This window comes from Homo sapiens, chromosome 9, assembly GCF_000001405.40.
Source record: "Homo sapiens chromosome 9, GRCh38.p14 Primary Assembly".
NCBI classification, from domain to species: Eukaryota; Metazoa; Chordata; class Mammalia; order Primates; family Hominidae; genus Homo; species Homo sapiens.
The window spans coordinates 114,883,548-114,955,636 of record NC_000009.12 but is presented as its reverse complement, the minus strand read 5'-3'; the positions used below and the strand labels follow the sequence as shown (position 1 = coordinate 114,955,636).

The 72,089-nt window shown below is 41.3% G+C and overlaps 1 protein-coding gene across 2 annotated transcripts, besides 4 other annotated features; it reads left to right on the top strand.

Annotated features, from left to right (window-relative positions):
- The first annotated feature begins 25,041 nt into the window (after window positions 1-25,041).
- On the top strand, window positions 25,042-62,294 carry TNFSF8 (TNF superfamily member 8). 2 transcript variants are annotated; one of them, NM_001252290.1, is made up of 5 exons: window positions 25,042-25,528; window positions 37,499-37,541; window positions 49,738-49,809; window positions 51,312-51,410; window positions 61,473-62,294. In NM_001252290.1, exons 1-5 carry the CDS (start codon window positions 25,334-25,336, stop codon window positions 61,556-61,558), a joined length of 495 nt encoding a protein of 164 aa, NP_001239219.1. In that variant the 5' UTR covers window positions 25,042-25,333; the 3' UTR covers window positions 61,559-62,294. The 2 variants fall into 2 exon arrangements, with proteins under 2 accessions (NP_001239219.1, NP_001235.1); NM_001244.4 differs by lacking the exon at window positions 61,473-62,294 and having other exon boundaries at window positions 25,046-25,528; window positions 51,312-54,492.
- Window positions 25,393-25,952: an enhancer, noted in NCBI's record as "H3K4me1 hESC enhancer chr9:117691965-117692524 (GRCh37/hg19 assembly coordinates)". NCBI's record gives its function as "activates a minimal SCP1, AML or CMV promoter by ChIP-STARR-seq in primed H9 embryonic stem cells {active_cell/tissue: H9 hESC(primed)}" and the evidence as "EXISTENCE:reporter gene assay evidence [ECO:0000049][PMID:30033119]".
- Window positions 47,047-47,668: an enhancer, noted in NCBI's record as "NANOG-H3K27ac hESC enhancer chr9:117670249-117670870 (GRCh37/hg19 assembly coordinates)". NCBI's record gives its function as "activates a minimal SCP1, AML or CMV promoter by ChIP-STARR-seq in naive H9 embryonic stem cells {active_cell/tissue: H9 hESC(naive)}" and the evidence as "EXISTENCE:reporter gene assay evidence [ECO:0000049][PMID:30033119]".
- Window positions 47,669-48,291: an enhancer, noted in NCBI's record as "H3K27ac hESC enhancer chr9:117669626-117670248 (GRCh37/hg19 assembly coordinates)". NCBI's record gives its function as "activates a minimal SCP1, AML or CMV promoter by ChIP-STARR-seq in naive H9 embryonic stem cells {active_cell/tissue: H9 hESC(naive)}" and the evidence as "EXISTENCE:reporter gene assay evidence [ECO:0000049][PMID:30033119]".
- Window positions 60,600-61,799: an enhancer, noted in NCBI's record as "P300/CBP strongly-dependent group 1 enhancer chr9:117656118-117657317 (GRCh37/hg19 assembly coordinates)". NCBI's record gives its function as "activates an origin of replication core promoter dependent on BRD2, BRD4, P300/CBP, MED14 and CDK7 cofactors, with strong dependence on P300/CBP, by STARR-seq in HCT116 cells {active_cell/tissue: HCT116}" and the evidence as "EXISTENCE:reporter gene assay evidence [ECO:0000049][PMID:35650434]".
- Window positions 62,295-72,089: the final 9,795 nt, after the last annotated feature.

The window sequence follows — 72,089 nt, the reverse complement described above, 5'->3', positions numbered from 1 at the left end:
AAAATATTTTATCTGGAATACATTACTTAGCTAAGCTATCAAAAGACATAAGAGGAACATATAGACATTTCCAGACATAGAAAGACTCGGAAAATTTACCTCCCTTTTACACCCTCTTTTTTAGGAGGTTACTTGAGAATATCCTCCAGCTAAACCAAGGAATGAAACAAGAAAGAGGAAGTGCGGAGGTCCAAAAAACAAGGGGTCTAAAACAGGAAAACAGTGGGGGGAAGTTCCAGGATGCCAGCAGGGTAGGACACAAAGAGAACCAGCAGTACAGATAGCAACGCAGGCAAGGGGGCTCTAGGACAGGGCTTTGGGAAAGTAAAGCATTACAAAAAAATAATATCTGGTCTATTTTATCATTTTGATTAGGAGTTGACAAACTGCAGTCCGTGGACCAAATCCTGCCTACCACCTGCTTTTGTAAATAAAGGTTTTTTGGAACATGGCCAGCTGCCCCCCTTCATTTACATATTGTCTGCAGCTCAGTTGCATATTGCCCATGACTTTAACAGCTGAGTTGAGTAGTTGCAACAGAGGCTGTCTGGACCAAAAAGTCTAAAAATATTTACTATATGATCTTTTATAGAAAGAGTTTGCCAACGCCTGATTTAAAAGGAAAAACTAATTAGTGATCTGATGGAATGGGTGAAAAAAAGATAAAAATAAATGTAGAACAAACAACACCAACTGGAGGTAAACAGGCAATTTTAGGAAGAATAAAGTTGGACAAGAAAATATATGATCCTAGTATACTACTTGGACTCTGCAAATAATTTTTGTATAATCATAAAAACATAAACAATGATTTGGATTTATCCAAAAATTGTGAAATGAATATTAAAGCAAGAGGAGAAATGAAGAGATGTATAGAAGATCTAAATTTTCCTTTTATAGCAGAAAATCAGTAGAAGTCTAATATTAATAAATCAATATATAACAATATAAGCATATTTGCTAGAAATACTGAGGCATGTATTAGAAGAGACAGCTAGCACAGTTCCAAGTGATTTCTCTGGAGAGCAGGACCAAGTGAGGTAGAGATTCATAGGCAGAGCACTGCTGTTTTCATTATAAACCTTCAGCATGTTTTTTAACTTGATAAAGTGGCAGTTAATTTCCAAAAATACTCAATCTCAAAAATTATAAAATATGATAGGTATTATGAAGCCCTAAAACGAGGTACCATGAGAGAGAATAATGGAGGTAGATAAACTATAAGCTTACTTTAGTCTGCAGGGAAGGTGGTTCTAAGAAGATGACATTTAAACTGAGAACTTGAAAGCTAGCCAGTCAGCCAGTTTAGGGGAATGGGCCTCCAGGTAGAAGGACCAGCATGTGCAAAGGCTTGGGTGTGAGAGCGAGCTCCGTTGGGACTTAAAGGATCTGAAGTCGTTACGATCAGCTGAAGGGGAGAGTGTGCCTGCAGAAGCCCTCAGGAGCAAACTTGCAAAGACAGCAGGAAAGAGACCATGAAGCATTTGTACCCTATCCAAAAAGCAACGCTGAGTCACTGGATGATGCCATAAACACAAGAATGTGTCGCAAGACTGAGACCAACATTTGGCATATGTTTCTTCCTTTTAAGATTTTTGCCTATAAACAGATTCCAGTCCATAACCTAACAAAAGAAGTTACCGTACTGTCAGAAAGTGGAGCCAGACTGTATGTGTTTCCTGTAGGATGACATGTCAAGCTTAGACATAAGCCAGCAAGGGGACCTCCCCAATGTCCTTGCTGGATTTGGAAGTGGCCATGTGCTACTCAGGGATTGCCTGCTCTCATCAACTATGTGACAGCTTCTTCTTCTCAAGTAAACTCCTACTTTGCTCCTTATACATACCCACTACTTTCCCTTAATCCCTCCTGGAATTTTGGATGCAAGATTTCCTACAATCTCTCCTTGGGCTCCTATGGGCCTCTCTTTGACTAAATCCAAAGTCTTGGTCTTGGCCATCACTGCATTGGCTTCCTAAATGCCCTCTTTATCCGCTCCTCATTCTGTTTCAGATGTCTCAATACAGATGAGTCTCTCAAGGAAGGACCCAAGAGATACTCTCTCCCTACCTCCATGAGGAAAATGGAACCCAGGGAGAGCAGCAAGCTGATAGCAGAATCAGGATCACAATGCAGATTGCATTGCTTTGCTTGTGAGGAGACCCCTTCAAGACTGCTGAAAAGAAGCCATCACATGCCCTTGGCCAGAAGCCTGGCATAGTGAAATTCCGAGAGGTGGAGTTCCTTTTTTATTTTTTTCTATTATGATTTTCCTCTATTAAAGAAATAGCAATTAATATTTGAGAAAATGTGCTCTAATTACATTTTGCAATCCATGCCCTTGGGTTAAAGTGAACCCAGATGTAATTATTTTTGTGAAATAGCTCTTAACTCTCTGCATATTAAGTCTTGCTTCCTTTAAAAGCAGCAGGATGCCTTCACATCATTGCTGTTGGCATTTTCTTGTCAGAATTACTAAGGATTAATTACAAATTACTTTTATTGCACTGGGAGTAGGCAGCACAGAATCAACAATGTCTCCTAAACGTTAATGTAGTCAGTAGTTTTCAGTCATTTTGGTCTCAAAACTCCGTAGCCTTTTAAAAATTGAGGACTCCAAAAAACTTGTGTGCATACGGCTTTATCTATGAATATTATTAGAAATAAAAACTGAGAAACTTAAAAAATCTGTACTTATTAATTTATTTTAAAACAACAGCAATAATCCTGTTGCAGTGGGATTCATGGGTTATTATTATTTTAAAATAAATTAATAGGTAAAGAGTTACAGAAATAGTTTAACATATTTTTATGAAAAAATAACATTTAAAAAAATGCTAAGAGCAACATTGGTTTTAGAGTTTTGTAAATCTCTTCTATCTCTGGCTTAATATGAGACAGCTGGATTCTCATACCTGCTTCTTCCTTGAGTCCGTTGCAGATATCATACATCATGCAACCTCAGAAAAGCTCCACTTACAGGAGAGAATGAGTCTGAAAAAGAACCATAACATGCTGGTATTGCGGTGAAAATAGTTTTGACCTCGTGAGCTCACTAAAAGTGTTTCAAGGATACTTGAGGGTCTCTGGACCACATTTTGAGAACCACTGGCTAAGTTAAAATAATAAAGCAAAATTCATTTATGTATCCAAACATTATATTTCCATATGAGTGCTTTCATTTAGTCCTCCCAACGAACCAAGGAGGTGATATGTTATATCCAATTACATATGACAAAGTGTTCATCAGTAAATTAGTGAAGCAGCTCTTAAACATCTGAATGCATAAGCCAGGATTTGGGTGTGGAATTTTTGCGTGACATCCAGTGGCCAAAGTGATGTCACTCAAAGATGACAGATTTACCTTAGTATTTCACTCTGTCCTTGAATATTCATTTGTAGGTAATTCATTTGGATCCATCATCCAATAGCTTATCTCAATTCTATTTCATCTTCCTATAGTGTAGATGCCTATTTCATGATGCAGGATGTCTTATTTTGTTGTTTCCTATTCCTTATTTGTACCACTTTTAGGGGAGGTGATGTCCTAAACCTGCCATCTGCTGACCAAAATAATAATCATAGCAATAATCCGCTGAGCAAATACCAATTTGCACTTTGCTGAGTGTTGGAGTTGAGGAGGAAGAGGGGGACTGGAAGAAGCAATGAGTGTGGTATAAAGAGACTGGGGTTGTACAATAAAATGGAATTAGCTTCCAACTCATTTCTTCTACTTACTAACTGTATGACTTGGGCAAGTCAAGGAACTCCATGAACTTCAGTATCCTTATCAGTAAAACAAAGATAACAATGCCATTCTCCCAGGGCTGTTGGGAAGTTCCTATAAAATAATGCATGGAAGGTGCCTACCACTGTGCCTGATACATAGTGAGAGCTCTATGGACAAGTGCTGTGATTACGCAGATTATAGTAGTGATGATGAAACAATACCCCTGACATTGGCACAGTCAGGTTGATTCAAGGACCCACAGAGGGTCCAGAATCACAGCCAGAAACTACAGCCTCTCCTTTCCTTCTCTATCTGTATTCCAGCCACAAGAGCCACCTTTCAGACCCTCAATCATGCCAGGCTCCTTCCAGCCTCAGGGTTTTTCTAAATGCTATTCCCTCTGACTGAAAGCACCTAAAACCCTCCATACTCACAGTCACCCAGCTGTTTGCCCTTCAGAGCTAGTAAAAATCACCTCCTCTGAGATGCCTTCCTGGACTACCCAGATCAGTCACACTCCTATCTCCCTCCATAGGTTTACAGAAAACCCGGTGTTTCTTCATAATATTGTCAGTTAATGAAGCAATTGTATAATTGCTTGTTAAATGTCTGCTTTCTCCTTTCTCTCTAACTTCTATATAGTTGCAAAGGAAAAGAACGTGATAACAGCCTCTGAGGCTGTCACCTCTACTTCAGGCCACACATATTTAGATTTGCTGAAAGCACAGATCCCAGGCATAAACTTTCCAAATAACTAACAGCCCAAAGCCTTTTAAGGATAATAATAGCTGCTACTTTTTGAGTTGTTCCTTTGTGCTAATCATTGTATACACGTGATCTGTTTAATTTTCTCAGGACCAAAATTTGCAGATGAAATAACAGATTCAGAGAGGTGAAGAAATTTGCCTAAGGTCAAAGTCGGCAAAGAGTAAAGTTTAAATCTAGGTCAGTTGACTGACCATTCTGGCTTGCCCAAGACTCTGAAAGTTCACAATTGCTGAAACCCCTCAGTTCTGGGCAAATCAGAATGGTTGGTCACCTTACTAACCCACTTAGCTGTCTGCCTCTAGAAAGCCACATAATCTTCCCAAGTGCAGGCTTCTTCATCTGTAACATGGCAATAACAGCCCTATCTGTAGAATGGCTTCAAGTCATGAATGGAATAATATATTTAATAATAAAGGGCCAGGCGTGGTGGCTCACGCCTGTAATCCAAGCAATTTAGGGGGCCAAGGCAGGCGGATCACCTGAGGTCAGGAGTTCAAGACCAGCCTGGTCAACATGGCAAAACCCCATCTCTACTAAAAATACAAAAATTAGCCAGGCATGGTGGTGGGTGCTGGTAATCCCAGCTACTCGGAAGGCTGATGCAGGAGAATTGCTTGAACCCAGGGGCACGGAGTAAGCAATGAGCCGAGACTGTGCCACTGCTCTCCAGCCTGGGCGAGAAAGCGAGACTCTGTCTCAAAAAAATGATAATAATAAAGGCACTTAGTAAACATTCATTAAATAACAGAGTAGGCTTTCAAGAAATGTTTACTGAATGAATTGACAAAAGTAATAAATATATAGGAGATGTGTTGGTAAATTTATTAAGAAGCATTTAGAGAAGGGAGACTGTTGTGAACGGAGGGAATAGGAAATGGCTTCAAGAAGTGACTTCAGAATGATTTGGAGTCTGGCCTTATAGAAAATATAGTAAGGCCAGGCGTAGTGGCTCACACCTGTAATCCCAGCACTTTGGGACGCCAAGGCGGGCAGATCACCTGCGATCAGGAGTTCGAGACCAGCCTGGCCAACACGGTGAAACCCCATCTCTACTAAAAATACAAAAATTAGCCAGGCATGGTGAAGGGTGGCTGTAATCCCAGCTACTCAGGAGGCTGAGGCAGGAGAATCACTTGAACCCGGGAGGTGGAGGTTGCAGTAAGCTGAGATCACGCCACTGCACTCCAGCCTGGGCAATAGAGCAAGACTCTGTCTCAAAAAAAAAAAAGAAGAAAGAAAGAGAGAAAGAAAGAAAGAAAGAAAGAAAGAAAGAAAGAAAGAAAGAAAGAAAGAAAGAAAGAAAGGAAGGAAGAGAGAGAGAGAAGGAGGGAGGGAGGGAGGGAGAGAGGAAGGAAGGAAGGAAGGAAGGAAGGGAAAGAAAGAAAGAAAGAAAGAAAGAAAGAAAGAAAGAAAGAAAGAAAGAAAGAAAGAGAAAGAAAGAAAGAAAGAAAGAAAGAAAGAAAGAAAGAAAGAAAAGAAAGAGAAAGAAAGAAATTATAGTAATTATGTATGCAGGCTTAAGATAGGAGAGTATTCTATGAAAAAGGTCCAAAATGTTCACATCACAGAACACGTAAAGTACAGATCCCATCGACAGGTTATTAACGGCAGATGTGAGTGAAGCATGGATGTATATTCTAGAGGAATCACACACAAAGCTGGGAGGGAAAGAGCCTGGAGCATCAGGTCTGATGATAACTCTATTCCCTTAGCTAAAGCCAGTCACCAAACAGAACCATCTACAGCAGAGGTGTCCAATCTTTTGGCTTCCCTGGAAGAAGAAGAATTGTCTTGGGCCACACATAAAATACACTAATTTATGATAGCTGATGAGCTTAAAAAGGAAATCACAACAAAATCTCATAATATTTTAAGAAAGTTTACAAATTGGTGTTGGGCCACATTCAAAGCCGTCCTGGGCCATATGCAGCCTGCGGGCTGTAGGTTGGACATGCTTGCTCTACAGGCTTCTTTGACGTGTGACTAGGCATTTGTCACCACTCCAATTTGTGTGTGCCCATAAGTGCATGTGTTTTAAAGAGCATTATTGAGCACCTACAGTATGCTCAGCACTATGTTACTCCCATCACTTTGATAACATCAGTTTGATAGCTGAGAAGTTCTGATGAAGAAAGTGGTGAAGGTGCCGCGGCAAGGACGCAGGAGGACAGAGAAGAAGCCCATCACATGTGTGCCTCAACCAGACTCTCCAGGCTTTCCAGAGAATCCATAAACAATGGGAATGGTTCCCCTTGACATCTCTAGCCTGTCTTCTCAAAGAAATACTGTCCACCCTGAAATATTTACTTGATACCAGCTAATTAGTTTACCCAGAATATGTGCACACGAGATTCACTTTTTCCCTAGACTGCCTGCAGTTGTTTTCTTCTTCTCCACCTCACCCCTTTCTCTTCTATAAATCTTATTTGCAGCCTTTATAGTAAAAGTAATTGCTGTGGTGTTTCTTTTTTTTGTTTTTTTTTTGTTTTTTGTTTTTTGTTTTTTTGAGATGGAGTCTCACTCTGTAGCCCAGGAGGCTGGAGTGCAGTGGTGCAATCTCAGCTCACTGTAGCCTCCGCCTCCCAGGTTCAAGCAATTCTCCTGCCTCAGCCTCCCGAGTAGCTGGGACTACAGGCATGTGGCACCATGCCCGGCAGATTTTTTTTGGATTTTTTAGAGAGACGGGGTTTCACCATGTTGGCCGGGATGATCTTAATCTCCTGACCTCGTGATCCGCCTGCCTCGGCCTCCCAAAGTGCTGGGATTGCAGGCATGAGCCATTGTGCCCAGCCTGCTGTCTTTTATCTACAACTAACCTGCTGATAATTCACCAAATTTCTCTACGTGATCCTTTTGACATTACTCTGAAAGTGATAGGTCTGTGTAAAATTTCATATTTTGCCCAAGTCAACATTTACAGAATAGACACTCTCCTTACTTCCAAAAATAAATAAATAAATATGCTAAAAATTAGCAGACCACAATTGACTTTTGTTCTCAAGACTTCTGTTTTATTTTATTGAAGACTCCTGGCTTTGTTCATCAAAAGTCAGCATCATCACCAAAAATTAGCATGGGAAGATGACAATAAATAATAGCACATTTTAGGCCACAGCCATCATTTCAAAGATAAAACAAATCTTGTTAAATTAATGAAACCACAAAAGAGAGAACTGAACTTCCACAGTGTTTCTGATCACTGCCCCACACTTTCTTCCCTTGGATCTACCCAGCCATGACATCATGCTAGATTATCTTTCTAACTATAGCTCTAATCTTGCCATTCTTCTAAAAAGAAAATTTAATGTCCCACAATTGCCCACAGCATAAAGTCCCAACTCCTTATCCTACTATTTGTACCCTTCTGTGATCTGGTTTGACTGCACCTGCTTTACCAAATTTCTCTTTCTCTCTCTTCTTCTCTACCTCCTACCTATGAATGCCAGGTGGCCCAATGCAAGGCTGCCTTGATGAAGAAAGTAATGTATTGATTTACATTCAAGCACAAGTTTTTTTTAATCTCAGAACAGCTATTTTGAATACCACAGCCTAATACAGTTCTATCTGTCCATTAAAGTCCAACTCAAAGTCCACCACCTCCAGAAAGTCTTCCCTATTCTTTTCAGCTCAGCTAAACACAGTGTCATTGATTATCCTGCTTATACTCCCTAACAGCATCTACGAAGCTGGGTGTGGCTGTGCTTATTCACTTGTCCAGCCTCATCCAGCACCACCTGCCCTTTGTCCCTATATGTAGGTCCCTCCTCTGTATGTTCCTTGAACATACAAAGTTCTTTCCATCCTGGGGGGCCTTCATACATATTCTTTCTTTCTTCTAAAACCCACTTCCTCCCATTAATCATCTGGTCCACAATTTCCGACATTTCAGGCTTCAACTTAAAAGCCACATCCTCAAAAAGACCCTTTTGGATATACATCAGTCAGGGCCTCGGCAGGAAACAGGTGTCATATTCCAAACGGGGTAAAATGTTCACAAAGAAGCCATATACAAAGTTATGGACAGGGTTTAGGGACACCAACAAGAGATAGTGTGGTACCCTATGGCTACCATCAGCTGGGGAGGCCGGAAGCAGGAGGGAAGGGAATGTACCAGAACCTGGAGAGTGTAAGTGTAAGGGCCACCTTAAAGAATTGAGAATTGATGGCCTTCAGTGGAGAGTTTCAATCAAATAGAGATATGACGTGGAGAGAGCCAGGAAAGTAAATAACCCAGCCTCATTCTTCACCCACCATCTCAATGGCCAATCCCCACTGGACGCAGAGGAACCCTTTAAAGCAGTCGATGCAGAAAGGCTCCCAGGAAGGGCGAGGAAGGGTGGGAAAAGGGGCTGCTGGGACAAACAGAAGCTACCAAACACACCACTCATTCTTAGGTAGACACTCTGATTATTCTGCCTCATACATACCAACCTATTGTTTTTCTTCTTAGTAGTCAATAACATTTTTAATTCTACATTTATCTTTTTGCTTATGTCTATAAGCACCTTCAGATTGTGAACTCCATGGCCATGAAACAGGAACCTTATTTAGTGAGCTCACTGAAGCATTCACAGAATGTAGCATATAACAGATGTTGAATAAATACTTGCTAATAAATGAGTGAACACATGGATCCATCAGATATGTAGACATGTGTCAATATGTGTGTGACACATATAATTATGCACACATACATCTCAGCTTCAAAGAAACAAACCTCCTCTGCAGAATTAAGAAATGCCAGAACATTTCACATCTAAATCAATGAAATGAAAACAAAATGCTGCCTAGCATAGAGACTCAAATTCTAACTTCAAAGAGAGCTGATCATTTTCTGAGATGAGAAAGTCTTTCCCATTAACCTCCTGTGAAACACGCTGAGCCAGACTAGATAAGCTATCACTGTATTATACAAAATTGTTATCTTCCCCAATACACATTGCAGATTTAAATGAGGTTGAGTGGGAGTATTCTCCTTAAACTCTGTTCTTTAAAAAACCTCAGTAGCTCCCATACCCAACTTTTTAGCTTCAAAAGATGGAAAATACTAGCAAAATCTGAGTCCCCTTCTCTTGGAATTGGGGTTTTACACATCTTCCAAAAGTCTACATTTCTCTGAGATCTTGCAGTACCATTGCAAGGAATCCAGACACAACCTCTTTAAATCAAAATTTCCATAAGTTCATATTACATGGAAGTATAATTTATAGACCATTACATTTAACACCGAAACACAAACTTCCACATTTCCTTCTCTCCTCCCTCCCCAACACATTGTCACTTTGATGGGAAAGGAGGAAGTCTTTTTCCTTTAGCATCATACACAGCATAATTCCAAATACTTTCCTTCAGTTCCTCAAATGTGTCATATGCCATGTTCTCTCCAACCACAGGGTCTTTGTACTTGTTCCTTTTTGGTAGGAAATGCAACTCTCTTTTCTCCAGCTAGTTTTGTCTTTAAACAACAACAACAAAAAAACAGAAAGGGGGTAATATTAATAACTAGATTGTAGAATGACTGTAAGGCAAACTTGTCCAACTCATGGCCCGCAGACCAGAATGGCTTTGAATGCAGCCCAACACAAATTTGTAAACTTTCTTAAAACATTACGAGGTATTTTGCAATTTTTTTAGCTCATCAGCAAACGCTAGTGTTAGCATATTTTACGTGTGGCCCAAGACAATTCTTCTTCCAGTGTGGCCCAGGGAAGCCAAAAGATTGGACACCCCTGCTGTATGAAATAATCAAGATAATACATGCAAGGCACATAAAACAGAGCCTGACACATAGTAAGGTCTCAATAAATGCCATCATCATTATCATCATTGACCACATCATCAATTACTACTCTACTTCCAAATTATCTTTCAGATCTCTAATCTAATATTACTAGCTCCAGGAAGTTTTTACATACCCCAAATTGGATTGGATGCCCCGATCGTGCCCATTCATATGACTAGTACCTTTTCTTCATAGCACTAATTATAACCCATAATTAGATATTATTCAAATAAACACAAAAATAATGTATATGTTGCCAAATAAGAGAAAAAACTCCTTGAGGATGTTTTTCTCAAACATGCAGCAAGCATGTTTGTTATTGTCCACCCTTGTGTCTCTAGTTCTAGAATAATGTCTTGCATTTAGTGCTCAAAAAATGTGTTAAATGAATGAACAGACAACCTCTCTCCCTTCGTGCCATAGTAATCACTTTTCATAAATTTCACACCCCTCTTCATAAATTTCCTTCATCCTCCTTATTTCAAGAGCTCTAAAGGTAGGCATTTCAAGAAGCTGATGCATCAAAAAGACACATGACCAGAGATCTCAGCTCCCAGATTCACAGGTGGGCCACAACCCAAATGTGCATAGTTCCAATTGCAGAGTATCCGGGGCATAGGAAGGAAATGAAAGAAGCTATCTGTTGTGGACTGAATGCTTGTGTCCCCCCAGAATTTATATGTTGAAGCCCTAACCTCCAATGTGATGATATTTGGAGGTAGGGCCTTTAGGGGTAATTAGATTTACATGAGGTTATAAGGGGAAGGATCTTGTGATGGCATTAGTTCCCTTATAAGAAGAGACCAGAGGCCGGGCGCGGTGGCTCACGCCTGTAATCCCAGCACTTTGGGAGGCCGAGGCGGGTGGATCATGAGGTCAGGAGATCGAGACCATCCTGGCTAACAAGGTGAAACCCCGTCTCTACTAAAAATACAAAAAATTAGCCGGGCGCGGTGGCGGGCGCCTGTAGTCCCAGCTACTGGGGAGGCTGAGGCAGGAGAATGGCGTTGAACCCGGGAAGCGGAGCTTGCAGTGAGCCGAGATTGCGCCACTGCAGTCCGCAGTCCAGCCTGGGCGACAGAGCGAGACTCCGTCTCAAAAAAAAAAAAAAAAAAAAAAAAAAAGAAGAGACCAGAGAGCTTGCTCCCTCTCTTTCCACCATGTAGGATGCAGCAAGAAGGCAGCCATCTGCAAGCCATGAAGGGGGCCCTCATCAGAACCTGACCCTGCTGGCACTCTGATCTCTGACTTCCCAGCCCCCAAAACTGTGAGAAATAAATGTCTGTTGTTTAAGCCACCCAGTCTAAGGTATTTTATTATAGCAGCCCAAGAAGACTAATGCAGTCTCCTGCAATGGATGGGAGTGGGGGTGGGGGACAATTTGCTGCACTCATGGATACTTCAACCTTACTTATATAGTTTCTTACACAATTGTTAAAGCATAGTTCTGAAAAAGTGTGCAAAGAAAACGCTTTATGTCCACCACATTATTTCCTCTTCCTGGACACACAGAAGGAGCACATTTCCCTTACTTGTACTTGGATGCAGGTCACATGACTGAGTCCTGGTTAATCGAATGCAGACAGCAGTGCTAGAGAGAGAAAGATTTTATATATACAGATATATATATCTATATATATATATATAGATATATATATATATATATATACACATATATATGTCATTCCCATGCCTGACCCAAAAAATATCCCGTGTGCAATATTCCACAGTCTTCCCCTCCATTACCACCTTGTAGGTTAACAGGGCTACTTGTCACCTATTATACTTCAAACAAGTGAGAAATACATTTTTCTTTTATTAAGCCCCTGATATTTCAGGGCTTATTTGTCACTGCTGCATATCCTGGTATTTTCCTGACTAATGCAAAGAGGCAGAGTGGAACAGTGGAAAAAGAAAGAAAGAGATCAAGGGTTTGAGGCCTGGTTCAACCATCAGCTTGTGATGTGACATTGGAACATCATCTCCTCTGTAGCCCTGAATTTTCTCATTCATGCTACTCAAATGTGAATAGATCACCATGAACGGTCTCTGATTTTGCCCCATATCTACCTGGAAGCCAGATTCAATGCTTCATTATATCCCTCCCTCCCACACATACACACAGTCCTAAACGCAGTGATAAATCACATTGTTTTTCACTGACGAATTTCTTGGATGATAACAACAGGGATTATAGCTAGAATGACCTTATATGTCATGGTTTGGCTAGGAAAATCTCCATTTATGCCTGTTGTCTCAGTGTAATTCATTATGGTTATTAATAAAAGAGCCCCCCATTTGCCTCTTAGGCATTCTGGTTTAAACAATAAATTATGGGGTTAAGGTAGTTATATCATACACAATTCTTACCAGACACCTCTCTGCCCATTCTATTGTTCTCCCTCCACCTTGAGGCTTCATCATCCCCAAAAGTCTTCCCTGGAATCCTTTACTAAGTAAAGTTTACTGGATCATCTGCCTGCAGCCATCTAGCTGGCTGAGAAATTGCTCAGAGAAATACCTAACTCACAATCATATTCCATGGCCTCAAACTGGCCACATGGCCTCACTCTAATTGCAAGGCAGACAGGTTATTGTAGACTTCCTGGTGGCCTTGTATGCTCATGAACTTAAAACAAATTGGTATATGTAAAGTTTTTGTTTTGTTTTGTTATTATTATTATATTTTATTTTCTTGCTATAAAGACAGAGGTATATGTCAAGTTTTAATAAAATGCCTTTGCTTTCTCTGTAGGAAAATGACTATGGGGTAACTTTATAGCACTATTCCCTGGAAGCTATTCCCTGATAAAGGTGGAATGGCATTGTTAATGAGGAAAATGACATCTGATTGATAAACTGATTCTACACTGGGCAAATTGTGAATGAATATGAATACCTGGAGGGAAGGCATAGATTTGAGCTTCCCATAGTGCAAGACCTGGATGCTGTTATAACAGATATTGGTTCCTATGGAGCTTTGAGTTTTTAAGCTAGGATGGTTCCCATACTTAATCTTGTAGTCTCTACAACAACAACAACACCTGTGTTTTTGGTGGGAGGAGGAGCCTGGCCCTTGGACTGCCATGAAGACTCACACCAAAAAGATGATATGCTTGATGCTGCCCTCTTGGCCTGCTGTGTTTCCTCTGGAACACTCTTCTAAGTGAAATTGACCACTGTGGTCATGTGACTTTGATTACTTTTCCTTGCTATTCAAAGTATGCATCTTGGAGAAGGAGTATCAGCATTTTCCCAGGACTTGTGAGAAATGCAGTCAACCTCCTCCCCTACAGACCTACTAAATTAGAATCTACAGTTTAACAAGGTCTCACCATGACTCTTACGCACAGTTAAAGTTTGAGAGGCAGCGGTATGAATGAACCAGGACTATGGCTAATCAAATAGCCTCCAGTCCCAACACAGCCTAGACAACAATTTCCCTCAATGTTTTAAGTGTATTAACAGTTAGGCTTTATTACCTTCCCTCAGAAATGTTTACCAAGCTCCATCACATGAAAGCAAGAGAAAAAGACAATAAGAGAAAATCCATGTAGACTAGAACACAAGGCTCCCCTGGTCCCATGAAGTCCAGGAGAGCTGGGCCAGTTTCGCTCAGCCTGGACCCTCCAATAAACATCTACAGGGAAATTAAAGGCAGGACTTCATGGGAGAAGCTCAAGGCCAAGAGAGTCCTTCCTGCTTTTCCAGCCATGCATGGGTTCCAGCTCTCTGACAGCAGAGGAATTGTCTTCTATAGTGTTGCCAAATTGGCACAGTGAGGCCCTTAGACTGATACTTTATTCTCTCCCAGTTCCCATTCTGTCCAGCTGTTCATCAGCTATACTAACATCTTTTGAAGTGAAGAACAGAATGGGCTACCCCGGAAAGCAACTTTTTGGAGAACAAAGAAAAGGGCACACAGGGCTGGGTCAACTACTCTGTGGGCTGGCTTCAGAGGGAGAAATTTAATTTTATTTTTATATATTCCACATTCCCTGGAAAGAGGTAGTGAGAAGTCATGCCTGGTGTTTAGATAAGGAAATACTAGATTTTCCTATGAGAAATAGGAAACCACATGTATTAAAAATGAAAACAACCATATAACATATATTCCATATGGTCCCAAGATATTACTTATAGTCTTCTCTATGGGTAAGGATTATGAGTTGTTTCCAGTACCTTCTTTATAAAAAATAACACATAATATAATGCATTGTATTATAAAAATAATACAATCACACATTTTTTATTTGAAATGAAAATACATAAAATGTGAAAACAAAAGAGATAAATACAAGAGGTCTTCAAAAAACTTTATGAAAAATGCATATTGTGAACAAACTCCATGAAGTTCAAAAATGTTTTGCACCAAAATAAACTCATACTAACTTGTTATAACATGTCTGAAACAGATTTAGTTTGAGGCACTAAAAAGGAAATATAGTTTGAAAAGCTCCCATATCAGAATGAAGTGAATTCTGCTAGAATGGAAGCAAGAACAAACATCAAATTTTTGGTGAAGCTTGAGTGGAAGAATGGTGAAATCAATGATGCTTTACAAAAAGTTTATGGGGACAATGCCCCCAAAGAAATCAACAGCTTACAAATGGATAACTGGGAGTGTGGAAGATGGGAGAAAAGTGAAAAGATTGTCTTGGGTGATTTGAAAAGAAAGAAGGGAGAGTTGTTCTTGTCTGGAGATGTAGCCCAATGATTTATTTGGCTAGCTTGGAGTCTCACACTTCAAGTCAACATAAGAAAGGCTCACCCCTGGCCAGGTGTGGTGGCTTACATTTGTAATACTAGCACTTTGGGAGGCCAAGGCAGGAGGATTGCTTTAGCCTAGGTGTTCAAGACCAGACTGGGCAATATAGCGAGACTTCCACTCTACAAAAATTTATTTTTAATTAGCCAGGCATAGTGGCACATGCCTGCAATCCTAGCTACTTAGGGCACTGAGCTGGTATATGTAAAGTTTTTGTTTTGTTTTGTTACTATTATTATATTTTATTTTCTTGCTATAAAGACATAGGTATACGTCAAGTTTTAATAAAATGCCTTTGCTTTCTCTTTAGGAAAATGACTATGGAGTAACCTTATAGCACTATTCCCTGGAAGCTATTCCCCGATAAAGGTGGAATGGCATTGTTAATGAGGAAAATGACATCTGATTGATAAACTGAGGTGGGAGGATGGCTTGAGCCCCAGAGGTCAAGGCTGCAGTAAGCAGCATGCAGTGATCATGCCACTGTACTCCAGTCTGGGCAACAGAGCAAGACCCTACCTCAGAAAAAAAAAAAAGAAAAGAAAAATGAAAGCAAAGGCTCAGATCCTTTCAACAAATGTAAATTAAGTGCCCGCTATGTATTATACAAGGAGATTCAGGTGTTTTAAACACACAATATCCATCCTTTAACCACTCTAAAAGTGAAAATGATTATTATCACGCTACCAGTGGAAACAACTGAGACTTGGGGTGACTGAGTGGCCCCCCTAAAGGCTGCAAGCACCTACCTTATTGCAGGGCTTCATAGATGTTTGTTTTGGAGTAGAAGAAAGTGGAAGGGGAGTTGAAGCCAGATCTGCATTTCCTAGACACCTCTTTGAACTATTCTTCAAATATTCAGTCTTCTATAGCTTCACTGAGGACAAATTTCCCAGAGAAATTTGCTCCACTCAGTCTTTCCATTTTCAACACCTTTTGCATCCCCCACATTGACTATCCCCTCTCTGGCCCCTCTGCCCATAGGCATCAAGCAAACACCCACACTTGGGCAATTACTGTCTTCCAATCCTCCCTTTCTTTGCACAGCTGAAAGTTCAATGTTAAGAAGGCGAAGTAATTAAAAGTATAAAAAGAAAAAAATCACTGTAAAATGAATTGGTGCTCTATGCTGTGGTTCACCTGTTTCTCTTTTGCTTGTCTTTTCACAGCTGAATATATGCACCACTGTACAGCTAATGTACCTGTCCAATCTGATATAGCTTACTCAATTGCCCTATCCATGCAGAGATACATTGATTTTTACTTCAAAACCAACACCACCAAGCTTCCTATTTCATAGAAATTGAAAAAAAAAAGAAAAAGCCCACTTTAAAGAGAAAAGGTCACTTCCTGATTTTGCTAACATCAGGAAACAAAGCTTTAGATCTTTCAGTACCTGCCTCCGTCCCCAACAAAGCCTATAAATCTAGCATAACCAGAGGACAGATGCCTTGACTGATGGTACATGTGAAAAGTTTGAGTAACTCAGAAATTAGCCATTCTTCTTTTCAAAAAATTTCAGATCTTGAACTTCTAAAATGTACTCAGATTCAGATCTCTCTCTTTCTCTCTCTTTCTTTCTTTCTTGAAATAGCGTTTGTTCATCCAAACTTTTTGCACACCAATTATGTTCCAGGAACCATTCCAAGAAGGCACCAGTCCCCTGAGACATCTATGTGCAACATTTTCTATCTACTTCTGTTTCGAAAACATGTGTGAGTACATGCACTTAGAGGCAAAAGGCAGAGTGGGGAGAGACAGATATTTGGAGGATGGAAGTCAGCAAGAGGGAACCAGAGAAAAAGCCAGGCCTGAGCTGAGATCTCTTTTCTGGGATGGTCCTGTGTTTTTGGATCTCTGTAAAATGAAAAAAAAAAAAAAAAAAAAAGCCTTAAAACAAATCGTGTTTTTCCTGATATTTTGTATTTAAAATTACTAGGTAAATGTACAGTTTAAACATTTATTAGGAGCCTGCTAGGCATGAACATGTACAAACCACATGCTGTATTCTCAAGGTGCTTACACTGCATTTGGGGAGAGGCCTACATAGCTACCTAGAATACAGGTAATATAATTACATACTGGTTACAGCAACTTTCTCTGGAATCAGGCAGACCTGTGCAACAATGCTTTGAGAAGAAAGAAGGGAGAGTTGTTCCTCTCTGGAGATGTAGCCCAGTGATTTATTTGGCTAGCTTGGAGTCTCACACTTCAAGTCAACATAAGAAAGGCTCACCCCTGGCCAGGTGTGGTGGCTTACATTTGAAATACTAGCACTTTGGGAGGCCAAGGCAGGAGGATTGCTTTAGCCTAGGTGTTCAAGACCAGACTGGGCAATATAGCGAGACTTCCACTCTACAAAAATTTATTTTTAATTAGCCAGGCATAGTGGCACATGCCTGCAATCCTAGCTACTTAGGGGACTGAGTTGGTATATGTAAAGTTTTTGTTTTGTTTTGTTACTTTCTCCGTCAATTAGTAGCAGTAAAAACTTGGAAAAGCCATTTTGCCACTCCAAGTCTCAGTTTCTTTATCTGCCAAATGTGAATAATAGCATTAGTGGGATTATTGTCAAACTAAGTGAAATTATGAGCATCATGTGCTTAGCACATAAAATCGTAATATGAGCTCACTAAAGGTAGGCCGTTGTTGTGACGGTAAAATAGTAATTAGTACTCTCATCATTATTGATTGCAGGTAGAAGCATAATATGAAACCCTACAGAGGAAAGAAGGATTTCTTTCTTACTGGAAGTTGAGGGAGGAAGCACAGAAATGAGGCAATATATGAGCAGTAACTTTTTTTTTTTTAATGAAAGATGTATGAAAGGGTTTTCGATGTCACAATGAGGATGCCGCCTGCACAAAAATGGAGTCAGGCACTGGGGTTGGAATAAAGAAGTGTGCCTGGAGTCAAGGGAGTGGAATCAGAGGCTGAAAACAAAGCTAAGGGGAAGGCCAGGGAGGCCTTCCAAGGAAACATGACCAGGATTTTGCAGGCACGGGGAGATGTTGAAAGATTTTAAACTGGAAGAGGAAGGGAGTGAAATGAACTAGAAAGAGTTTGGGTTGGAGCCTTACTCGTCAAGCTAGTGTAGAGGTAGAAGAGTTAACCTCAATGAAGTCCCCTAGAGAATGACAGATCAGCTTAAGATTTCCCTACTGTGTACACATAACACCATGAATTGTCTGTTATTAATATAAATTAGGTTATATAATAATTACTTATTTAACTTCTTGTCTTACCCACCTTACTGTAAGTTTCATGAAAGCAGAGATAATGTTTGACTTGCTCATTGTTACATGGGCAGCACCTAGCACATATTAAGCTCTCAAATACCCAATGGATGTCTCTTCCTTTATCCATTATTAATCGATATAGAAGGACTTTCCCCAGCTTTGCAAAGAATGCAGACTCATCTCTCTTCTTTGAATGACAATGGAGTTATTAAGGACCATGTAACTAATAGAGTTTTCTAGCCATTCAGCTATACTGGAAGCCCCCAGAAGCCAGAAAAGTGATGTTCTTTTTTATTTTTTATTTCCTTGAATCTCCTACTTCCCTAGTATTAGTTTATCATTAGTCCTGCATCACTAAAAATCATAAAACTACATTAAAAAAAAGTTTCAGTATTTCCACTTGGTAAAATCTGCCATTATCCTAATTCATTGCAATGGCATGCTTTAAATTCATAGATTACATTCATCTGGTATTTTGGAATATGTTGCATATCTCAAAGCGCTAATATAACCAGCAATATATCCATTTCTCCTTTTAAGCTCATCTGCTTTTTATGACCAAAGAGAGTTATGCAATCCAATGTATCTGCTTCTTTTCCCTGGTTACCAGGAAGCTCATAAATATACATGTTATGCTTAACTATTAAAACTGTTATCAGACAGGATTTCTTAATACATTCACTTTACTCTCTACTTTTATATCTTGACTCCTACCTTTTACTTTGTGTTAATGGCTTCAGTATATACCTGTGCATTTATTTTACATTGTCTCAAAACCTTTTTAAGGTTGACAGGAAGATGATAGATAGGGAGATAGATAGATAGATAGATAGATAGATAGATAGATAGATAGATAGATGATAGATCAATAGATAAATATATGATTTAAATACACACATATATATATCACCAATACTGGAAGTATATCTATCTAACTCCCAGATGGCTTCTGTCCCACCTTTCTATCAGCTCTGTCTTCTTCAGTAATCTATTTTTGTCATCCACCAACCAGAACACATAGCTTCTCTACAATTAGTGAATTCCAAAAAGAATCTTCTCACATGAAGCATGAGTTAACAATTTAGACATTAGGGAAGATTTTATAGAGTTGCCTTTTTTTTTGTACCAATTTATGGGCCACATGTGAAATTTTGTTACATGTGTATAATGCACAGTGATCAAATCATGGTATTTAGGGTGTCCAGCTCCTGAGTAAAGTATATTTTTGTTTAAATATAGTCATACTACTCTACTATCAATCAGTGAATTTATTTTTTCTATCCTCTGTATATTCATACGCTTTAACCCACTTCTCTTTGTCTTCCCACTCCCCCTGCACTCACCCTTCCCAGTTTATATTCTTCATCTTTCTACTCTCTACCTCCACGTGACCCAATTTTTTAGCTGCCACTTGTAAATGAGAACATGTGATATTTGTCTTTTTGTGCCTGCTTATTTCACTTAAGATAATGATCTCTAGTTTAATCCATGTTGTTGCAAATGACATGATTTTAGTCTTTGTTATGGCCAAATAGTATTTCATTGTGCATATATACCATATTTTCTGTATCCATTCATCTGTTTATGAACACTTAAGTTGATTCCACATCTTTGCTATTGTGAATAGTGCTGCAGTAAACATATGAGTGCAGGTATCTCTTTGATATACTGATTGTTTTCCTCTGGGTAGAGACCCAGTAGTGGGATTGCTGGATCAAATGGTAGTTCTATTTTCAGCTTTATGAGGACTCTTCGTATGATTTTTCATGGTGGCTGTACTGGTTTACATTCCTACCAATAGGGAATTGAGTTCCTTTTTCTCTGCATGGAAGTGTATTAGGAAATGCATTTCTGTTCTTTTTCCCAGATCTCTTTCGGTTACCCTGCCTTGAGTCTATTTTAATACTCTAAACCAAGGGTCAGCAAGCTTTCTCTGTAAAGGTCTAAATAGCAAATATTTTAGACTTCGGCAGCTGTGAGGTCTCTGTTGAAACCACTCAGATTTGCTGTTGTAGTGGAATTGAAGCCATAGATGTATACACAAAGGGATATAATTACATTTCAATACAACTTCAATTACAAAAATAGGTGCCTGCCAGATTTGGCCTATGGTTCAGTTTGCTAGCCCTGTTCCAAATCTTCCTCCCACTGCCCCTGTCCTCACTGGGCCCTCTCAATGAAGTGTCACTGTGGCTCGACTCCAACATCCAATCTCTTCAAGTTAGCCCCAGCAAGACAAAGAGCTCTAAAGTTAAAGGGACAGGACCCTCCCTCCTCAAAAGGCCATTTAGTTACATGTGTTATTGCTTGAATATACCCTGGGTGAGTCTGTCCTTGTCTCACATATACCCATAGTTTAAAAATATATATTCCTACCATGTACAGTGATCATCAAAAGATAATCTTAAATGGATAAAATTATTAAGTTACTTTTAATGGCAAAAACCGCAATCACTTTTGCACCAATCTAATGATTTTTAAATGGAGTAAAATGTCTCCATTCTATTCCAAATATATCTGCATTCCAGAAAGGTTCTGAAGGTATTTCTAGAGCCTGCAGCCGTAGTCAAGGTTAGAAAGAGGGCTCAATAAAGGGAGCAGAAAAACTAGTCTGTAAACCAACATGACCCAGCTACATGGCCCCAGACAATAACTTTTATTATGCCTCAGTTTCCCTACCTACACAATGGAGGTGGTAGTTTACCTGTCCAAAGGCTAAATTTTGGACCAGATGATCTCTTGGAGATTGTTTCCCTAAATCAGTGTTTTTCAAATGGTCTCAGGCATCTGCATTCCCTGGGGTGCTTTGTTAAAACAGACTACCAGACCCCAGCCTGAGTTTCTGAATTAGAGTAGGTCTAGAGGGTCTTAAAGTGGCACCAAGTTCCCAGGTGCTACTGCTGCCACTGCTGGTGTGGGCTTACACCTGAAGGCCTCTAGTCTCTACAACAGAGATCTCCCAGTCCCTTATACAGGAAAGCAATGTTGGAGGAATGGCTACTGCTGGCTTCCCTTTACTTTTCAAAATGGCTTTCCTTCTTGAAGGGATGAGACGTTAGTTCTATTTGCCCACTGAGTCTCAGGCACTGCAGCCACATCTCAGCAGCCAATTCCAGGCTGAAAGGAGGCTGGGTGGTCACTCTCATGAGGCCATTCTCTGGAGAAAGATAGAGACACGGAGTACAGTTGAGAAGAGAGAGGCAAGAATGCCACCACACAATTCCTTTACATAAGCCACTCTTCTAGAACTTTCTCTTTCCATAAACATGAAGCATAGATTGAAGGTCAACCCTGCATATATGACCAGCAGCAAGAAACGCAAGGTGGGATGCAAGGACTTAGAAGACTAGGAAAGTGCAGACCGCCCTCAGGGACTCTCATCTTATGAGCAAGGCAACATTTACATGTGTTTACACACTTGGGTTCCACATCAAGAGAAGTAGATAATTAGACAATTAGGTTATGTGGCATGAAAATAGAGGCATTCCAGAGAGGGTGTTGGTGGACTTGAGAGATCTGGGCAAGCATTCCTGGAGATGGTGAGGCGGGTTGGCAAAGGCTGGAAGGGAGAGGAAGAACAGGAGCAGTGGAAAGCCAAGTAAAACACGAGAGGAAGCCTGGATGCACCTGGAATATTAGCAGAGCCGACATGAGAATGAGCAGAGAGGGCCGGGCAAGCAGAGGGGGTTGGGTGCGGTAGCTCATGCCTGTAATCCCAGCACTTTGGGAGGCCGAGACAGGCAGATTACGAGGTCAGGAGTTCAAGACCAGCCTGGCCAACATGGTGAAACCCTATCTCTACAAAAGATTAAAAAAAAAAAAAAATAGCCAGGCCTAGGGGTGTGTGCCTGTAATCCCAGCAACTCAGGAGGCTGAGGCAGGAGAATCACTTGAACCTAGGAGGCAGAGGTTGCAGTGAGCCGAGATTGCGCCATTACACTCCAACCTGGGTGACAGGGCGAGACTCAGTCAAAAAAAAAAAAAAAAAAAAAAAAGGAGAGAGAATGAGCAGAAGGGACTCTTACACCTGTCTCTCTCCCTGATGGTATGTACTTCCTTTAGTTGTTCCCATTTCTGTGTCCCAGTTTCCTCCTTTTGTGGAATGAAGGATTCAAGCCAAATTTTCTGAAGTTTCTAAATTTTATTCACCTTGGAGAGACCCCATGCCAGAAAAGGGCAAATGAGCAGGTGAAGCTTAGCCCTTCTCTTTGTCCCACCTGTGCTTCAGCCAAAGCAGCCCTGTTTTCTTATGTTTTTATATTCCTTATACAGCTTTGCTTCCAGAAAGGATTTAAAACTTACTCAACAAGAAATTCTATAAAGGCTCCTTCCATCTGCACATCGTACAGCTTGAGTAGAAGACAGAAAGAAGCCAGTTAGCACAGGTCATGGATTTCTATGTTGGCCAGGCTAGATTCTAGAACAGCTGGAAAGCAGAGAGGGGCTTAGAGCAATGGGGGTGGGAAATAGGGAGCCACTGAAGGTTTGTGAGTAGAGGAGTGTCACAGCAAAAGAATGAATTGAGCCCACAAACTACTGTACTAGGAACTGATCCGAAAATCTCAACTGCTCAGAAAGTTGAGTAAAAACAAAGGGTGATTTTTCCCCCTTGTCAGCCTTCCCTCCCAGGACATTGTATTGTATGCAAAACGGGTAACTGTAAGACAAACATTTTTTTCCACTGCCCTTCTCAGCCCCACAGGCCTTCAGGAAGACCCGAACTTCAAGCAAAGCCTTTTTATTTTTCAACACCCACAGCTTCCATTCAACAATCAGAAGTTTTCCACTTTGATCAAAGAGGCTGAACAAGAGGGCCAAGGGAGCAGCTGGTTCTCAGCAACTCTGGGCAGACCACAGAGCCCTTGCTACCCACTCACTGTCCGTGCCCACCAGAGGACACAGCCTTCTCCCCAAATCAGCCAGGTACATGCCCCAGAAAACACTGGCTTGCCTCGTTCCCACCTTAATTACCGGACCAAACGAACGTGAACACACTGTTTTCAAAACCAAACTCAATTGGGATCACGGGGGCCTCGGTTTCCTTGATTGTAAAATGGGTATATCGCCCCCCACTCTATTTAGCCCAAGAAAACAATTTATCTCTTGATGTCTCTTTCGTCTCCAGGATCTATGCTTTTACAGACTCACTGGGAGGAAATATCCAGACCAAATCCTAAAGCCTGATCTAATTTGGGAGATGCTCAGAAGTTTTGGTTCTATGCAAGAACAGCAGTGGTAATAATCCAAGCTTGGCTTTAGACACAGGACGTTTCCTTAGGGGCATCTGGGATCTCTGCTGGCTCAAAGTGATGCGCTGCAGACAAAAAGTGAGCAGAAAGGAAAGGAGGTGCTATGCAGAATGAGCTTCTTCCACGGTGATACCAAATGGAGCTTTCAAAGGCCCACATCTGGAGGCAGCAGCTATGCAGTGATTAACATTTTAAACGGTATTTTGAAATGGAGATCATTAGTAACCACAGATGTGATCTGACTCTGTCCCCCAGGTAATCTGTCTATTGTATCTAAATTCCAGACTTAGCCCAGTAGACAGCTTGGGATGTTTAACAGGAATTGTCCAACACCATCCCCAAATCTATTTTTATTCATGGAGTACTCTGACATCATCTCGCTTGGTCTTCCTGATGACTGTAATGCAGATTGGGAACAGAGAAAGCCATAAAGACTTGTATGATGGCCCAAGGCTAAGAAGGGAAAGGGCTGAGACCACACTTCAGGTTTTAGCTTTCAGGTGCAGTGAAGATTGAATGACTTAGCACGAGCTTTCAGCCAGGCAGGCTGCAAAGTGCACCCAAGTTCTTTCAGTGATCGACACTTGCGACTTAGGTTGAGATAGTTTTCATCCTCCCTGAGCCTCAGTTTTCCCATCTGTAAAAAATAAACATTGCCTGCCTCGGAGGGTGGAGGTGGAAGTGGAATGAAGCCACATGTAACTCCTAGCGCTGTGCCTGAGACAGTAGAGGTTCAATTATAGTAGTCACATACACACACAACACATACATACACAAGACACAACACACCACACACAACACATACATACACACCACACACAACACTTACATACGCACCACACTCGGCATGCATTGCAGATCACAAATGCACACCACACACACACTGCATACATATACCATAGAGAACACACAACACCTACACATACCCCCATACCACAAATACACACACACTACATAGTACACCACGCAGAACACACACAGCCCCCATATTCCACACCACACCATCTCACTGCCAATTCCTTCCCCTCTTCATGAGTTTTACGGCAGGTCCAGGTTCATCTGCCAGTTTAACAGATCCCAAAACTTCTGCAGGAGTGTTTGTTCAAAAGATTGATATTTCCAGATTCCTGCTTTCTGACAGTATCTTTGAACCCCAAATTTCATACTGCCATGAGCCAGTCCCCCTTTGGAGAAATATCTCCATTTGTGTGCCCTTTTTCCCCCAGGGAACCTGCAGCATGTCCCTTTTTCAGCAGTAGCCTATCAAACCGAACCCTTTGGAGTTATTACACTGCAGTCCGAGGGATCCGGCCTCCCTGAGACCCAGCAAGGACTCATTATCTGGGGAGGTCTTCTGAGCCACAGGCCTCGCTGAAAGAAGGTGCAGCTTCTTGAACAGGAAGGCGTTTTGTGGCAGAGTCTAAACGAAACAGAAGTTGCTTTGTGTGTGCGCACGCATGCACACACACACACACACACACACACATACACACACACAGTCGGGGAACCGTCATTTTCCTACGCGCCCTCTGACATCAGCCACCTTCTCTGTAGCTAGTTTCTCTGCACACAACTTAATCCCTGGCAATGAAAAATGAACCTCTCCCCCACCCTTGCTGCCGCCTCTCGCCTCACGCCCCCAGAGAAGAGTTTCTCCACCAGGCAGCAGGTGAAGGTTTTTTTCCAAGTCACATGATTCAGGATTCAGGGGGAGAATCCTTCTTGGAACAGAGATGGGCCCAGAACTGAATCAGATGAAGAGAGATAAGGTGTGATGTGGGGAAGACTATATAAAGAATGGACCCAGGGCTGCAGCAAGCACTCAACGGAATGGCCCCTCCTGGAGACACAGCCATGCATGTGCCGGCGGGCTCCGTGGCCAGCCACCTGGGGACCACGAGCCGCAGCTATTTCTATTTGACCACAGCCACTCTGGCTCTGTGCCTTGTCTTCACGGTGGCCACTATTATGGTGTTGGTCGTTCAGAGGACGGTAAGTGGACTCCTCTTCCTCCCTTTCCTTTTCTTGTTGTTTTCCCGAGAGAAAGAGCCCTGGGAACAAATGATATTCGTTTGTTGGTTAAGAGCACAAAATAAAATTAAATAAATAAACTCTCTCTCTCTATATATATATATATACTATAGTATATACTGTATAACGTAATACACTTATGTTACATAATATATATTATATTATACAGTATATATTATATATATATATATATATGAGAAAGGGAGAAAAGAAAGAGGAACTTAACTCTCTAAAATAATTTGGCTTGTTGAGAAAAATATTGTTAGACCATCATCTTAAAACTTTGCAGATCTGTCTGAGCAAAACAGTGGAGGGGAGCTATTGGCCTTTTAAAGTTAAGATTTAAATCTTAATGAGCCAGAGACCCATATCAAGGAAGGAAGCAATAGAGAAACCTGATAACACATTTGCACAAGTTGTTATCATGTCTTCAAGGACTTCAGACTGGATTCTGAGGTTCTATATCCTAAGTCTGAGTGTCCTGGAGGTTTCTGAGGCCTCACCCATTGCCAAGAGTTTTGTTTTTGCTTTTGTTTTATACAAGGAGCTAAGTTTCAGAGGCCAAGGTCTAGAAGGAAAGGAGGCGAAAGAGAAGACCATGGCTTCTTAGAGCTTTGGACATTTTGGTGTTAAAGCCAGCAAGACAAATCGAAAGCTTCCTCTTAAGCCACAACTTTGAAGAAGTTAGGGCGTCACAAAAAAAAAAAAAAAAGAAACAGCACATAGAAGCAGAAAGTTGAAAGGTTTTTAGCACCTGTTCTCTCTGATGTTCCTCACAATACTAAGCAATCGTTGGGTACACACTGTACAGGGTCAGACTGTCTTCGGAGATTTACTTTGAAGTAAATGGTAAGATTTGTTTCTGAAAACAGAAGAGGAGGAGAAAGAGGAAGCTTCTTCATATTTTAGAAAATTGGTGTTTACAGAGAATCTACCAGTATATATTATATAGAAAATGCTGTAGTAATAGCATATATTGCTCATGAATTTTTTGATGAAGTTGTTAATGGGTAATTTAAGAGCTGCACCCACCCACATGACCTGCCAAAGTGAGAATATTTCTGTTTCTTACTTCATAGTGCCTACTTTTCGTGGTATTATAATCCTGCTGAATTTATTCTGGTTTTTCTTCAGTTTTCTTAGGCCAAGTACTCTATAGCTTATCAATTGCTGGAAAGAACTAGGCTTTAAAAGGCTTTGATATCTATTTCTCAAGTGTCATCAAGCTTTGAAATTAAATGGAAGCTTTGAAGCTCATATCTCTACAAAAGTGAAAAGAAGGAGTTGCAAATATTTGATTTAGATAGTGGAATTCTTAAAACTCATAATTTAATGGCTTATCTACATCTATTAAGTATAATAATCTTGAAAACACTTTAGGACATCTTTTCTTCTGCAGGGGCTCTGCAATTTCTGTAATTCTAATTTGGAGTGAACCAAGGGTATGTCATTTTATAGCAATGGCCAAAGAAAAGAAATTGAAGTGTCCTTTAAGAAGTTCTTTAGTTAAAGGATCCAACTAGAACTGCTGAGAGAGAGAGAGAGATGGTGGAAAAATGGGTGGCGATGGTGATATATAAAGCTAGAGAGAACTTCAGAGCTCATTCATATCCAACTTTTAGTTGAATTGATTTCTTCTATAAAAGAACCAGAGCAGATCTTTCTGCCTCATTTTTGTAAATGTGGAAAATGAGGAGCAGAGAGGGAACAGGGCTTGAACTACGTCACCCTGAGAAAGTGGTAGAGCCAATACTGCTTGATTGCTTGATGCAAGCAGCATCCCCTTTGCCAATACAGACAGCCACAGAAGCACTAAGAAACATTGCACCCACTCTTCTCTTGGGAGCTTTATCTTCTTGTGCATCCACTTCCTTGACTTACCCCTCATGTTTGGATATGAAAAGATTCACTGTGCAATCTGATTGTACAGTGCGGTGTGCTGTGATTTCTTAGACCAGGAAATATCAGTTGCTTCCTTAAAATTAAGGCTTGCCATGTTAATAGTAGCCGTGGTATATAAAGTGTCAAATGCATTGCACATATCATTTTCAATAAATTCCTCAGACCTTAACTGTTGTAAGACCTAACAAGAAAAAAAAAAGCATCATTTTCCCATTAACTTGAGTTATCAGGAAGGGTTTCCTATAGGAAGATGGAATGTAGACTGACTTGAAAACAGGAAGAACTCAGACAAGTGAAGAGACTCTAAAAGAAACTCTAGGAAAGAAATCAATGGGAGAAAGCCAAGGAGCTTAGACTCACATCACCATTATTAAAAATGGAATGAGTTAATGGTCAATTAGCACTCTGTATGTGATGGGAACAGGGGTGGAGAACCATAAGAATGGTTTTACTGGCACAAGAAGTCACACAATTCTTATCCCAAGGCACGTGTATAGACAAAATTTAAAACAGCTAAGTCATAACATATAATGAGTGATTAAAGGGATACCATGACACCACAAGTTAAGGAGAGAATATATTTTTCCAGACAGGTTTAAGAAAAACTCCTGGGGATTAGTTTCAGGTTGGCTTGAGAAATGTGAACAATTTCAAACAGGCAGGGAAGGGAAAGCAGAGGAGAGGCACTCCTAGCCAATGGAACAGCATGAGCAAAGAGACAGAGGAGAGAAGACAGAGAAAGTGTAGGGAAATCAACAAAGCTTGCCTTGAGGTTTGACTTGAAGATCAGATAACTCCAAGCTTAAACTCCTTGGGAGAGACAAAGGAGGAACTTAGGTTTCTATCTCAAATATTTATTAAATATCTACTGTGTGCAGGACATTGTTCTAAAGCCTTGAAAAAAAACAACAAAATCCCTGTCTTTGAGTTACTATGGAACTTACTTCTTTCCTGTGATATTTTTGAAGCCTCAGTGGTGGTTGTATTTTGTTTTATTTACATTTAAGCCAGCATATTTATAAAATAAATACTATTTTATATAATAATATTACTTTATATTATAAAATAAACATTTTATATTATAAATATATTATAAAATAAACATTTTATATTATAAATATATTATAAAATAAACATTTTATGTTATAAATATATTATAAAATAAACATTTTATATTATAAATATTATATTATAAAATAATATTTTATGTTATTTAATATTTTATAATATATTGATATATTTTATAATATTTATATTAGGAAATACTATACTTACATGGTTTAAGAAAAGTAACTAGCAAATAAGAGAAAAGAAAGTAAAAATCTTCACACCTTCCCCACCCAACCACTAATCCCTCTTCACGGAGATAACCACCATTGACAGATTCTTGTGTGTCCTTCCAAAAATCTGTGCATCTACAAATACACAGTACACATTATAATATATAATAAACCCATGGGTCATTATAATAAACCCATAATTTTGCATCTTGCTTTATTCACTTGACAACACACTGTATATCTTAGAGATCCTTCCATGTCAGTACATAGAAGTTCATTTCATTCTTTTGAAGAGTCGCATAGTACGAAGTGTAAATGCTTCATAATTTATCTGTGCCTGGTGAGAGACATCAATGTTTTCTCTAGAATTTGTGCCCTCTGTGCGTGTCTGCAAGTATATCTGGGGAATAAATTTTTAGTGATAGGAATGGAATGTGCATTTTCTTTTTTTCTTTTTTTGGAGACAGTCTCGCTCTGTCGCCCAGGCTGGAGTGCAGTGGCGCGATCTCTGCTCACTGCAAGCTCCGCCTCCCGGATTCCCCCCATTCTCCTGCCTCAGTCTCCCGAGTAGCTGGAACTACAGGTGCCCGCCACCACGCCTGGCTAATTTTTTTGTATTTTTAGTAGAGACGGGGTTTCACCGTGTTAGCCAGGAGGAATGTGCATTTTCGCTTCAATAAATGTCAGTCTGTCTCCAAAGAGATTGTACTAGTGTACCCCTGAGGAATTAAAAGTCCTACCAACAGACACTTCTTTACATCAATATGGAAAGAAAAAAATGATTTACTGTTGAGCAAGCACAATTGTACATGCAAATAGGCAGCCTGCAACAGACTACAAAGTCAGGATGAAATTTCACACAATTAATCTAGCAAAGCAAAAGAAGAAAAAATAAAACTTCTCTTATCTCCTCAAGAGACAGGGGAATACATAATGAGATAGACAATGAGATAGACTCCTAGGTTAACACCACAGGTAGGTGTTTACATTTCAAAAAGCCTCTGAAGCCCTCAACCTTAGAGACGTCTTTGTTTTGTAAACCAGGAGACTGGGCTTCTCTAGCCCCAGGGGAGAATGTAAAGGGTTACATTCCAAAAGGTTGGAGTATAGGGTTCACAATCGGTAGGCTTTCAAGAAAGAAGCTGCCTCTTTTCCCTTTATAAGCAAAAAAAATTCTTTTTTTAAAAATAATAATAATAATACTCTTTTTAAATTATCTCCACACCAACAGTGGAGCTGAGCACCTGTTTAAGGGGAGTAATTATTGGTGGTGGTGATGGTGGTGTGGTATTTTGGGTTTATTTTTAAGCTCAGATACAAAATAGAAGTGTAGGGTAAACACACCTGATATAGCAATAACTGAAGCATACCCTTAGAATAACCACATATGGCAGACACGTCTGAATGGGTGTTCCAAGCTAGAGAGTCCAGGAGTGGTCAACCTGGAGACTCATTCCTTGTCTGTGAGGAACATCTGAGCCCCCAGCCCATCCCGTGGAACATGGGCCATACAGGAGATTGAGGCCTGAGTTTTTGGTTACATGAAGGCTGCCAGGTGGAGGCCATTAAGGGGAGGCTGTTAAGTGAGCATGCTATAGAAACTGCATGCTATTTGCAAGTGGTTGTGGTTTTCCTGCCCAACCCACCACCACTGGACGGTATATAAGGTGAATATGTTGTCCAGCCTGCTGCCATGAGATCATTTCTGTCCGTAAAGCAGTTTTCCTGTTCAGCTCACTGCCACTGGACTCTCTCCCCTGTATGTAAGCCCCCAATAAAACCCCACATCTTGTTTGCTGACTCTACACCTCTTCTTTAGCCTCTTGAACATGGTGCCTTCCCTGTTGAGCTAATAGGAGTTCGGCACAAGAAGAAGTTATTTGGAATGCCCCATGACACTTCCCACTACCCAAGGTACTCCCTCCACCTGACATTCATTCCATTTAGCAATCCAGAAAAATCCACTGTAAATCTTCCCAGGAGCGAGCCCTGTGTGAGGTTATGTGGGGAGGTCCCCAGTGGAAGGGGCAAGACCCTGTCTTCTGGGAACTCTGTTAAATTGAGCAGATGAAGCCCAAACACCAAGTTCTTGGGTTCCGGGCAGAATGGCACAGAATGCCACAGAGCAAAGGAGAAGTCATTTCTGCTTGGGATGAAGGAGGAGTTTGTAGAAGAGCTAGAACAAAAGCCAGGCTTCCAAGAATTACAACAGTCATGGCTTATTCCCAAAGTCTTATTTTGAAAATGTTCAAACCTACAGAAAAGTGGAATGGCAAATGCTAATATAACCTTGGCACCTAGATTGCTGTGTCAATATCTTGCTGTATTTTTGCTCTCTCTATATAAGGATATGAAAGTAAGCTGGAGGCAGCATGACCTTTCACTCACATGTACTTCAGTACCCATCTCTTAACTAACTGCAATGCCATTATCATTGCCAAGAGAGTTAATATTAATTCAATAATATCATCTAATAATAATATATGGTCCATATTTTAATTTCTTTACTTGTTCAAAAATGTCTTATAGGTATGGCTGTTGTGTTTTTGTTTGTTTGAACCAATCTAGGGTCACATACTGTGTTATGATAATATCTGTTTTAATCTAGAACTTTGCTTTTTAAAGTGTGGTCCTGGGCCTTGTTAGAAATTCAAAATCTCAGGGCTCACCCCAGATCTCCTGAATCCGAATCTGCATTTTAACAAGCTCCTCAGGTGATCTGTATGCACATTAAAGTTTGAGAAGCACCGAGCTAAAATCTCCTTTGCCCTTTGGTGTTTGTTTTAAATAACATTGACCTTTTTTTAAAGGGTCCAGGCCAATTCTGTTGTAGAAATCCATTCATAGCCTGGATTTGTCTTAGTATTAACTCATGGTTATACTCAGATGAAACATTTTTAGTAAGAATAGTATATAGGTAATTCTATATACGTCTTATTGTAGCACAGCTAGAGACATATGTCAGGTTGTCCCATTTTTTTTGACTATAGGTTTAGTCACTTGATTAAAGCGGTGACCACCAACTATCGCCTTTGTAAAACATTTTTTCTTTCTCATTAACAAGTAATCTGGCCAGGAGCAGTGGCTCATGCCTGTAATCCCAACACTTTGGGAGGCAAAGGTGTGTGGATCACTTGAGGCCAGGATTTCAAGACCAGGCTGGCCAACATGGCGAAATCCTGTCTCTACAAAAAATACTAAAATTAGCCGGATGTGGTGGCACACACCTGTAGTCCCAGCTACTAGGGAGGCTGAGGCAGGAGAATCTCTTGAACCCAGGAGGCCAAGGTTGCAGTGAACAGAGATGGCACCACTGCACTCCAGCCTGAGTGACAGAGTGAGATTTCATCTCAAAAAAAAAAAAAGAAAGAAAGAAAGAAAGAAAGAAAGAAAGAAAGAAAGAAAGAAAAAGAAAGAAAAGTAATCTATGTATGGGATAATACTCTGAAGACATAAATACTCTTCACTTGGTGGTTTTGCCATTTCTTAATGATCCTTGTCTGAATCAGCTAATGCACTGAGGGTTGAAAAAGAGGGAATGCCTAAGTCTGTCACTCCTTCCAAATTTATTAGCTGTCATTCTTCTGTAGAGAAGAGCTCCCCATTGGAAAGATGGTGGCAGGAGGAGGAGGAGCAGGATATTCCAGGTGAGGCAAAAGAGAAAGCAGTGGCACAGCCCATAAGAAGGCAAGCCCAGGTGTGAGGAGAGGAATGGTAGGGCCAGAAGTCAGTCCAGATTGTACAGAGGAGAAGAAACGGAACTAGATGATAAAAAGATTTGATAGAAGAGACGGAGAGGACAGGATATCACTGCCATCTTCAAACTAGAAAGATTTCCTAAGCCCATATCTGAGCCCAAATCTATACTCAGCCTCCTACAGCCATCTCTCAAGACCTCAGGTGTTCTGATTGCCTACTGAGTAGTGTATTTAAGACTTTGCTACTCAAGGTGTGGTCCATGGCCTGGCAACATTGGCATCACCTGGATGCTCATCAAAAATGCAAAACCTAAGGGCCCCTCCCTACTGAGTCAGAATCTGCTTTTACCAAAATCCCCCGATGCTGGTCAGTCTTTTAAAGTGGGAGAAGCACTGCTTTAAGCCACTGTGGTCCACTTCTCACTTTGGCAGACCATGTGCTCCCAGTAAAAATAGTCTTCCCCTGAGGATTTTCTATGACTTCTATTCACTTTTCCATGAAATTTCAGGAGATTTTTCTGCTCAGCTTTATCCTGCCCTCATCTAGAGAGGCAATGTAGCAGGACATTGAAGAGCAGTGCCTTCAAAGTCAAACACCTAAGTTTGAATCCCTTCTGTGCTATTCGCCACCTGTGGGACCTTCTATAAACATTATCACATTATGAAATCACTTCTCTAAGTCTTGATGAATCCGTAACTCTTGGGGTCAAGTTAAAGGCCAAATGAAATAGTGCATGTAGAGTAACCCTCATTAAGTGCCCAATGAATTAGCTTGAAAATAAGAGGTATCCTTGGCAAAAGTCCCTTTGGGCCATGAGCCAGAGCCCACCTTACAAGACTATGTGAGGGCAACAAGGAAAGGAATGTGGACTTCCCCTGGCATATTCCAAACAGAGCTGCCTTTGATCATTTTTGGTCCACGGGGGCATTTTGTGTCCAAAGCAAATTCAGGAGCTCATTGCATCTGCTGATCATTCCTCTGTGAAAAGAAACAAGCCTTTCAAGGTATTGAGGCAAATTAAGCACATCATTAACACCAAGGCAGTGCTCAAAATAGCTATGCTTTTCAAATACTTGCTAACACTTTATAATATCTTATGATGTCCACAATAACCCAGTGGAAAGATGGATGATTAGCCATCTAACCACTGATTAAAGGAGAAGAAAACACTCCAAGGCAAGGAAGATGGTTGGGATGGGGGTCATTTTACCTGGAGACAAACAGGTTAAACATGACCATTCCTCCCTCCATACATGAAAATAACTTTATTACTGTTGGGAATACTCATCAGACATCTACAGAGGCCAAAAACAGAGGAAGTACACTTAAGGAAGTATACCTCGTTGATAACCACGGAGACAAAGTTTCCTGAGCTACTCAGTGGAGCTGAGAATGAAAACCTGGGAGAGTCCATTTGTTTGTGCCTGCATTCAGCCTAGGCACTACCTTACACAAAGCCAAGTCATTGAGCAAGATAGTTCACATTTCCTGAGCTAGGACCCAGATCCCCAGACAAGATTAGGGAGAGAATTCTAGGACTGGGGGACATCTTGCCAAAGAGGAGTTGGTGAACAACACTTAGTGTAATACCTGTTTATGAACAGTCTTCACTGAATTTCAACAGCCATCATCTCCTTAGACATTGCTTCTCCACCTCCAAATGCAGGGACTGCTTATGGGAGAGGGGAGGAGGGAGGAATGAGCTCTTCTATCCTTTGTTTCTGGAAACAGCATCTCTCCTAGGGCAGTGGAAAGTACACCAGAGAATTTCAGTCCAAGATCTGCCTCTGACTCATGAGTGCCTTGGTTTCCTCCTCCATAAAATTAGCTTGATGGACTGAAAGATGTCTCAATCTCCCTCTGGCTTTGATTGTCTAATCTTGACTACCATGGGTAGCTAGGAGAAGCTGTAAAGACCTCATCCCAAGAGCTCTTCAAAATAGGAATAGTCACGCTTCTGTCATGGACTTCCTGGGCCCTGGGTGAAGGTTTAAATGACAGGTTTCTTTCCTGTTTGAGATGCTCTGCTTTTGACATCCCATGTCTGAAATTAGGAAACCAGAATGCATTCAAGTGACAGAGAGAAAAGAGGCTTTCCTTGACCCCCATATAAATTAGGTCCTCCTCTCTGATATTACTTCTCACAGCTGTGCTATTCAAAGTGTTCTGTGGGCCAGGAGTGTCAGTATTACTCGAAAGCTGCCAGAAATACAGAATGTTGGCCAGGTGCGGTGGCTCACGCTTGTAATCCCAGCACTTTGGGAGGCCCAGGCGGGCAGATCACAAGAGGTCAGGAGTTCAAGACCAGCCTGGTCAACATGGCGAAATCCCGTCTCTACTAAAAATACAAAAATTAGCCGGGGGTGGTGGTGGGCCCCTGTAGTCCCAGCTACTGGGGAGGCTGAGGTAGAGGAATTGCTCGAATCCAGGAGATGGAGGCTACAGTGAGCCGAGATTGCGCCACTGCACTCCAGCCTGGGTGACAGAGTGAGGCTCCATCTCAAAAAGAAAAAAATGCAGAATGTTAAACTCCCCCCAAATCTGCAGAATCAGAATTTGCATTTTAACGAGACTCCCAGGTGATTCATATGCACATTGAAGTTCTAACAGCACTACCTTAAAGCACTATGATTCTTTTCCTCCATAGCTCTTGCCACAACCTGCAATTCTAATTACACATTTATTTATATTTTTTAAATGGCTGCCTTAATGACTAAAGCATAAAATCCATAGGATGTCTTTTAGTGACTAACGTAGTTCCTACCACAGACCAGGTGCTCATTCAAGGTGTGCTGCATGAATGATTCTCTAGGACTTCCCGAACTGCTAGCAGCCTCTGCAATGATGGCTGTACCAGGTTTGCTATTCTAGCCTCTCTCACTGTCCCTGTATATGTCCCTGGGCAGCTTGATGAATTTGATGATTGTGGTAAGACATTTCAATGCAGATATTTTTCTTAGTGCATTTGCACATCATGCTAATCAATGGTCACGCTTGGCAGTAAGTTGTAAGTTGTTTATTAAATTTTAAAATGTTGTGTGTTGTCTCACAAGGGCAACATAAAGGGGAATTTTGTGATATCAAGTTTTCCTGCAAACTGCATGCATAACTGAAAGACTACAAAAACTTAGCTTTGTTAGGTTAAAAGCTTTCAACTAAGGCAACAAAGTCGTAGACTGTTACAGTAGGAAGGGCCTTCCAGGACAAGTTTGCCTCCCTTCCCCTGAGAAGGTAGGGCCCAAATGTTTAAGCTGACTTCCCCCATCTCCAGATTGGTGCTGTGCCAGGGCTTTGCCTTCAGGAGACCTCCTTGACTCACTACCAACCTCTTGCACTAGAGAAGAGATCCATTCATAAGAAAACAAGCTTTCAGCGGAAGGCAAATGACAGACCTCCCAGGGAAATGTTACAATAATAGGGGAACTCCAGATGGTCCTAGTGTTCATACAGAACACTAAGAAAATAAGCTGTGGGCGGCTGCTAATTTCTTGCTTTGGTAGAGGTTAGGAAGTTGGTTTTTTCGCATACACACGCTCACACCTCTCTAGGTCTTTACTAATATTTTAATTCAATGCAATACAGGAGATTCCAACCTGGGCAGGTCAAAAGATGAATAAAATACTTCATTCCTTATTGGCAGAATATTGTATGGGTGTCTCCATGGCTGGAGAGAAAGGGGAGGGACAATCAGGGTGTGAAACTTAGTGTCTGAAGAATTTATTAGGGGAAAAGAACTGTGCCTCTCTGCTTCTGTTAACTCCTTGTTGAGAGTCCTTGAACTAGAACCTCCCTTTAGTCACCTTCAATCCCCAGCCCAGGATTCCCTCCTTCAAAAGACAATCTGTTTCTATCAACCTCTTATTTGTGTAAATATTTATGTATATATTTATTACAGAATAAATAATATACTATGTAAATGTTTAAATATATAATATGCATTTGTATGTATACTACATGTGTATACATATTTGTATATTTAAATATAAACTTGTAATAAATCCATAAGGATGGGGACCCAATTTAATTATGTATGGTGTCCTCACAATGCTTGGCATATAAACACACAATTAATTCAGAATTTCCAACCACAGGAGACATAGAGATGTACCTTCCCAGGTATGTTTACAACATACGTTCACAGATGAATCAAACATGGAAAAAAAAAAAACACATCTACTTTTATGATATACTTGATTATTCTCATGTTGACCAGAAGGAAAAAAAAAGAAAAAAACACCCAAACATATGGAGGGGGGAAAAGCACCAGATTGGGAGTTGAGTCCTGGCTCTAGCCGAGTGTGATAGCTCACACCTGTAATCCCAGCACTTTGGGAGGCTGAGGCGGGTGGACCACAAGGTCAGGAGTTCGAGACCAACCTGGCCAATATGGTGAAACCCTGTGTCTACTAAAAATACAAAACTTAGCTGGGTGTGGTGGTGGGTGCCTGTAGTCCCAGCTACTCTGGAGACTGAGGCAGGAGAATCACCTGAACTGGGAGGCGGAGGTTGCAGTGAGCCAAGATAGTGCCACTGCACTCCAGCCTGGCAACAGAGCAAGACTCCTTTTTTTAATTAGCTGAGTGTAGTGGTGTGCACCTGTACTCCCAGCTACTCAGGAAGCTGAGGCAAGAGGATCGCTTGAACTCAGGAGGATGAAGCTGCAGTGACCCATGATCATACCACTGCACTCCAGCATGGGTGACAGAGTAAAACTTTGTCTAAAAAAAAAAAAAAAGTCCCAGCTCTGGTCCCTGATCTTCTATAAATTAACTATGTGGCCCTAGGCAAGTCATTTTATCTCACTCAACCCCGTGTCTCTTGCCTGTGGAACGGGGACAGTAATCCTCATCTTGCATTTCTAATAGATTGTCAAACAAATGGATAGAAAGCCCATTGGAAACTACATCAGTGAATTAATTTTTAAAATTCAGGTGGAGGATGAATTGTAAATTGCACAGTACTTTAAGGACAACAAAATGAAAAAGAAAAAAAAAAGTTGTTTCAACTGAATGTCACACCTCATGCTGCTTTTTTCTTTCTTTTCTTCCAGGACTCCATTCCCAACTCACCTGACAACGTCCCCCTCAAAGGAGGTAAGATCTTGGAATTAGGTGTAAATGTGTAGTAAGTCATCTAGATAAATGCCATAAAGTGTGAAACCTGATTATCAACCAGAAACAACTCTATGACATGACCCAACAGTAAAGTGGGTAGGGGTGGAGGCAAGGGCTGTTCAGGACTGAGCTGATGCACCTGAATTCATCTTAGCAGCTCCTGAACTCATCCCCACAAGTCTCCCACCAGCTCTTGACACTCCCACTAATGAAAATTCTACCTCTGGCATAGGCAGGACTGCAAGGCAGTGTTGTGTTAAATGCTTGAAACCTGAAATCAGATAAATGGGGGAATGAATCTTGGCTTGACTTCCCACTGGGGAGCCTCAACTCCTCATCTGTTAAATGGGAATAATAATAATACTCACCTCATCAAGGTATTGGAGAAGCCATTCAGATCTCATCTGTAAATTGCTTGGCATGGCAACCAGCACATAGTAATCATTAAATAACTAGTAATAGCTAAAATGCATAATGAAGTCAAGGACTTGTGAAAACAGACTTCCTCCTCACTCCTATATTTCCAATCATTGAAGTCACTAATTAACACGTCGTCTCTACTAGCCTCAGAGAGATGATATGCCGAGTTCAGTTAACATCGATGATGAGAAATTTTCAGATGACCTGATTAATGTTTTTATTGCTCAGAGAAGGAAAAGGAAGACCCAGAGAGGGAAAGTGAAGTATCTCGTCCAAGGTCATACAAAGCCAAGCCTAGAACCCAGAAAGATGTCCTCATCTCTGATACAGTGTCTTTTCTGCCCAAGAACACCAACTCCCATCTCAGTCCTGTAACCTTTAGAACCTAGATGGCAAACACAGCTGGATAGCCAGAAAGCTCAGAGCAAAAAGTAAGGAAGTGAGTTAATGTAGGCACCAGGGTAGTGGCACAAGAGTGTCCTTGAGACCAGAGGACACAGATGACTGGACACAGCTCCTCACACTCACAGCATCACACTTGGAGTGTCCTTCAAGTTTCCCTTGCCCATGCCTTTCCTGTGGTTTATCACCCAGAGACTTCAAAAATAGGGGCAAAAGTCCCCAAAAGACAGGGATTCTGGATCTTTCAAGGCAGACTAATAATCATAGCCTTGTCAACAATATCTCATTTTGGCTGGAATTACTTAGCATGTGACCTCAGTTCCTACCATGTCTATGTAAACAGTCACATTAATATTAAAAGGAGCATAGTAGAATGCAGGGGTAAGCAAACTTTTTCTACGAAGGGCCAGATAGTAAACGTTTAGGCTTTGGGGGTCACTATGTCTCTGTTGCAATTAGTCAGCTCTGCTGTTGTAGTGCTGAGCCAGGCTGACTACACGCAAATAAGTAACCACGGTTGCATTTCCATAAAACGTTATTTATCAAATGAGGTGGTGGGCTGGATTTGGCTTATGAATTGGAGGAGTCACTGCAGGCTTTGGAGACAGATGTTTCAGTTAAACATGTAATGCACGTTCACACGGAGCTTTGGAAAAACCAAAAGGCTCTGAGTGAATATAACTTGCCCCTCCCCACTCCCACTGTTCCACCACCACCTCCACCCAGACTTTCCAAGGAAGATGGAAACTTTTCATTTTTTGACAGGGAGAAGGGATTTTTAACATGAACACGGTCTCAGTGACGAGGATAGTTTTGATTAGGTAATAAGACCTTAGCCATTCTGGATCTCAGTTTCCTCGCCTAAAGAGCACTTCAATGCAAAGTCGCCAAGCATAGGGGCTCTAACTAGTATTCTGGTACCATAATAAAGTTGATAAAGTTTTCATCAGTCCAAAGTGAAGTACAAAAAATAAGGACACGGTAGCCCCCTTTTCACAGGGCCAACTATATCTAATGTAAGAGGCACTCTTCCTCTGAGACGGTCCTTCATTTTTGTGTGTCAAAATGTCCTTTTTTTACAACATGAAGTTGATATAGACAGGAGTTAAGTTGGCTTGTTTTTTGCCAGAGTTATTTTGTTTTGTTTTAATCATCACAATAGGCAAAATAAAAAGCTGTCCACTTCATATTGGTCTCTGAATTTTCATTCTGGGGAGAAATTTCCTGGGTCTATAAAGTCCAAACTTTTCACAACCATGGACGAAATCACTTATCACATTTCTTCTTATCTGGACCATGAATGGGAATATCAGAACACAAAGTAATCAAAACCAACCTCAGTTTACAATTCAATGTTTCCACAACCAGATTTTTTTAAATGCTAATAATATTCGGTTGGTGTAAAAGACATTGCAGCTTTTGCCGTTATGTTCAATGGCAAAAACCATGATTACTTTTGCACCAACTCAATAATCCCCATGGGACTGTGAAACTTTTGTTAAAGACCTTCCCATACCTCCTTTGGGTTCATTCTCACCTCAACCCTGTGAGCAAGCCACAGCAACATGGGGAATAGTCTTCCCATTTTGCAGATGATGCGCTGAGGCCTAAAGAAGCCAGGTGATTTGCCCAAGGTCATACAAGGAGTTAATGGCCAAGTGAGAATCCGGGGCTCCTCCCTCTTCTCCCTGCATGACCGGCTTCCACCATGAGATGCCAGTGACCTGCTGGAGGCAGTACCTGACTTTCTCTTGCTTTTAATGCAAGTCAACATCCCCTTAATTCAGCAATCTGCAGAGACACTGTAGTAGGGTGAGGTAGAAAAAATATTCCTGGGCTCCAGAACTGACCACATCAACAAGTCTTTTCTCCTCTCTGAGCCTCATCTGTAATATAACAGCAATGTACTAAATGCCCTGGAGGAGTCTCTCCAGCTTTGACCCTTTATGAGACTATAATTCTTTTGTACAATATGTAAAAATAGAAGAAAAAAAACCTAACAAAAATCTCAAGGAAATCTGAAGTCACAGCTTCCTTCCCCAACGAACCCAGCTTAAACAGGCACAGAAGCAGTAAATTGTCCCTTTTGAAAAAAGCCATTGCAAGACATTCCAGGCAGAGGGGAACCATCTTTCAGGTACTCTTGGGAGGAAGCTTCAGGGGCAGCATGTGGTTTGTCACTAGAAAGGAAAAGGGCAGAAGCTAGACACCTTCTAGGGAGCCCTTTTTCACTGGCTGTTGAAAATCTTCCACCATCAGCAGAAAATCAGCAGTGGCTCAGAGCCTGGGATGTAGAGCTATGTGCACATGCTAAAGAAAAAACACAGGATACACTTCGCTACAGAGGAAACACCAAAAATCAAACCCTTTTGGGTAATGAAAGGATTTCTGAGTCCTATCACAAGCTTCCCATTCCTGGCCAGGATAGCCCCCAGCCAACTGACACCTCACAGGCAGTAAGCCAGGAAGAGCGCCTGGGAGGAGAACCTTTCCCCCACACCCTTCTCCTTTCTGGGTTTTAGTTTTCTCACCCAGAAGACAGAGTTAATAATGATTTTTGCATGAAGCCACCATGAGGATGAAATGGGACAGCAATTGGACCCTCATCTGATACCTGGTTGAACCTATGTCCTTTGGGCATAGGATCCACTCTGTTCTTTCATATCCAGATAAAATGTTCCCATCTCATTTCACAAATGTCACGGAACCAAGGAGAATGTTGTAAAGAGAGTGAAGCTCATCCTTCTCCTCATCACTCCTTGTTTCACTTTTCTGCTTCCACCAAATTTTGAATCTCATGTCTGCACATGGTTTCTGGCTTATTTGCCCAAATCAGAGAAGACAGCCACTTTTGCCTTGATTTCCAAGTTTGAATAGTAACCCACATTTATGAATAGCGACATCTACAGAAGGATTTGGGGTATGCAGAGAAGCTGGTAGGGCAGTGTAGCACATCCCAGTGCAGCCCAGCAGATGACACAGAATTGAATATTAGGTCCCTCTGTTCTTGCAAGACCTCAGCTATTCCAGCCACTGGGAATTTCTCAAGGGACAGCTATCCTCCCTGGGGTTCAGCCCTCTGACACCTGAACTGACTCACTCTCCTTCCTGTCTTAATGTCCTTCTCCCATTTCCCCTCCACTTTCCACTTCCCTCATAAACTCTGCAGAAATTCAAATTGTTCTGACTTTGATTTGCAGAATGATTCTGGTCCTTTGATCTCACCTCTGGGCCTTCTCAATATACCCTGGCCCTTTTTATAACAAATCACCCCACCAAATGATAGCTCTTACCTGCACTAGAAGAATTCTGTAGTCAGTGTTCTTTCTTGTACTCCCTCATTGCATCCGTATGAGGCCACGGCAGAGTGAGAATAATGAACGTTGACAGGCATCACTATGTGCCAAGAATTGGCTGAGTACTTAGTAATTCACTCATGCAGTTCTCACAGTAAGCCCCCAGGAATCATAATTAGCCCCATTTTATAGGTAAGGAAACTGGAGCACAGACAGGCTTGTTGCCTTGCCTAAAATTTCAGAGCTGGTTAGGAGGGGTGAGACCTCAAATCCAGCGTATCCACCTTGCAGCCCTTGTGCTTAGCTGGGATTGTATTGTAGACCATCTGGGAAAACTCAGTACCGCAAATCCTTCCAGTGCCCCTACCTGCTGGCCAAGTCTACATATCCCCTTCCAGGGCTCTATCAGCTCTATCACTTCTTCGGCACCTGCGGCCCCCAGCTCTTGGCTTTCATGTCTCAGAAGTGCACTCTCTGTTACCAAGCTCAGGGTCACAGAGGGCCACACGCATGGGTTTGAATGAGGTGAAGTGCTGAGGGGAAACATGGTCCATGGCGAGGGTTCTAGAGGCTGAATTTCAGCTCTGGCTTTGCAGCTGAAGGGTCATGTGCCTTGGGACAATTCCTTCCCCACTGCCTACCAGTTAAGACAGATTTGTCTTTCCTACAAATGTAATGTAGCCTCCAACACCCAAAGGTTCCTGGAGGCCCTAAGGAAGTTGGAACAGTGGATAGACCTCGTGTGGGTCCTGACAACTCCACCCTCGCCTGAATTCAGTCTGTAGCCAAAGTTGGGGTATGAAATGCAGAGGACTGGCCCAGGAATTTGGAATGCTGACATTCAAGTCTTGGGACTTGAAGCAATTCACTTTCCCTCTCAGGGTCTTGGGTTTCCTGTTTTCTAAAATATCAGAAGTGAGGGGAACAAGCCAGATGTCCTAACCCTGAGATGGATTTTGCTTTGATTATAGCGTTCTATGAATCAAACAAATATCTTAGGATTCTTTGACCACTTTAACATTCTAACATTTGCAATTTTATAAGGCGTGGCAGCTACCCTCCTTGCCCCTCCACTTGCTAAAAAGAAAATGGCATTAAAGAAGACGAAGTGAGGTTGGCTCTCTAATTTTACCAAATGAACCCACCCCAAAGAAACAATAAAAGCTGCACCTTGAAGGCAGTGACATTAATCCAAGACTAGGTTCTCACTAAGACCCAACTATCCCTCATGTCCCATGGTCACAATCAGATGACAGCCGCCCTAGCGGAACACCACACTGGAAGCAGTCAAGAGGCAACGTGCACTTTGGGAGGCTGAGGCGGGTGGATCACAAGGTCAAGAGATCGAGACCATTCTGGCCAACATGGTGAAACCCTGTCTTCAAAAAAAAATACAAAAATTAGCTGGGCATGGTGGCACACGCCTGTAGTCCCAGCTACTCAAGAGGCTGAGGCAGGAGAATCGCTTGAACCCCAGAGGCGGAGATTGCAGTGAGCCAAGATCGCACTACTGCACTCCAGCCTGGCAACAGAGTGAGGGAGGGTAAGGGAGAGAAAGCAGGCCCATTCCTTGAAATTGTTTTGTTATGTATTTCATTCAAACTATCTAGACACAACATGTGTTGGCTTAAGTTTCTACATTTCAAGCAGCACAAACCATGGACTAGGGCACAGGACTCAACCACTGTTTGGTATAGTTTGGGTGGTAGACACCAGGCTCATTTTTATGCATTATCTCATTTAATCCTCTCTACAACTCTCCATGACAGTTATTTTATTATTCTCACTTTTAAGAAGAAAACAGGACAATTCAAAGAGGCTGCATGATTTTTGCAAAGCCACACAGCTAGTAATGGCAGACGTGGAATTTGAACATAAGTCTGTCTAACTTTCTAAAATTGATTTGAACCCAAAACGAACTTTCTAAAATTGCTGCCATACTTTTGCATTTTGAACAGGTAGGGAGTGTTTTTTTATTAAGGTTATTAGAATGTTAGCAAAATTTACCCTATGTCTCCAGACTCACCTTTCCTTTTAAATTATAGACTTTAAAGATGCTTCTTACTTACCCACAGTAATGTCAATTCAACCTGTGTTTAGTATAAATGAATTCCAAGGAAATGCCCATAGTGTCAGACAGGTTTACTAACTGTTGCAGATACACTGCAACAAGTCAGGACTGAAAAGACCTTAACATCCCAAGGAAAGTAGGTGGGGCAGGGGGCGGGGGGAGGCAGGATTTAAATTATTTAAAGGAATTCCAACTTGACCTTAATTTATATTTACTGATCACTTCCTATGTGCTCAGTCAGCACTAAGTGTGTTCATATGGGCATTCTCCAAATCCTTTTGGAAATCAGGGTCACCTAGTGGTCCTTTGTTTAACAAATGGTCCATCCTGCAGTTTATCTCTCTATTACTAGTTGGCTTAGTGATATCAAGGAATTGGTCAAAAGCCTCAATTACTTTTGCACCAACCTAATAGTTGAAATGACCCTTGCTCAGGTTAAGGACTCACTTTGAATCCAAATTTTATCCAGAGGGGAGAGACTGTCCTCTAGATGTCACTGTTGGGACTCTCCTGGATATTGTCCCTGAAGCCTGGAATGAAGAAGCCAGGGCATGGCAGATGCAGAGTCATTAGGATAATCCCTTTCCTTCTTGGAAGGATTAAAACATTTTTCAACAAATGTAAAGAGGATTCAGCACACATTCCTGGAAGCATCAGATAGCCTTAAACACTTAGGTACTTAATTGAGAAGCTCCCGTCCATCAAATAATGTCATGAGCTTCATTTTAATGAGCATTTCATCTGCCAATTCACTCTGCTAAGTGGCATTGCTAAACTGTGCCACTATAACAACAAAGAAAAGAGGAGTAAGGCAGAAAGAATCTACTTTACTGAGTGTCTCCTCTAGCCACAGGCCACACTGATCACTTGACATCCACGGTCTCATTGCATCTTCATGACATCCATACATTTAGGTTGATTGTTTTAATTCTCACTTAATGGATGTGGCAGCTGAGGCTCAGTAAGGGGAAATGACAGATCCAGAGCTAAAAGCTATGACCAGAATTCAGGTGCTCTTTTTGCGATGCATCGTGTCTTCCTTGTTCTTATATCAAAGGTGCTGTACATCTGGAAGGTACCTGGCACTCAAACCACATACCATCTGGCCGGGATGGTTGGCTTGGTCTGTTTTGCCATGGTAGAGCCGCCTTGAGCATATTTGCATCTTTATGTGCCCATGACTTGTAACTTGGCAGTGTTCAGCACATGGGCCTGAAGTCATCTGCTGGCATTCTCCCACAAGATGGAACCCAGGAGCTCATTAGTGCTTGTTTTCCCAGCACCTCCAGCTGTCTTGTCAGTTTTCAGTTCCAGTGTCTGTAGTGGCTGCAAACCCACTTCTTCCTGCATTTAACCCTTCCTATTCCACAGGAATACTGAAAGTCAGAGAAGAGCCCTGGATTAGAAGTCAGAAGCCCTGTGTTCTGAACCCAGCTCCACCATTTACCTACTGTGGAGTCTTGGGCCAGACCCTAGTCTCTCTGGGTAGTCTCGCCACTCCTAAAACTAGGATCTCTGTTAGCATGGCATTTAGTGACCCTTTCTGTCTAATATTGTGAAATCTCAAGGTGAGAGCTAGTCTTAAGGTTTCCATAATCTTGACCTTCTAGAATATGCTCCTTTCACCACCTCGAGCAACCTCTCTTTCTATCTCTCTCCTCTGTGTGAAACTGGCCAGGAGGGTTTTGTTGGCACATCTTTCTCTTCAGCCTCTCAAACAAAACCACAGAAAGTCCCATGATCCTTCTAGAAGAGGCTAAAGCTTGGAAAGATGATTTACAAAGCTGATGCATCTGAAAGCTTTGGTCCTCAGGGAAGTTCAGGCAGTGCTAGGGTTGTCTGAAAGATAGACTGCCCTACAGAAAGAGTAAGGAGCCCTGGTCTCTGGTCCTGTCTCTCTCACTAACTCTCTGGATGACCTAGGATCAGCCTGCCATAGGGGCAACATTGAGGAGCACATGGGTTATGTGTTCACCAAGCCTGAACCAGGCCATCTCAGGGAACTTTCATTTCTCCAAACTATGCAAATCCTTACAGAACCAGACTATTCATAACTTAGATTGTCCTCAGAGCTAAAATATTCTGTTCTACTACTGCAGGTGTCTGAAAACCTGAATGTGTGAAGACACAGTCTCCTACCTTGGGTAATGCAACATGCCCATAAAGATAGACAGGTGCAGCTGGGACCGACTCCCCATCCCAAACCTTCCCACCCCCACCACCAGCAGGTCTGATAGGGGATGGCTGAGTCTATACAGCCTGCTGAAATAAGCTAGGTAGGCCCTTTAAGACAGATCATCAAATCCACACTGCTCTTCATCTATTATGTTGGTGCAGAAGTAATTGCAGTTTTTGTTATTGCTTTTAATGCCAAAACCACAATTACTTTTGCACAAACCTAATAGGGACACTAGAGCCCAGAGAGGAGAAATCCCAGGATTCTAACTCCCAGGTCATCAACTCAGCCGTGACTTGCAGACAGTTCTCACTTCCCCCACTCTGATGCTCTGTTCTTCAAACTAAACCTCTCCAGGCATCACTTTTTGCTCCCTCTGCTCCCAGCCTTCAGAATTCCAGGGACATTGCAGAATTTCAGCTGCATGTAATGCCACTATTTATAAGTCACGTTTTTCTGTCTTCCTAACCAAAAAAGAAAGTTATATCATAGACTCACAGGGTGATGAGAAGACTCAGGCCACACGGCTGATGACCCATGAAATGTTCATCTAGCTCTTGATAAGAGCCTCATGACCTCCAAAGCAGCCCACCTCTTTTTTGAGCAGCACTGACTGGTCAACTCTGTGAGCTGCCAGCACTGTGACTCACAGTGTGACATAGGTGTTTTTAGTGTACGTCTTTCCATTGCTGCATCTGAGAAATGGGGATTAGAGCAGTGTTAGCTCTTAGCTGAGGGCTTCATCTCCTTCCTCTTCCACTTGGAGGTTTAGTGCTTGGGCCCCACGGTGTGCCGACAGCCTCATCAAGCATTAAAGGACAGAGGCTGTGCCCTTCTCTGGGGTCTTCTCCAAGTTTAACAGCCCATTCCCTCAATAGCTCCTCTAGTGTCCTGCTTTTAGCCCCTTTCTGAACCAGCTCTGGCAACATCATTCCTAAAAGGGCTGCCTGTGTTTTTCCCTTTAGCTAGAAACCATCTAAATGATTTTTAAAGAAAAACTAAAATATACCATGCCATTTGACTTCAGGAAATGCAAATGTTTCAAAATAAGGTGTTTTTTTTTTCCATCCTCGGGTTTCTCAGAATTACAACTGAGGTCAACCCAAAGGGGAAAAAACAACAAAAGAACCAGAACGTGTGAGAGGCAAGCCTGGGCTTGCACTTCTCCAGCCACCTGTTTACAGAGGCTCACCTGCCATAAGGGGTAAGGAGAACAGTGTAAGAGGGCTTTCGGCCAATGAGCAGAGCCTGTTCTTGATGTTTTGTGCTGGCCTCAGCCCAAGGCATGAATCTTATCTTCCCATCTAATCTAGCCTGACCTGCAATGCCAGTGGGAGAATGAGGCCCTGTGTTATTCTAGCCCTCAGGCAAAAGGCAAGCCAAGCGTCCTGATTCACCTCACTGTTGTCCTAAGTACTTACTCTGTATCCACAGAGGGAAACAAGAAAGATGAACTAGGTGATTCAATTCAACAAATATTTACAGAGCATCTGCTAGACTGGGCAGTGGGGGTTTATAAACAGGAGTCTCTGCCCTGAGGGTTCACTGTCTGATAGAATGGGCAAATAGGCAAAGGAAGTATCCTGGAGGAGCTGACTGCTAGGCTGTGTTTCAAACAAGGAAAAACTTGCCTGGTGAAGGAGGCAGTCCAGGTAGAGAGCCCAGCAAGTGCCAAGGTGTAATGATAAATCAACATTCCTAAATGGTATGTTTAGGGGGACTGCAAAGCCCCAAACTCCCGGACAGCAGTCAGGAATCCATTCGGGCAGCGGTCAGGCAGCCTGAGTTTGGATCTCTACTCCACCCCTGACTACCTGTGTGAATGTGAACAAGTCAGTTAACCTTTAAAAGGGTCCATTTCCTTATGTACAAGATAGACTTAATTATGGTACCTCTCTTATCGTGTTATTGTGAGAATTAAATGAAATAATGCATGTAGCATACTTAGCAGAGTACCTGGAAAATGGCTATCACTCAACATGTATTAGTTATGACCATTCATATTATTATCACTGTTCCTCCTCGTTATTATTACTATTGGAACATAAAGGGAAAGGGGAGGAGGGAAGGTGAGGGGTGAGACCAGAGAGTTCAGTAGGAGTCAGAACAATGGGGACCATGAAAGCCATGCTGAGGAGCTTGGGCCTGATCCTGCAGGCGAAAGGAGTCAGAAAGGGCTTCCATGCAAACAGACAGCCAGGTCTGTCTCCCTGGCTTGATGTTCTGCAGCTTAGAGTAGGAGGCTACGCCAGGAGGACTCTCTAACCATAGTCACAGTCCATTAGGAGCATAAGCAGCCATTAGTGTTGGGGTTCTGACTACAAACCCCAAGAGTGTGGGCTGTGGGCTGCAACAGGCAGGACCAGAGCACTGATCAGAGGATGCATGAGGATGAAACCAAGGGGATGACAGCTGACCCACTGGCTCTCACCACCAAGAGAGCTTTGGACCAGAAGCTCTATGTGGATGCAGCAGATAAGGAGGAAAACTGCCCCTGCTTCTGCCCGGAGTGCCTCTCGCAGTGAGCTTGTTCAGACAGCAGAGGGAACTCTTCATTTAACTTTCAACCACTCCAAAGCCCCCATGAAGCTATGAGGATGGCCAGGAGGGACTTTCTCAGGGCTGGGCAGAGACTGCAATGGGAAAGGTTGTGAGCCCAGCAGGTACTACTCGGCAATGCAGTGAGCAAATATCCCAGGGTGTGGCTGCTCCATTGAATGGGCCGTTGGCTGCCTACCGTCTGATGGATGGACTACATGGTCATCTCTGGTGACATCTTTGAGAAGATGTCCATGTCAGGTCAAAGATTGTCCAGTTTTACACATGGGGAAACCAAGGATCAAAGAAGAGATTAGCTCTGAATAAGTTGAATTCAAGTGTCATTGCAGGAAATGTATAACTTGAATCTTTGCATACAAAATATTAAGTAGTTACTGTAATAAAAAAAAGCTAAGCCACCATCACTAGTGAATATATGAAAAATATTTTTATTTCTTAAATACCATAATAACATAATATTATGTTTGCCTCTGCCAAGGAAGCTCCAAATAGCAGGACTTCTGTTAAGATTTCTTTAACCCTGTGTCCTCTTAAAATTGAACACCAAGATGTTTTTATCTTCGTTGTCTAGCAAAATAGCCTAGAACAGGAAACCTGGCCTCTGGAATTAGCCATGGGCAATTCCAGCATTTACACAAACTTGTCTGAACTTAGGCGATGGTATTGACCACCTCTAGGCATCAAAGTTAACCCTGCAGGATTAGTCTGAGAACTAGATTAGCTGATATATTACCCAGCTGTAAAAGTACCCAGACTAGTTTCTGGTGTGTGGTAGATAAGTTGACAGTATTTACTATCAGTATTATCATTCTCACTACCACTGCCTGGCAAGGCACCACGAAACAATGTATTTCACCTGCGTGGCCCCCAGATTTTTTTCCCATCTGTAAAAGGGGCTTAATAATACCCCTCTCACAGAGTTGCTGCAAAGATTAAGGAGATGAAATACGTATAGTGCCAAAAAATGGCCCCTGACACATTATAGGAATGGATGTCATATTTGTTTCCTTCCCTGATTTCCACAGTCTTCCATAAAAGTCCAAGTGGAAGCAATCAATAAAAATAAATTTAAAAAATTAAAATCCTAAAATACCTGATGGCAAAATGAGAAATAAAGAGCTTTTCTCCTTATTCTGAAAATGGAAAACAGAACGGTAATTGTCTCCATCAAAGTGTTGTAGAAAAAGATCAGGTATTTCCAGATCCCAAAACGGCAAAAGACATTTTAATGCATCGTCTCCTTATTTTTAGGAAATTGCTCAGAAGACCTCTTATGTATCCTGAAAAGGGCTCCATTCAAGAAGTCATGGGCCTACCTCCAAGGTCAGTAACCAAGCCCAGGAAACCTAAACATATGAAAACCGCTTCTGTGGCTTTTCAGCAACTTTTAAGCCAGAAGTCATAATTAGAGTCCCATGGCCAAATGTGACCTGCAGATGTGTACTGTTTAGTCTGCAGGAAATTTTTTTGTAATTTGAATTTGAATGTCTTAGCGGGGAGAGCGTCATTCTCCAAAGCTACAAGGCTTCTCTTTCCTCAGTCCCATTCACTCCTTTATGTTGCCTACCTGGCCTCTGTGGGCATTCATGGTCCCCACCACCACTGCCACCACCAGCCCCACCCCTCACCCCTCACCCCTCCTTATTCAGCTACCTACCAATTTCAGCAAAGTACACAGTCCTTTTCCTAATGCAAGGGAGGCAGGCACTTAATCTCTGCCTCTATGAAGTTATTCACAAGGGAACCATAAAATTGCCTTGTCCCCAGATTGACAGCTTAATGAACATGTCAGCACAGGGCCGATTTGCATATTGCAGTGTGCTTCAGGTAAGAGGCCCCTTACAAATGAAGCAATAAGAGGCACTTTAGACTGCAGAGTGAGAAAGAGATGGCCAAGATTCTCTGAATAGCCATCCTGCTCATTTTAAAAATTCAATTTTGCAGTTAGATTAGTTCTCACTCTTCAGTTGAATTGCAACGAGGTTTAAAGGGAAAGCATGGAAGCAATTAAAACTAGCATGCCAGCTTCCTGGCCCTGAAAGTCACCCTTACCAGTCAGTGCTAATTTTCACGTGTTAGGACTTAGAGACTCACCTTCCAACACAAACTTGTCAGCTTAGAGGGTCTGCTAATTCTCTGCTTTTCAATAAATCCCAGATGGCAAGAGCCCCTTAATAAGCACATGGGGGACCTGCACAATTATTTTTGGCTGCCCTTTGAAGGGAAAAAGGCATTCAAAAATTCAGACAATGAACCGTTAGAGGATACATCTTAATGTGAAAATTAATGGCGATTCTCCTGGACATCTTCAAACCTAAATTGGATATTAACTGAATAATATTATTGAATGTCCTACCTTGTACTTTCTGCAATGCCTATCAAACTCAATATTATTGAATTTCCTATCTCTGATACCTTTTGCAATGACCATTCATGATAAATGAACATAATAGTTCCAATCTTGTGGAGAACAGAGTCCAGGAGCTTATAGTCTGAAAAGGGAAAGTTCATCATATTCATCATAGAATAATATAATATGATAATGATTCAGTGGAAAACCATTCTATAGGAGGTAGAAGTAAAGTACCATGTGTGTTCTGAACCTCCAGCTTTCAGCATTGAAGAAAAGGAAGAGGGGTGGTTTTATACCTGTGCCTTGAGTAATAAGTAGACTCTAGAGGGAGTAACATGGAAGATATTCAGATGATTGGAACATTACAGAAAACATGGGTCTTGAATGGGAAACTTTGAACAAAGACTTAGAATTTTGCAATGCGTACCTACAATCTTCTCAATAATTCTGTTTTCTATACTTCTCTTTCTAGTGGCAAAGCATCTAAACAAAACCAAGTTGTCTTGGAACAAAGATGGCATTCTCCATGGAGTCAGATATCAGGATGGGAATCTGGTGATCCAATTCCCTGGTTTGTACTTCATCATTTGCCAACTGCAGTTTCTTGTACAATGCCCAAATAATTCTGTCGATCTGAAGTTGGAGCTTCTCATCAACAAGCATATCAAAAAACAGGCCCTGGTGACAGTGTGTGAGTCTGGAATGCAAACGAAACACGTATACCAGAATCTCTCTCAATTCTTGCTGGATTACCTGCAGGTCAACACCACCATATCAGTCAATGTGGATACATTCCAGTACATAGATACAAGCACCTTTCCTCTTGAGAATGTGTTGTCCATCTTCTTATACAGTAATTCAGACTGAACAGTTTCTCTTGGCCTTCAGGAAGAAAGCGCCTCTCTACCATACAGTATTTCATCCCTCCAAACACTTGGGCAAAAAGAAAACTTTAGACCAAGACAAACTACACAGGGTATTAAATAGTATACTTCTCCTTCTGTCTCTTGGAAAGATACAGCTCCAGGGTTAAAAAGAGAGTTTTTAGTGAAGTATCTTTCAGATAGCAGGCAGGGAAGCAATGTAGTGTGGTGGGCAGAGCCCCACACAGAATCAGAAGGGATGAATGGATGTCCCAGCCCAACCTCTAATTCACTGTATGGTCTTGATCTATTTCTTCTGTTTTGAGAGCCTCCAGTTAAAATGGGGCTCCAGTACCAGAGCAGCTAGCAACTCTGCCCTAATGGGAAATGAAGGGGAGCTGGGTGTGAGTGTTTACACTGTGCCCTTCACGGGATACTTCTTTTATCTGCAGATGGCCTAATACTTAGTTGTCCAAGTCGCGATCAAGGACTCTCTCACACAGGAAACTTCCCTATACTGGCAGATACACTTGTGACTGAACCATGCCCAGTTTATGCCTGTCTGACTGTCACTCTGGCACTAGGAGGCTGATCTTGTACTCCATATGACCCCACCCCTAGGAACCCCCAGGGAAAACCAGGCTGGGACAGCCCCCTGTTCCTGAGATGGAAAGCACAAATTTAATACACCACCACAATGGAAAACAAGTTCAAAGACTTTTACTTACAGATCCTGGACAGAAAGGGCATAATGAGTCTGAAGGGCAGTCCTCCTTCTCTAGGTTACATGAGGCAGGAATAAGAAGTCAGACAGAGACAGCAAGACAGTTAACAATGTAGGTAAAGAAATAGGGTGTGGTCACTCTCAATTCACTGGCAAATGCCTGAATGGTCTGTCTGAAGGAAGCAACAGAGAAGTGGGGAATCCAGTCTGCTAGGCAGGAAAGATGCCTCTAAGTTCTTGTCTCTGGCCAGAGGTGTGGTATAGAACCAGAAACCCATATCAAGGGTGACTAAGCCCGGCTTCTGGTATGAGAAATTAAACTTGTATACAAAATGGTTGCCAAGGCAACATAAAATTATAAGAATTCACTATACCTTCCCCTCCCTGGAACTCAGGATCCAAGTCTAGAAAATGAAAGGACTGGGTTTGAATTGCTTCAAAACCTCTTCCATCTCAGAAGACCAGACCCTGGGAACTGAGATTCCAGACACAATTTTGGAAGCTCTCCAACCAAAATAAGGCCCCCCTACCCCAGTATATAATTGAAGACACTAGTAACACCTGACTGCATCTCATCTCAGCAGAGCCAGAATATGGGGACAAGGTTCAGGGTGCCCTGCTGAATGGTGTGAACAGCAGGATCTCAAGGATGTAATGGAAAGAACTACCACACTGACCATCCAGAATCTAAGAGACCATCTGGGTGTTTGGGAAACCATCTGACGAGGCCTGACTCTATTCCAGTTAGATTGACAATAATTGAGCAGCAGGCATTTTTCATTTCTGGTCAGGAAAGCATTGTGCCTTTAGCAAACAATCAGTGTGCAACAGTGATGTGGTCATCTAGCCAGGGAATGGCTGCTCCATCCCCTGCATAATATATTCCTGCTTCAAACACCTCTCAGAAAACCAGTTCCGCGAGGGTTTTTATATCCCCACAAAGTTGTTGAGAGACAATGATGACCCTGGAAGTGGGGAGGAGGACTTCTGAGAAACAGCAACCTCTCTCCTGATTGGGGTAGCCATGAGATTTCTCTAGCTATATCCAACTTGGCATCTGTACATCATCTTTGGAGGAACATCTTATTTGTGGAAGGACCTTGACAAGCCGTTTGAGATGGAATGTAGGCCCTGATGTTATGCTTCAGTAAAAAAAGATGGAAGCTTCCCTGCTATACCAAAACATGGAGCAAAATTTGCATTTTTCTCAAGAAGGAGAGAAAAGGAGTAGGACTCCAGCAAAGTTTGTCAGAAGGAAAGCTAGAAAAGATTTAAAAGAAAAAAAGAAAGAACAAATCAGCAGTGGTGGTATGGATGAAAGGGACTTGAGAGAACAAAAATGGCTAAGGGAAAATTTTAAGTCATCTGCTGAGCAGTGTGCTGTGTCAACCTCCTCCTAGGTCTCCTCTATGAAATATTTAGTAAAGTCTACATTTCTCTTTAACTCTTTCTGTGAGTAGATTCTTTGGGAGAAGCAGGCATTGGAAGAGGTGTTGAATTCAGCAAGCCAAATGGTCTGTGGTAAAAAACAAAACAGACTTTGAGACTCAAGGCTAAAAAAACAGGGAAATGGCTGGCATTTGAGTCACACACTAACTGCATAGGACAAATGAATCTTGCTTAAACCAACTCATGCATTCTTGAAAAGGTATATGCAACCCAACTGTGTGTTAACTAAGCAATTTTTTTGCCATCTCACATTCTAACTCGAGAAAGATTCCATTTTCATTTTTCACCAACTGTTCTCTGAGCAGAGGTACCTGACTTTTGCACTGTGAGTGGTTTCTAATCTCAGTCTCTGTCAAGCAATGCTAAGAAAGCCAACACCTAAAGACACAAGGGGTACATCATTTAAATGAATAATGTAACCAAACAAACAAAAAAAGAGAATAATCATTAATAACTCAACTGATAGATATGTAGGGAGTAGGCAACCCAGGAAGTTTAAAACTAAATTCTGTTACTCTTGAGGGTTAACCAGCCCCTGGGAATGTTATGAGCAAATGATACTCCATGAGTAAAATGATATCTATGCAAGTAAAATAAATAATTTATCTAACTGGGAACTCAGGCTACCTAAAACATATGCCTCTTTGGTAAAAACTCAACTTGAGCTCCTTCCCTTGCTCCTACCCTCTGAACCCCACCTCCCCACCACACACACACACACACACACTCAGTGTACTTGCAGAACTTGTAGAGGAAGATGGTAAGTGAGCTCACAAAAACATAACAAGTCAATGTAGAGTCATCCAAACTGGAGTGGAGTGGTGCTATCTTGGCTCACTGCAGCCTCCCCTTCCTGGGTTCAAGTGATCCTCCTACCTCAGCCTCCTGAGTAGCTGGGACTACAGGCACGCACCACCACACCCAGCTGATTTTTGCGTTTTTAGTAGAGACGGGATTTCACCATGTTGGCCAGGCTGATCTCGAACTCCTGACCTCAAGCAATCTGCCCACCATGGCCTCTCAAAGAGCTAGGATTACAGGCGTGAGCAACCACACCTGGCCTCTAACCCTTTTCTGAATCATATATTGACCATGTACTGAGTCTATAGAGGATAGAGACCACCTGTGTCTCACATTCAAATCACCATCCCAGAGTGACCGGGGCGAGAGCAGGGAAGAGCAGAGGAAACCTCCAAATGTGGGGACTGTCCAAAGTAAGGTTGGAAAGACGTGACCTGAGGAATTGCAGAAAGGCTATAGGAGGCCCTATCAAGGCTGGTGGGAAATAATGGAGATTGGAATATGAGACTGGGCTCAAATGCCAGCTCTCTCACTAACCACACTCGAGGACTTCGCAAGTGTCTGCTCCCTGCTGGGCTTCCAACCAATGGGACTTCCATCAAGCCTGGCAGATCTCTCAGGAGTGTTCTAGAGATGATACAGGCTGACTTCTCCATCCTCTTAATTTAAGGGTTTGTCCCTTCCATCCCAGAATAAGTGGTATTCCTGGAATTGTGGGAGGCTCCCTTGTCTGACAGATTCTGCCAGCTTCCCTCAGCACTTCCTCCTTTTAGTTCTTGTCCACATCAAAACCTCTTAGGGCACTAGGCTATTCTCTGAGCCATCCTTTATGTGACTGGAGATTCTGAGAAGGAATTAGATAGTAGAGTTATTGTAGAGTAACTACTATATATTTAATTGTTTGAATATACCATAGTTTGTCCATTCTTCTATGCAAGAACATTTAATTTGCTTTTAGGTTTTTGCTGTTACACACAAAGCTACAATAAGCACATCTTCTTCTTGCACACCTCCCACCCCTAGTTGCCATTTTTCTATACAGCAAAAATACTCTTGGAAAATTATAAATGGTGTCACAAAGACACTGAGTTAACCATGGCTAGCGAGGGTTTAGACACCTCTGTGATCAGAGCTCATGACCTGGAGCTTAGTCTCTGGAATCTGAATGGCTCCTTCCATACTTTCTAAGTACTTCTCTGCTCTGTACATTCATTCAACACACATATCCCAAGTGCCAGTGAGTGCCAGGTCAGTTTACAATCCAACATGGTATGTGCTACAGCTCTGCCAAGCCACTGCGAAATCAGCCCTCATTAGCATAGGTTTGAAACATGCCTTTCAATGCACTCTGGGGCTTCCCTGGATCTAGCTCTCTTCCTGGAGAGTAAACAAACACCAGAAAGCATGAAGGACAAGCACAGCTCCAGAAGATTTCTCCCCCAAGATCAAATGTCTGTATTCCTCATGGGCTCTTCTCACAATTCTCCCCTGAAACTCTGCGATGGAAGATTGTCACTCAATGTATAGTATAATGACTTTCCAGGTTTTTTTTCTACCATGACCCAGAAGAAGAAAGGTCATGTTGCCAACGAGGACTAAGAAAAAAAAAAAAAAATAATAACTTACTGTGAAGACCTGAATTGATTTTATGATGCTCTCTTAAGTCACAACCCACATTTCCAAAATACTATTCTAGTGTGCCTTCTCCTGCTCCACATGTTGGAATGCTAAAAATATACTTTCCTTATTCTTTTGCAGCTCAGGCTCTAGTATTATTTAGTCTGAAATGGACAGAATTTTGGAATGTTTGTCCATCCAGCTAGCAAGGACAGCTGTGGAGGTGTTTGGTTTTTCTGCAGCTTCGTTTGCAGAGGTTTTCATGTTCAAATACGAGCTTAGTAGTTGGGGTGAGCCTAGGTGGTGGGGGAGAAGCATCCGTTCTGCTGATGTAGTCTGTTGCAGATGTGCACTGGTTCTGGAGCCCGGCAGCAGTAGCGGCTTCCTGATTGTAGTGGTTTCCTGTTCGCGGCAGCAGTTTTGTGGTTCTAGAGGGGCAGGCTTCCTGATTGCAAGATTATTGAAGAGACAGCAGCTACTATAGCAGCCCAGTTCCTAGGAGTCGCATTATAGGTTTCTCCTGAAAGCTCAATCTCGATTCTGTTTCCTCAGACCTCCTGACAATTCTACAAGCCATTTAACACCCTGTGATAAACCCCTTCCTGCCAAACAAGCTAACGCGAAGTCTGTTCTCTGCAACTGATTCCTCATGAATATAATAACAACATGTACAAACTGACCTCACCATTATGTACAAACCAACCCCACCATACTCATCCTGAACTTAACACTATTCCTACATTCCAAATCTCAAGGACTATCTCAGTCTCTGAATATCCTTCTTCTCACTTCCTACTCAATTAACACCCAACTAATTCCTCCAGTTTCCTAGTTCCAGCCACCACTCTCAATACCTCCTAACTCACAGCACTGCCTCCAGTCTTACTCCTTATAAATCCCATCTCCAGACAGCAATAGCATCTCCCGATTGTTCTTGGAATTGATAGTGATAATAACCATTTATCAAGCTCTTACATGTTATGACTTTTCCTGCACTCACTTATTTAATCTTCAAAGCAATCCAACGAAATAGGCATCATTGAGCCAGGCACGGTGGCTCAGGCCTGTAATCCCAGCACTTTGGGAGGTCGAGGCGGGCGGATCATGAGATCAGGAGTTCGAGACCAGTCTGGCCAACATAGTGAAACCTTGTCTCTACTAAAAATACAAAAAATTAGCTGGGCATGGTGGTGTGCGCCTGTAATCACAGCTACTTGGGAGGCTGAGGCAGGAGAATTGTGTGAACCCAGGAGGCAGAGGTTGCAGTGAGCTGAGATCATGTCACTGCACTCCAGCCTGGGCAACAGAACAAGACTCTTCCTCAAAAAAAAAAAAAATAGGCATCATTATCCCCATTCTTTATATAAGGACATTGAGAGTCTGCGATGTTGAGGAGCATGGCCAATGTCACAGTCAATGGACGGTAGAGTTGGGATTTAAGACCAAGTTTGCCTAACTCCACATTCCACGCTCCAGTCACTATGAACATAGCCTTCCTAAACTCTAAGCTCTTTCCACCAGGTCTCTCCCTATCTATCTCCTGAATGTCTCTCTAGTTTTGTGCTCAGCCCCACCTCCTTGTGCTCTATGATCAAATCACATTGCACTCCTTCCAGTTCCTCCAATCTTCCATGCTCTGCCTAGCCACCAGAAGCTTGCAGATAATTTTCCTTCTGCCTAGGATACTCCTGTCACACTCTTTTGCCTGATTAACTCCTATCATTGTTCTGATTTCCATTTCAATGTCACCTCCTCAGAGAAGTCTTCCTGACTCTGCTGGCTTCACTTAATGCCTTGCTGTCACCTTCCATGCTTCCCCATCGTTAATTGCATGACACTTTACCCTTCACCCCTGGTTCTCTCTATCATTCCTCTCCAACATTCAAATTCCCAGAAGGCAGGAACCCTACCAATCTTATTTAGCACTGGGTAATCACAGCCCAGCCCAATTCCTAGGACATAGTAGATGGCCATTCAATACATATTTCTTAAATGAATAATCAAAGAAAACCACTTTAAACATAAGTCCGTTTTAAGGAAAAGATATCAAGCCATACCAAAACAAAAGAAAAAAAAAAACAGTTCTTTTCAAAATATGGAAATGTTCATTGAAAGCCTCTATTTTTCTTAGAAATAATTTTCAGGCCGGGGACAGTGGCTTATGCCTGTAATGCCAGCACTTTGGGAGGGCAAGGTGGGTGGATCACTTGAGGTCAGGGGTTCGAGACCAGCCTGACCAACATGGAGAAACCCCGTCTCTACTAAAAATCAAAATTAGCCAGGCGTGGTGGCACATGCCTGTAATCCCAGCTACTCGGGAGGCTGAGGCAGGAGAATCGCTTGAACCCAGGAGAAGGAGGTTGCAGTGAGCCGAGATTGCACCACTGCAACTCCAGCCTGGGCAACAAGAGTGAAACTCAATCTCAAAAAAAAAGAAAGAAAAAAAGAATTTTCAGGGCTCAGGAGATAAGAATGCCTATTAGAGAAAGGTGAAATTTTTAGAAAGCAGAATCTACCTGTGCCATCTGAGAACATGGAAGGAAAAAAAAATAAATCTTTGCTTACTTTATTGAACCCCTTTTCTGAGCAAGGTGTGGTATATTTGCTGTAGAATCCATCACCCTTCCTATCTCTGAGATATCTATATGCTATTCTAGTCATTTTGTGATTAGAAATAGTGAGATTAACCTTAGAAAGTTTTTTAAGTTTTATTTTATTTTTGATTGACACAAAAATAGTGTACATATTTAGGTAGCACAGTGTGATATTTCAATACATGTATACATTGTGCAATAGTGAACATATCCCTTACTTTAAACAGTTATTTCTTTGAGGTGAGAACATTCAAAATCCTCTCTTCTAGATATTTTGAAATACACTAGAAAGTTTAAATCAAACCTTGGTATACCTTAGAATCCTGAAATCCCAGGCCACTTCCTAGAGCAATTAAATTAGAATCTCTGGATTTAGAACCCAGGCATCAGGATTATTTTAAGCTCCCAAATTTAAGCCAAATATTAAGAGTCAGTGGTTTAAATCTTTGCTGTTATGTCCTGGTGCCTGGTATCACCAGAGAGCTTGTTAAAAATGCAGGCATCTCATACATACCTAAAAACTGGAACAGAATCTGCATTTTAATATGATCCAAGAGATTCAGGTGCACCTTACAATCTGAAGAACACTAGTTGGTTGACTTTTTCTGGTAAGTGGAGAAGATTGCTGGTAATCCGTTATGTTTCTCTGTTTCCCCCAAGTGGACTTTCATGAATTGGCTTGGTCTTCCTTGTCTGCTGCTTATGCAAATGTGAGGGTCTAAACACTACAAAACCATCAAGTCAACGTGATGGTATTCATTTGTAATGATCACCACTGAATTTTTAACAACTGCTTTTGATCCAACTGTCTCCCTTGGGAATATTGGGCAACACTAGGAATAATCTGGACAACATGTTGAAAGCTTTGGATGCAGTTTAGAAACTTCTATGGGGGCTGTACTTTCCCTATAGCCAAGGAAAGAGAAAAAAACAAGTCTGAGGGTGGCAGATGGGAAAGAATAGTGGCCTTGGCAACTGGAAGCCAGTTTCAATCTGAGCTGAAGCAATTACTAACTCTATGACCTTGGCAAGTCACATGGACTTTGTAAACTTAAATTTTCTCAGCTGTACAATGGGAAGCTGTTGGGAGAACAAACACATAGAATAAGCTTGGAAAGTGTACAACTCTTGGGGTATTTTATCATATTCAGTGTCTGTGAAGGAGTTAGACCTTGGGGAGAGGAGTAGGAAAAAATGAATCAATGCAAGTTTGAGAAAAGTGAAAGTTCCTCAAATCCACTGAAGCCTATTCCCATCTGCATTCAGAAAAGCCAGCCATTGGATCAACAAAGGTCTCTGTCAGGCCAACTCTCAAAGGATGGTTTCATCCTGCAGGGAAAACTGGACTAGATAACCAACTGACTGTTTGCGAGATGCAGTATCAAGGTCCTCTCCCTGTGCCTCTCTAGAAGCAGCACTGATTGCACTGCAAATGAACACTTTTCTCACTTAGAAATGAGCACTTAGAAGACAAGAAGAATCCATCTCCAAATCCCAGCACCCAAATCAGTGTCCTACACAAAGTCAGCACTCAGGAAATGTTTAGATTTCACTTGCAACAGGAAGAGGGAATTACCAGGCAGGGATATCAGCTAAACTAGTCAGGAACAAGCTGATTTGAAGGCTGATCCTCCTTCACAACCAGGAGGCTCCAAACAAAAACCAGCTGAAGTATTTCATCATTTCCTTTCCATTGCTAGGGACGCAGATGACCTAACCTCCTTGACATTCTGACTATGCCTTCCGTTCTCACAATGAGTCTCATTTTACCAGCTGGCCTGATGCAGTCAGCGCATGGCACAGTACTCAAGGGAAGAAAGGTCACAATCCATCACAGGATCAATACAATGGGATGAGTAAACAGCAAGAAAACACTGAAGGAGGCTTCATTTCTACCACCAACATTACATTCATACACTCACACAGTCCTCAATTGCATCTGGTCTTTTCATCCTCCTCATTCATTACTTTGATGTGTTTACTTAAACCGCTTTATGTTACGTAAATAGATATAATTACTATCACTTACTGAACGCTTGCTTGCCAGGTTTCAGGCACCACATGGAAGCCTTCAAATACTGTAGTCTACTGCATCTCACCCTTATGAGATAGAGATGACCATTCCCATGTTGCAGATGAGGAAACAGAGGCTCGAAGAAATGCTTAAGTATGTCTAAGTTTCAGCAGCTCATGAGCTGAAGAGCTAAGATGTAACCACTGCAGTTTGGCTCCAGAGCTATATTTCTAACCACACTACACTGCACTACCCTGAGGCTACTTGACCTGGTGCCTGCTGATTCCTTTGTCCACAAGGTCCTTGCCCTTCATTCACATCTTGTTAATTTGACCTCATTCATAAAATTTCAACTCAGACATTATTGCTCAAGAACCATTCCGCTAAATTAGACATGCAACCTGGACCTTGATATTCTCACTTCTGTCTAAAAATTTACTACACTCACTATGACAGCATGATTGTACATTTGCCTCCCTGCTAAACTGTGGGCTTCTGAGTAACAACAACGTCAAAATGTATCACATCTCTCCTGCCGATATCTACAAAGTAAAGTTATTCTTTCTTCCAGATTACTGTGGCATGATCCTCCACCATTCACACTCTACCCTGGACTCTGGGAAGGGACACTGCTGCCTTGAAACTCTACAACCCTGAACCTTGATGCTGGTTGCTGCAGACAAGAACTGCTTCTACCCTGGGTCACTGTCACTGCTAAGTGGAAAGTCATGAACTTGATGGTACCAGTCACTCTGGGCCTAAACCGACATAGCCAGGAAACGGTTCACCCCCCACAAACAGAATCATCTAGACCTGTCCATGATTTGGAATCGTGGCCCAATACTTCCTGGCCCCAGAGAGAGAAAAAAGTCTGACCACCCCCTACTCAAAGTGCCAACTCATTTCCTTCCCAGAATTAATCACTTCCCAAAATGTATGACTGTGTGAACATCAATTCCCTTCAGGGGAAAACCCCACTCCCACCTCTCAGGCTGTCATCTTACCCTATGACCCCAACCTGACAATCATGCAACAGCCCATTATTGGTACCTTTTCCAATGTTTAGGTGACTCATTCTTATCTACAATCACTTTGTTGTTCTAGGAAAGTTTTTGACACAGCAGGCATTTGATATATATTTCTTGATTAAATGAAAGATTAAATGAATACCATCTTAGATGTCTGCATAGTGCTTTAAAGTTTACACCACTATTCTTTCAAATAGTACAAGAGAGAACTAAGCTGTGTACTCAACTGGGAAGAAGCAGAACTGAGAGTGGGAGCACCTGGTATTCTGATTTCTTGTCTAGAACTATACTATATTCTGAGATCACTAAACTACAACCTCAGGCGACTCTGCCTACTTTTGTAAATAAAGTTTTATTGGAACACAGCCACATTCATTCATTTATGTACAGTCTATGGCTGGTTTTATGCTGTGATGGCAGAGTTGAGTAGCTGCCCCAGAGTCCAGGAGCTGTTTACAGAAAATGTCTGATGGACCTGCTATATATTGCTGGTGACTCCAGGTATGTTTAGATATACACACTTACAACACACACACACACATACATCATAAATTTTCCCACAAAGAGAACCATATGATCACTGTCTATCTGACCTTTTCAATATTGTCAGCTGTGAGAGGGGAGTACCAACTTTGTTGGAATCATGTATAGAACATGCCTCTGAGTGCTAAGGGATTCCATGGGCTAATGCATGATTTTTGACCATGGACTTGATAATATCTATCCAACAATATGAAGAAGTAGTAAACTTAAAAAAGAAAAGGCCTCAGAGGCAAATCCACCAAAAGCAGTGAGAAAGGAATAGCTTCCAAAAAGATCATGTTTTAAAATAAGGAGGTTAGAGATGTGAGGATTTTTTTCTTTACAACCAGTAAACCAGAGACATGTGAGGATTTGAATGTCTTCATAATAATGAAAATAATTTTAATCAAAATGTCTCTAAAATATAGACTTAGAATGTACTGTTCCAAGAAAATTATTTGTTCTTAGATGTTTTCCTTCAATCAACCACTCAAGGGAGTTTAGAAGAGACCAGATGGTGCCTTAAAAGGATATGAGGCCGGGCACAGTGGCTCACATCTGTAATCCCAGCACTTTAGGAGGCCGAGGCAGGTGGATCACTTGAGGTCAGGAGTTTGAGACTAGCCTGACCAACATGGTGAAACCTCATCTCTACTAAAAAAAAAAAAATACAAAATTAGCAAAGCATGGTGGCACACGCCTGTAATCCCAGCTACTTGGGAGGCTGAGGCAGGAGAATCACTTGAACCCAGGAGGCAGAGGATGCAGTGAAGTGAGGCGAGATTGCGCCATTGCACTCCAGCCCAGACAACAACAGCGAAACTCCATCTAAAATAAAAAATAAAAATAAAAAAAGAAGGATATGAAAAAAGGGAACTTAAGTGGATTCTAATAAATCACAAAACCTCATATATAGCTATTCTCTAGACTGAATTACCCAGACTTCTGAAAATATACTATCAGACATAATTTTAATATTCACAGGTATCCTATGAGTTTGCTCTCTGCTCAAACACAGGGCCAAACCACAACACTGTGGGTGGATAAGTATGGGATATGCCTGATAAAGGCAAGGTATCATTATTATTCATCTAACATGGTAGATACTTATGAAATATTTACTTTTTAACAGTAGATTTCATTTATATATTTATTTTCTCTTTTTAAAATTTTTAGTTGTTGTGGGTACATAGTAGGTGTATGTATTTATGAAGTACATGAGAAGTTTTGATACAGGCATGCAATGTGAAATAAGCTTATCATAGGAAATGGGGTATCCATCCCCTCAAGCATATATCCTTTGAGTTACAAACAATTCAATTATACTGTTTATTTTTAAATGTACAGGTAAGTTATTACTGACTAAAGTCACCTTGTTGTACTATCAAATAGTAGTTCTTATTCATTCTTTCTATTTTTTCTTTTTTTTACTCATTAACTATTCCCCACCTACCTTTCAGCCCCTCACTACTCTTCCCAGCAGCTGGTAACCATCCTTCTACTCTCTATGTCTGTGAATTCAATTGTCTTGACTTTTAGACCCCACAAATAAGTGATAACATGTGATGTGTGTCTTTCTGTGCCTGTCTTATTTCATTTAACATAATGATCTTCAGTTCCATCCATGTTGTTACAAATGACAGAATCTCGTTCTTTTTTATTGCTGAATAGTACTCCATTGTGTATATATACCACATTTTCTTTATCTATTCATCTGTTGATGGACACTTAGGTTGCTTTCAAATCTTAGCTATTGTAAACAGTGCTGTGTCTATGATTTCTTTCTGCAGTGTTTTGTAGTTTTCCGTGTAGAGGTCTTTCACTTCCTTGGTGACGTATATTCCTAAGTTGTTGTTTTTTTGTTTGTTTGTTTGTTTGTTTGCAGCTATTATAAAAGGGATTGATTTCTTGATTTGATTCTCAGTTTTGTCATTGTTGGTGTATAGCAGGACTACTGATTTGTGTACATTAATTAATTTTGTATCCTGAAACTTTGCTGAATTCATTTACCAATTCTAGGAGCTTTTTGGATGAGTCTTTATGGTTTTCTAGGTACACAACCATGTCATCAGCAAATAGCAATAGTTTGACTTCCTCTGTTAATATCTCTTTTAATAAACTTTCTACCCGTATCTCTTTCTCTAACTCCTCTTTAAGGCCAATAACTCTTAGATTTGCTCTTTTGAGGCTACTTTCTAGATCTTGTAGGCATGTGTCATTGTTTTTTATTCTTTTTTCTTTTGTCTCATCTGTGTATTATATTTTCCAATAGCCTATCTTCAAGCTTGCTAATTCTTTCTTCTTCTTGATAAGATCTGCTATTAAGGGACTCTGATGCATTCTTCAGTATGCCAATTGCATTTTTTCAGCTCCAGAATTTCTACTTGATTCTTTTTAATTATTTTAATCTTTTTGTTAAATTTATCTGATAGAATTCTGAATTCCTTCTTTGCATTATTTTGAATCTCTTTGAGTTTCCTCTACACAGCTATTTTGAATTCTCTGTCTGAAAGGTTACATATCTCTGTTTCTCCAGGATTGGTCCCTGGTGACTTATTAGTTCATTTGGTGAGGTCATATTTTCCTGGATGGTGTTGATACTAGCAGATATTCTGTAGTGTCTGGGCACTAAAGAATTAGGTATTTATTGTAGTCTTCACTGTCTGTGCTTATTTGTACATATCTTCTTGGGAAGGTTTTTCAGATATTTGAAAGGACTTGGGTGTTATAATCTAAGCCGTATCTGCTTTAGGGGGCACCCCAAGCCCAGTAACACTGTGGTTCTTCCATACTCCTAAAGGTACTGCCTTGATGGTCTTGGACAAGATCCAGGAGAATTCTGTAGATTACCAGGCAGAGACTCTTGTTCTCTTCCTTTACTTTTTCCCAAATAAACATGGTCTCTCTGTTCTGAGCCACCTAAAGCTGGGGCTGGAGTGACACAAGCACCCCTGAGGCCACCACCACTATGACTGCGCTGGGTCAGACCTGAAGCCAGCACAGCACTGGGTCTTGCCCAAGGCCTGCTGAAACCACTCCCTGGTTACTGCTTATGTTTGTTCAAGAACTTGAAGCTCTACAAGCAGCTGGTGGCAAAGCCAGCCAGGCCTGCATCCTTCCCTTCAGGGTGGTGAGGTCCCCCAAGCCCCAGATGAGTGCAGAGGTGCCGTCCAGGAATCAGAGTCAAAAACCACAGATGTCTGTCTGGTGTTCTATTGTACTGTAGCTGAGCTGACACTCAAACCACAAGACACAGTACTTTCCATGCTTCCCTCTCCTTTCCAAAGATAGGGGAGCCCCACCCAGTAGCCACCACCACCCCAGGCCACGAGGAGTACTGCCAGACTACTGCCAAAGTTTTCTTAAGTCAGCTTGTGGTGCATGCTGCCTGGCCTGGGACTCACTCATCAGGGCAGTGGGCTCTCCTCTGACCCAGGGCAGGTCCATAAACACCATCCAAGAATCAAGTCCTGGAATCGGGGACCCCAGGATCCCACTTGGTGCTCTACCCAACTGCTAGTATCTAAGGTGCAAGACAAGTCCCCTTTACTTTTCCCTCTGCTTTTCTCAAGCAGAAGGAGTTTTGCCCCATATCCACCTCAGCTGGTAATGTGCTGAGTCTCACCTGAACCCAGCAAGTCCCAGAGGCTTACCCTAGGCCCTCAAAGTAGTACCTGGACATCACCGATGTTTATTCAGGACTCAAGAGCTCTTCAGTTAGCAGATGATGAATTCTGCCAGGACTGTGTCCTTTCCTTCAAGGCACTGGGTTCCCTTCTGGCCCAGGGTATGCCTATAAATGTCATCTGAGAGCTAGGGCCCGGGACAAGGACCTCACAACTCTGTCTGGTGCCCTCTCCTGCTGTGGCTAAGCTGCTATCCAATATGCAAGACAAAGTCCTTCTTATTCTTTCCTCTCCTCTCCTCAAGCAGAAGGAAGGGGTCTCTTCTGGAGCCAGGAGGTGTGCAGCCTGGGTCTAGGGGAAGGGTGATGCCAGCACTCCCTTGGCTGATGCAGCTGGTGTCTCTATGTCACATGCCACCCAGTCCGCTGTCTCTGGCCCCAGTTTGGCACTAGGACTCACCTAAGAGTTGCAGGCCTTATGGCCTAGACTGCCTTTCAAGTTTACTTGGAGACACAGAGCACTGTAGCCCTCAGTGGTGAGGTTTGCAGGAACTCCAGTTTGGACTGCTAAGATTCGTGATTCCACTCTGGCTAGGGCTGGTTTAAATGCTTCCTCGGTGGGTGGGCATCAGCTGATTTTTGTCCAGTTTTCCTTTCTGCTCTAACAAGACAGCACTGAGTTCAATTGCCTCACAATTGCTGTGCTCTCCCTCCCCCAGCACCCAGAGAAACTCTCCACACCACGGCTGCTGCAGGGTGGGGGAGGGGTGACATCAGCAATTCAGAGCTGTTTTTTCTATCTCCTGAGTGCCTCTTTCAGCAATTTGAAGTTAGAACCAGGTACTGTGAGTGCTCACCTGATTTTTGGTTCTAACAAAGGTATTTTTTGGTGTGTAGATAGTTGTTAAATTGGCGTCCCTGTGGGGAGGACAATCATTGGAGCCTCCTATTCTGCCATCTTGCTCCACATCCCTTGATTTGAATAGAAGCTGCAATTACCTTTAAAAAAATTTCTATCCGAAATTTTGTCCTCTTGGTTCAAGCTCTTTTCCAAGCAAAAATATTGTACCCAAATACTCCTTAAATGAGCTACATAGGCATATATTTTTAAATAATTAACTCAAGCCCTCTTTTAAATAAAGGATTAATAAGAATAGTGTTCTATTTGAGTAAACATGTAGTATAGGGAAAAATTGTGAGACTTTGAAATTTAGTGAGAGTACTGACTAGCTCATTAATTTTGGTTATTTTATGCTTTCATTGGCTCTGGGATTTGTTTTACAGCCCTGAAAGTTGCAGAAAATAGATAGTAATGCAAATAATTCTTGTCCGTAAATATGCAAGTTGTGTCCCATGTGATGCAACTGATTACCACTCTGTAAATATTGACCAGTTTTGCAAGTTTCTGTCTATTTGTAACCCCTATTCCATCCAGCAGCACCTATTACTATCTATAGAGAACCTTCTTTTGGTCCACACTCTGTTGTGCAGTTACTAACTCAACAATGTCATATACGCACACATATACAAGCACATACACACCAGTGATTACAAAGTCAATTTATAGTATAATAGTGGTTTGACTATTTTTAAATAGTATTTTTATTAAGTAAATACAATTGTTTTGGTATTTTTAATCTGAATATTGAAATGCAGGAGAAAACTAAATGCTGCATTTAAAATGAGGCATCATTGTTTCCATTTCATTGACGTAGGGAAACAGAATCAGAAATGAAAATCACCCACCTGATAAATAAATGCAGTAGCCAGGACACTAACCCAGATTTTCAGAGACCAAATTAGTTACATTCTATTTTTTTGAGGGAAGCTTTCTTTATCTCTTTCTCCAAATACTCAAAGAAGTAAAATCTCTGTATGATAAAGATAGATCTATTATATCTAGAATATCAACACTTCAAAAAGCATCAGACTAATAGTATTTCAGAAACACAGGTAAAAAAAACACTGAAATTTCAATATTATTGTTTTGCTGTGGTATTTCAGATAGCAAATTCAACTAGCACAAAGGAAATGCAAGAAAAGCACAAGACCCAGATGTGTTTTTAATGAAGCTTAAAAAATAAGTTGCAAAATAAGTCACATTTTTATCACAAAACATCCTGATAAAAGTATAAAATAACATATTTAAAAGCCCAATAAATGCAATAATATAAGCTAATAAGAATAGTGAACATGTGATAGGAGTTTACTGAGAGCCAGGCACTCACTGGTCTAAGTGCTTTTACATTCAAATAACTCTTTCAATATTCACAGGTATTCTATGAGATTGATCCTATGATTATTCCCAATGCAAAGATAAGATAAAGAGGACCTGAGGGACTAATTTAATTCAAGGAATGTTATGGGAATGTAGAAGTGGTAGAACTCCTGTGGTAAGTCCAGGGAGCAATCCTGTGGGGTTTGGCTTTGGAGGGCTTCACCCTTGGCCAGCCAGGGAAGAAAGATCTACAGGAGAAATTAGCTGTGCCGATCTGATGGTGCTGAGAAAAAAGTCTAGGACTTCAAAGAGGGAAGGGTACTGTGTAGCTTTCTGTCAGGGATGAAGCTTGGCTAAGGTACAGCAGGAAGAACATGGAGAAGGAAAGGGTAATGGAAAGAGAGCTGGATAAGCAGAAGAGGAAGGAGGCTTAAATGGCCCATGAAGATCATACTTTAAAAATATATTTCTTTGACAGATGTTAAAACTTCTTTGTGACTAGTTTATTTAAAATTTGTTTTATTTTAAAATACTGAATATAATGAAACTAATAAAGGTAAAAGTATCTCTTAATACCGCTATTAAAGTTTCAGAAGTGGTGAGAGCTACCTCTTTCTGCATTCAGGCTCTTGAACAAACTGAAGAGTAAAACAAATATTAAGGCAGATAGGAAATTAAAATATCAACTTCATGACTATGAAAGGTTAAGTTGGAGGATGCAGCTTAGCTTCAGAGCCAGAAAGACCAGCTCTGCTAGCTGAATCTCAGATCTAGGTAGGCTTGCCTGTCATAGCATCACTGAATCCTGGGCAAGTACAGGGGATTCCTAAGAGAAAGATAAAGAGAGCAGTTGAAAGGAACATGCCTGCTCTTTTCCTCCCAGATTTATGAAGCAGATAAGTTATTCCACCATCCCTGTGACAAAGTGAACAAAAGCAAAGAAAGACATGGAGTTAAACTAACTGAGCTTCCTTCATGTGAAAGAAACTGCTAGAAAACAGAAGAAGTGTTTCTCGTCAACAGTCATCCCTCTTTAAATAGTTTATACTAAGAAACAAAAGAACCATATATGTTAAAAACCTACACTAAAATCATACTCAGTGGTGAAATATAGAAGGTTTTCCCTCTGGTTAGGAACAAGATAAAAATGTCCGTTAGCATCAATCCTATTCAACATTGAACTGGAGGTCCTAGCCAGAGAAATAAAGAAAAAGAAATAAATTATATAAAGATAAATGAAGTGACACTTGTATATTAACAGATGGTACAAATATTATAGTTAAAAAATTATAATACAAAAGATTTATAAACAAATGAATTTAGCAAAGTTGCTAGATATGAAGTAAATATACAAAAATCAATTCCGTTTCTTTTTTCACTTTTATTTTAGTTTCAGAGGTACATGTGCAGGTTTTTTATGCAGGTAAATTGCATGTCATGAGGGTTTGGTGCAAAGATCGTTTTATCACCCAGGTACTAGGCAAAGGTAGTTTTTAGATCCTCACTCTCCTCCCACCCTCCACCTTCAAGTAGGCCCCAGTGCCCATTGTTCCCTTTTTTTGTGTCAATGTGGACTCAATGTTTAGCTCCTACTTATAAGTAAAAATTTGTGGTATTTCGTTTTCTGTTCCTGTGTTATTTGCTTAATTCTATTTCTTATACTATCAACAAACAACTAGAAAATAAAATTTAGAAAAATAAACCATTTACAATAGCACTCAAAAATATCACATACCTAGGAATATATCTGATGAAAAATGTAAAACCCTCTACACTGAAAATTATACAATATTGCTGAGAGAAAGTAGAGACCTAGTGGAGAGAGATGGCACACACATGAGTTGGAAGATTAAATATAAAATAATGTAAATCCTCCCCAAATTGATCCATGGAATCAATGTTATCACAGTTAAAATCACTACAGGTTTTTTTGTATGGAAAATGACAAAATGTTTGTAAAATCTATTTGGAAATACAAAGAACCTAGGATAGCCAAAATAGGTTTGAAGAAAATGAGCAAATTGCAAGTCTTACTGTTATAGTAGGTAGCTCATCAGGCATAAGCAGGGTAGAAGAGGGCTCTCTCCGACTTCACACTCCCCCCCCACCTCCTGTCACACACATCAGGAATGTCAGGTGACAATCAGGTAATGGTCAGTAATGGTCAGGCCGTTGTTAACTGTCTCTCTAAAATAATAATTGGTCACAGCCAGTGCCAGGGAAAGGCCATCTCCTGCTACATAGAAAACACCTGAAACTAGTGATCAGCAGCTTCCTGGAGTTGGGAAAGTGGACTCAAGCATGTGCATGCAGACAGCCCAACCCAAGGGAAGAATCAAAGGAGAAGTGACGCAAGACCCCGGAAGTATGCCAACATATAAAGCCAAAGTTAAACATAAAACCAAAGTATGCCAAAGTAAAACAACGTCAAAAAGTCAAACCGCACACTTGTCTTTCAAGTCGCCCGCTTGGTCCTCTTCCAAGTGTACTGTCTTTCCTTCCTTTCATTCCTGCTCTAAAGTTTCTTAATAAACTTTTACTCTTGCTCTAAAACTTTCCTCAGTCTCTCCTGCCTTGTGCTCCTCTGTTGAATTCTTTCTTCTGAGGAGGCAAGAATTGAGGATTCTATAGACCTACATGGGTTCACTGCCAGTAACATTACTATCAGATGTCAACTTAACTATATAGCAAAGGTAATCAAAATACTGTGGGTGTTAGCATAAGAATAGAAAATATAGTCAATGGAATAAATCAACACAGGTATTATCATCTGAATTGTGACAAAAGTCTCAGTGTAGAAACAATGCCCTTTTTAATAAATGCTGTTGGAATAATTATATCTGTAAAACAAATCAACTTTGACTCCCCCACCTTACACCATACATAAAAATTAATTTGAGATAGATTACAGATATAAATGTAAACAGCATGACAATAAAGCTTCTGAGATAAAGTATAGGAGAGTACTTTCATAATATTGAAATAGATAAAATATTTTATACAGAATATGAAAGACACAAACCATAAAAGTAATGAAATGCTATTCACTACAATTAAGACCTTCTGCTCATCAAAGGACACCATTATGAAAGTGAGTAGAAAAGCCACAGATTGGAAAAAACTTTGCTCTGTGACAAAGGAGTCATATTCACAATATTATGTATAAAAATTCCTATAAATCAATTAAAAAGACAAATCAACCTAATTTTAAAATGAGCAAAACAATTGAATAGGACTTCAAAAAACACACTATCCATATGTCCAGTAGCTAATGATTCCCTGATGGTATCATTAGTCATCAGGGAAATGCAAATTAAAGCCATATAACCACCAAATTAAAACTACTACACACCCACCAAGTTACTAAAATTGAGATGACTGACAATATCAAGTGTTGGTGAGGAAGTGAAGCAACTGGAAACCTCATATATTGCTGGAGGAAGTGAAAGTGTTACAATCATTTTGGAAACCTGTTTGGCAATACCTACTAAAGCTAAACATATGCTTGCCTTATGATCCAACCATGCTACTCCGAGGCATATTTGTAGAAGTGAGGTCATATGTCAACAAAAAAGATGGGTAGAATAATATTTGTAGCTTCTGAGCAAAACAACTGTCTCTGAATATTACCTTACTTTGGAAGGTATTGGCATACATTTGAATTAAAGTCAGAATTTTTCAAAATAAGCCCTAATTTAAAAGACTATTCTATATTCAAAGTAAAACAATATTAATAGAACTTTCCTTTGCAAAAACAATAAAGGAAACAAGGCATTTTGTAAAATGTGGTCCTGA

What these genes read in the sequence shown, in the direction of transcription:
- TNFSF8 (NM_001244.4), top strand. Translation starts at nt 25,334, where the DNA reads ATGGACCCAGGGCTGCAGCAAGCACTCAACGGAATGGCCCCTCCTGGA. An exon ending in CAACGTCCCCCTCAAAGGAG is followed by an intron (nt 37,542 to 49,737) that starts GTAAGATCTTGG and finishes CCTTATTTTTAG; the next exon opens with GAAATTGCTCAGAAGACCTC. An exon ending in GTCATGGGCCTACCTCCAAG is followed by an intron (nt 49,810 to 51,311) that starts GTCAGTAACCAA and finishes TTCTCTTTCTAG; the next exon opens with TGGCAAAGCATCTAAACAAA.